The sequence below is a fragment of the Sminthopsis crassicaudata genome, chromosome 3 (genome assembly GCF_048593235.1).
Source record: "Sminthopsis crassicaudata isolate SCR6 chromosome 3, ASM4859323v1, whole genome shotgun sequence".
NCBI classification, from domain to species: Eukaryota; Metazoa; Chordata; class Mammalia; order Dasyuromorphia; family Dasyuridae; genus Sminthopsis; species Sminthopsis crassicaudata.
In genome coordinates this window covers 62444910-62514346 of record NC_133619.1, presented here as the reverse complement: position 1 = coordinate 62514346, position 69437 = coordinate 62444910, and the positions used below count along the sequence as shown (strand labels likewise).

Here is a 69437-nt window from a genome sequence, read left to right as displayed (position 1 = left end):
AATTAATAATGACTTGGAGTATCTTTTCATATGGCTAGAAATAGTTTCAATTTCTTCATCTGAGAATTGTCTGTTCATATCCTTTGACCGTTTATCAATTGGAGAATGGCTTGATTTCTTATAAATTGGAGTAAATTCACTATATATTTTGGAAATGAGGCCTTTATAGGAACTTTTGACTATAAAAATGTTTTCCCAGTTTATTGTTTTCCTTCTAATATTATCTGCATTAGTTTTGTTTGTATAAAACCTTTTCAATTTGATATAATCAAAGTTTTCTACTTTGTGATCAATAATGATCTCTAGCTCTTCTTTGGACATAAATTCATTCCTCTTCCACAGGTCTAAGAGGTAAACTATCCTATGTTCCTACAATTTATTTATAATCTCATTCTTCATGCCCAGGTCATGAATCCATTTTGACCTGATTTTGGTGTACAGTGTTAAGTGTGTGTCAATGCCTAATTTCCAGTTTCCACAGCAATTTTTGTCAAACATTGAGTTCTTATCCCAAAAGCTAGGGTCCTTGAATTTGTCAAACACTAGATTATTAAAATTATTGATTATTTTGTCCTTTGGACCTAACCTATTCCACCGATCAACTAGTCTGTTTCTTAGCCAATACCAAATGGTTTTGGTAACTGCTGCTTTATAATATAATTTTAGATCTGGTACAGCTAGGCCACCTTCAATTGACTTTTTTTTTTTTCATTAATTCCCTTGAAATTCTTGACCTTTTGTTTTTCCATATGAACTTTGTTATTTTTTCTAGGTCATTAAAATAGTTTTTTGGGATGACAATACTATCTAAACTAATCTATTTATTTAGCGCTGTATAGCACTAAATAAATAGATTAGTTTAGGTAGTATTGTCATCTTTATTATATTTGCTCGCCCTATCTAAGAGCATTTAATGTTTTTCCAATTGGTTAGATCAGTCTTAATTTGTGTGGAAAGTGTTTTGTAGTTTTGCTCATATAGTTTCTAATTTTCCCTTGGCAGATAGATTCCTAAATATTTTATACTATCAGTAGTTACTTTAAATGGAATTTCTCTTTATAACTCTAACTGTTGGATTTTGTTAGTAACATATAAGAATGCTGATGATTTATGTGGGGTTATTTTGTATCCTGCAACTTTGCGAAAGGTGTGGATTATTTCTAATAGCTCTTTAGTAGAATCTTTGGGGCTCTCTAAGTATACCATCATACCATCAGCAAAGAGTGATAATTTGGTTTCCTCATTACCTACTCTAATTCCTTTAATTCCTTTCTCAACTCTTATTGACAAAGCTAGCATTTCTAATACAATGTTGAATAGGAATGGTGATAGTGGGAAACCTTGTTTTACTCCTGATCTTATTGAAAATGGTTGCAGTTTATCCCCATTACATATGATGCTTACTGATGGTTTTAAATAGATGCTACTGATTATTTTAAGGAAAAGTCCATTTATTCCTATACTCTCAAGTGTTTTTAATAGGAATGGATGTTGGATTTTATCAAATGCTTTTTTTGCATCTATTGAGATGATCAAATGATTTTTGTTAATTTGGTTATTAATATGGCCAATTATACTGATAGTTTTCCTAATATTGAACCAGCCCTGCATTCTTGGTATAAATCCTACTTGATCATGAAGATCCTGGAGATGATTTTCTGTAGTCTTTTTGCTATTATCTTATTTAAGATTTTAGAATCAATATTCATTAGGGAGATTGGTCTATAGTTTTCTTTCTCCATTTTCAACCTACCTGGTTTGGGTATCAGTACCATGTTTGTGTCATAAAAGGAATTTGGTAGGACTCCTTCATTCCCTATTTTTTCAAATAGTTTATATAGCATTGGGGCTAATTATTCTTTGAATGTTTGGTAGAATTCACCTGTAAATCCATCTTGTCCTGGAGATTTTTTCTTAGGGAGTTGATTAATAGCTTGTTCTATTTCTTTTTCTGAAAAGGGACTATTTAAGCAATCTATTTCCTCCTCTGTTAATCTGGGAAGCCTTTATTTTTGGAGGTAGTCATCCATTTCACTTAGGTTATTAAATTTATTGGCATAAAGTTGGGCAAAGTAACTCCTTATTATTTCTCTAATTTCCTTTTCATTGGTAGAAAGTTCCCCCTTTTTATTTTTAAGACTAACAATTTGAATTTCCTCTCTCCTTTTTCTAACCAAATTTACCAAAGGTTTATCTATTTTATTTATTTTTTCATAAAACCAACTCTTAGTTTTATTTATTAGTTCAATAGATTTTTTACTTTCAATATTATTAATTTCTCTTTTTAATTTTAGAATTTCAAGTTTAGTATTTGATTTGGGGTTTTTAATTTGGTCTTTTTCTAGCTTTTTAAGTTGCAAGCCCAATTCATTGACTTTCTCTTTCTGTATTTTACTCAAGTAAGCCTTTAAAGATATAAAATTACCCCTTATTACCGCTTTAGCTTCATCCCACAAATTTTGGTATGATATCTCATCATTGTCATTATCTTGAGTGAAATTATTAATTGTGTCTATAATTTGTTGTTTCACCTAATCATTCTTTAAGATAAGATTATTTAGTTTCCAATTACTTTCTGGCCTATTTACCCTTAACTTTTTGTTGAATGTAGTTTTTATTGCATCATGATCTGAAAAGATAGCATTTACTATTTCTGCCTTCCTGCATTTAATTTTGAGATCTTTATGTCCTAATATATGGTCAATTTTTGCATAGGTTCCATGAACTGCTGAGAAGAAAGTATACTCTTTCTGTCACCATTCAGTTTTCTCCAAAGATTTATCATACCTAATTTTCCTAATATTCTATTTACCTCTTTAATTTCTTTCTTATTTGTTTTGTTGTTTGATTTTTCTAATTCTGAGAGTGCAAGGTTGAGATCTCCCATTATTATAGCTTTGTTATCTATTTCTTCTTGCAACTCTCTTAACTTCTTCTTTAGGAACTTAGATGCTACACCACTTGGTGCATATATATTTAGTATTGATATTGCTTCATTGTCTATGCTACCCTTTAGCAAGATATAGTTTCCTTCTTTATCTCTTTTGATTAGATCAATTTCTGCTTTTGCTTGATCTGAGATAAGGATGGCTACCCCTGCTTTTTTTTACTTCACTTGAAGCAAAATAGATTCTGCTCCAGCCTTTTACCTTTACTCTGTATGTATCTCCCTGCTTTAAATGTGTTTCCTGTAAACAACATATTGTAGGGCTCTAACTTTTGATCCAGTCTGCTATCCATTTCCACTTAATGGGAGAGTTCATCCCATTCATATTTATAGTTAAAATGACTAATTCTGTGTTTCCTGCCATCATAGTATCCCCAAATTATGCTTTTTTCCCCTTGGCCCCCCTGAACCCCTTCCCCAGTATTAAACTTATGGCCCTCACTTGCGTCACACAGCCCTCCCTCTTTAGTATCCCTCCTTCCTCCCTTTAAATCCCTTTTATTTCTTGTATCCTGCCCTTATACTCTTTTCCTTTTCCATTTTCCTCCCCCCCCCCTTTTTAATGAGGTGAGAGAGAATTCTCTGTAAAACAAATATGTCAATTATTTTCTCTTTGAGCCAATTCTGATGAGAGTAAGATTCACACAATGTTCCTCCCCCTCTCTAACTTCCCTCAGATATGATAGGTTTTCTTTGCCTCTTCATGGGATGTAGTTTCCCTCTTTTTATCTCCCCTTTTCCCTTTTTCTGACATTATTCCCTTTCCATTTCTACTTCCCTTTTTATGTTATATCAGTAAAATCAAATTATACATGTGGTCTTAATGTATATCCACAACAGAAATAGAGTTCTTTAAGAATTACTTTTACCTTTTTTCTCTTGAGTCCTATGGTTGGAGATCAAATTTTTTGTTTAGAACTGGTTTTTCCTTAAAAACAAATGGAATTCACCTGTTTCATTAAATGTCTATCTTCTTCCATAGGAGAAAATACTCAATTTAGCTGGGTAGTTTATTCTTGGCTGCATTCCAAGTTCTTCTGCCTTTTGGAATATCAGATTCTAGGCCCTTCAATCCTTTAATGTAGAGGCAGCCAGATCTTGAATGACCCTTATTGTGGCACCTCGGTATTTGAATTGTTTTTTCCCTGGCTGCTTGTAATATTTTTTCCCTTAGTCTGATGGCTCTGAAATTTAGTCACAATTTTCCATGGAGTTTTTTTTTTTAATTTTTTAAATTTTTAAATTTTTATTTAAAATTTTTTTTTAGGGTCTTTTTCAGAAGGTGTTCGATGAATTCTTTCAATGCCTATTTTACCTTCTGGTTCTATTACCTCTGGGCAGTTCTCTTTGATGATTTCCTGTAAAATAGTATCTAGGCTCTTTTTTTCATCATAATTTTTGGGAAGTCCAATAATCTTCAGATTATCTCTCCTAGATCTGTTTTCCAGGTCTGTCATTTTTCCAAGTAGATATTTGACATTTTTCTCCAGTTTTTCAATTTTTTGGTTTTGCTTGACTGATTCTTGGTTTCTCAACGAATCATTCATTTCTATTTGTTCAGTTCTGATTTTTAATGAGTTATTTTATTCATTAGCTTTTTTTACTTCTTTTTGTATATGTCCAATTGAGTTTTTAAATGAGTTGTTTTGCTATATGGAATTTTTTCCCATTTCACCAAATTTGTTTTTTAGTGAGTTTTTAGTTATTTTCTTTTTCCAATTTACAAATCCTAGTTTCTTGGGAAATCTTTATTTTTTCCAATTCACAGATCCTACTTTCCTGTGAATTCTGTACCTTTTCCAATTCATATTTAAGGAGGTCCTTACTCTCTTGCATAGCTTCTCTTTCCTTTCCCCATTTTTCTTCTAACTTTTGAGATTTTTAATAGTCTCTTCTAGGAGATCCGTTATTTGGGGTATTGTCTGGAGGCTGTTTGCTATTAGTCTCCTTGGGGGTTGGAAACCCACTCTCTTTCTGTATAGAAGCTATTAATGTTCTCTTCATTTTTTTTTACTCATTTTTAAAAAAAGCCTTCAGGGTCTGCCTTCAGGGCAAAGAGGTTACCAACTTCCTCTGCAGAGCAAGGATAGGTATATGGACAGTAGCTGTCCTCTCAATGGGCTGCAAGGAGCAGCAGAGCCCCGGGAGTGCTCTGGGACTAGGCCTGGGTATCAAGGGCCTGGCTGTGTAAGTGCCTAAAAAGAGGCCCCACTGTGAGGATTAGTGACTGCCTTGGGGCTAGAGATTAAGCTGCAAAAGAATCATTGCCCCCAAACCTGCTGTGAGTATTAGCAGTTGCCCTATCTCTCACAGGGCACTTGCAGTTGAGCTGGGGAAATTCCACCACCCTAGGCCTAGTCCCCCATTGTGCAGATGAGAAGCTGCCCTTCTCACCAAGAGCCCCAGCTGCAGAATGCGGCTGAAAAGCTGTGTTATGGTCTGTGCTGAATCACTTCCGGTCCTTGGTGGGCGTAGCCAGATCCTGTTAGGCTCTAACGTCCCTTAGAGTACCCTCTACCCTAGGCTCCAATTTCTCTGCTGGTCCACTACTCTGAGACCAAAGCAAAGCAGTCAGGCTATGGCAGAGGCTGCCCCCACTCCCAATTCTATCCCTATCTGTCCCAGTCTGTTCCTGCCACTCAGGACAAACCTTTTCTAGTAATATTCCAGATTATCTTCAGCTGGTGAGTTGTTGTATTTCCAATCTTTGTGAACCTTACCAGTCTAGCACTATTTTTGAGGCTGATTTTAAAAACTGGTAATGATGGTATGAGAGGAGCTCAGAATGTCCCGTGTGCCTTCTCTGCCATGTTGGCTTCCCAAGAGCGCTTCTGAAACTTCTTGAGCATAGCAGTAACACAATGAAATGTGCACTTTAGGAAACTTGATTTGGCATCTATGTAGGAGGATGGCTTGGTGAGGGAAAAGCTAGAATTTAGGAAAACCATTTAGGTGGCCATTCCAATAGTCCAAGTGAGAAATAATGAGAATGTGAACTAGGGTGGTTGTGATAAAAGAAGAGAACAAAATAGATGACTGGGATGTAGTCTTAGTAGAATCAATAAGACATAGCAGCTAATTGGACATGTTGAAGGAGAAAGAGTGAAGACTAAAGGATGACTCCAAAGTCACAAACCAAGGTGATTGGAAGCATAGTGATACACTAGAGAGAAATGGAGAAGTGAACTGTGGAGAGCGAATTTAAAGGGGAAGAAAAATTCATTTTTGGACAAGATTAGTTTTATATGTCTGTGGGACATTTCAAGCAGGTGGTTGAAAAATGTAGCACTTGAGAGAGTCAGATCGCTATAGAGTTAATAGTTGAAAACCATGGGAGCTGATGAGATCTCCACGAAAGAGAAAGAGAGAGAGAACTCCTGCCACAGACTTATTCATTTTTGCATCAGCACATTTCTTAATTCAGTACCTTGCATATGGTAGCTATTGAACAAATGTATGCTGGATGTCTAAAACCATATTATTTTATTGATTTGTTGCTGCTATTAACACTCAGTAGGGGGGTCCCAGAAAAAGAAAATGGGATACAAAGAAAAGCACATTTTGGTGACTGAGGAGAGAAAGGAAAGTTTTATACCATAAAAAAATTAGGGCATTTCAAGGGGTAGTACTCTAAAAAGTGTTAGAGGACTTTTCCCTTACCTTTTTTTGGTAGAATAGTAGAATAAAGAAATGAGTGCAAATCCTGCTTTTATCACTTACTACTTGACTAACTTTGGGTAAATTATTGGGTCCCAATTACCTCATTTGTAAAATTAGAAGGTTGAATCAGAGGACCTTTAAGGGACTTTAAGATTCAAGGGCTATGATCATTTGTGCCAAATCTGTTTTTATGGGACTTGTTGGGGTCTTCCTTCTTTATCTCAACCAGTATCTATTAAAATTAATAAGAGAAAACTTTACTTGGGCAATTGTTATTTATATACTTTGCTAAACACATTCTTAACATCCTAGAAAGAATTAAGATTTGTTTTATTGTATAAAGTTCCATATGGACTATGGACTTGAGAGTCAGACCTAATAAAATGATGAATAGCTCTTCACTGATTTAACAAATGATCATTAATTTTCATTCTTATGGCTGACATCTGTTTTTGATCTTTGTTCTCTACTATTAATTAACATCCTCATCAATATGTAATATATCTTCAAATGCTAGCAGGTACTTATTATTCCATCCTCCCAATTCTCTACCTGGTGGGTCTAGAAGTCCAGTTGTTGTAATACTGGGTTTGTGTACAATGGAGACTTGGGAAAAGATATGAATAGTCAGGGACACTAGGGGATCTGGAAAATGCATCTTTTGCTGTGCTTCAGAGCAGCTTTGTTCCCACGTTAGGTGAACTGTTTGCATTCCTTATAAGTGAAATGTGGGTGTGATTTCTGAGGGCCTTCAGAAAGGTACCCTTTGCTCACTAAAATCCCTCCAATCTCCTTACCAAAGTCTGAACTTCATTTATAGTAGATGAAATCTTTGATTTTACAGTTAGCTGTAATTCCTCTGCTTGGTTAAACATTGCCATAGAGATGTGAGACTTAAGAAATGGCCAAAGAGAGTATCCTAGAATTCCTAGTTTGGTGACATTTTCGACTTGATGTTGAGACTTTTGAGAAAGAAAAGGAGAAAGAGATATCATCATAAGAAACATACAGAAATATGGGACTTTCCCCACCATGTATGTCCCTGTGCATCTCTTTTTGGTGAAAAAGGGATACCTTCTCCCCTCTCTTTTAAGAGTCAATTTTTTTCCAGCTTTCTCTCCACTGTTGGCATTAATCATAGAAACAAGGATTAGCAGCTATTAAATTTCCTTCTTCCCTCCCTCCCTTCTTTCCTTAGTTCTTCCCTCCTTCTCTTCTTTTTCTTCCATCCCTTTCTCCTGTCATTCATTTCTGAAAGGGCAAAAGGGAGTAAAAGGAGAAGGCTGGCTATTTACCTTAGCAAGGGAAACCACTTTGGGTTTTTTAGTTTTCTTATCTATGAAGATGATTATTATACAATCACTCTTGAGCAATTTCCTTGGGCCTCAGTTTCTTTATCTGTAGAGTGAAAGAGTAGGAATAGATGGCCTTGGAGATCCCTCCAGCTGTAAGTTCTATGAGCTATGAGATTGGACTGTATTTCCTTTAAGGTCTCTTCCAAATCTAAATACCATGATCATAAAAACACTTCACAGTTTTGCCCTGGGCTGCCCTATAACTCTGGGCATTCCCCAAAGTCCATTCTCTATTGATTTCCTGCCCACTTCTTAGAGGTACAAAGATTACAGTGCTTCTCTGCCTCCATATGCTTGGGGAGTACAGTGTTGCAGCTGTTCAGGAGAAAATTGACCTTGGTGCAGTATATTTAAGAGGCCATTCTAACACCATGTTCCTTATTAAACCACTTGTATATATTCCAAGAAAAAATGATCCATCTTAGATGAAACAAGTTTCTCTTTCCCCCCTCCTTTCTCCCGACCATCACACTAGGGGAAAGAATAGGTGAGTAGAGTGTTTTTCACGTACTTGGGTTTAACCTGCTTGAGGATAATTGCATTATAATAAGGCCTGTGATCTCAAATTCCAGGGATTTGCTCCAAGGTTGCATTGCACTCTCACAAGCATGCAAAATCAGCAGAACTTAGGAGACTTATGATGATGCTTTTTCTCAGATCTCTCATGTTTGTGAAGCCAATTTCTGTTATTCATTTAAATCTAGCCATGGAACTGTATAAGAAAGGGAAAGTTATGAGTTTTATTTTAAGGTAGATCCTTTAAAGATAGTAAGAATCTAGTTGAAGTTTGTGGATTTATTCTCATCCTTTTATTCTCAGAAGGATAATAAATACATGTTAAATCCTCTATACCTAGTACAGGGCCTAGTGCATCAAAGGTGCTTAATAAATACTAGTTGATTGAATAAATGAACAAAAGAAAGGAGGGCATAGTGCAGTGAGAAGTGTATTGGATTTGAAGCTAGAGACCTTGGTTCAAATTTTATCTTTGTTACTAATCTTTGTAACCTTGTACCCAAGGTCATTAAACCTCTTCCAGTTTCCTCAACTGTACAATGACAGAATTGACCCACACTGACCTCTGAGGTTCATTGAAGTTTTAAACCTTTGGTCTTCTTATTAGCATCGAATCTTAGTATTTATTTATAAAAGAGTATTTGCTTTGTATCTTCCTACAAACAGAGAGAAAAATTCCCAAATACTTCTTCAATATATAGATAATATATCTTTGTATATTATAATTTGTAATTTGCCCTAAGCAAATTATTTACCCCCAACTGTGTCCCAAATACATCTCTATCTTATCTATCTGTCTGTGTGTCTATCAATCGGTCCATCCTTCCATCCATCTGTTGGTCCATTTGTTCATCTATCCATCCATCTATCCACCTATATCTATGTCTATCTATTTTAGATCTAAAGAGATGAAAGGGACCTTAGAGGTCTTTGACTCTTAATGAATAAAGATGAAGTAACTGAGATTGATTGAGAGTTGTAAGTTGTTGTTCACTGTTGCACATATTGTTGTCTACAAGGACACTTCCTTAACTGAAGGGGAAATTGCCCCAAGATCTTCAATAGCCCACCTTACTTAATGAACACACCTGTATAGGTGAGGAATAGCCACCATGAGATGATGATGGAGATCGTTTCGATTGGCAGAGAAGCTGGCCAGGATGACCAGTAGAGTTTCCCCATGAGATTTTTCTGCTTTGAGGGCATGAAGCTGCAATCTTTTTTGCCTGGAGTGTTAGTTGGTCCATTCCCTGGATGTTATTTCTTGGAAACATTTTTCTAAAGTATGGATTCAGTAGAAATAGGTATAGATCTTTTAGTCCTTTTTAAGTGAATCTGTAATGGAATCTTAATATAACTTTAATATCCTAGAATAGATGGGATGTATATTTCACAAAAAAGAAAAAGAGGAGATTCTACATAAATACCACTATATTTCTTACCTCTCACCACAATCTGTGCTTTGTATTTTTATTTGCATGTTTTTTATGTGTAATGGCAGAGGCTCATGTGAAATCAACAACGTGAAAATTACTTGGATTACTTCTAACATCTTTATTAAGGAAATTGGCTGCTTATAGAGAAAAGCAAATACCAGGAGAAAGAAAGGAATTTTGGAGTTAGATTCTTTTCTGATTAGAAAAAGAACTTCATGGAATTTTTCCAAAAAATTATATCAGAATTTAACATTTTTCCCCACTTTCCACTTACCCATTTTTCCCTGTTCCCCATTTCTTTTTTTCTCTTTTCCCCTTTCTCTCCCTTTCCCCTTGAGAATCATGAAACATTATTGAGGAGAAGTGTTCTGATGTATCTCAAATAAGCAGTTAAAAGCCTATTCTGATTAGGGAAGAATCAAAGGCTAATAGGAACATATCTGCAGGAGTGCTCAAGCTCCCAATGAGTGGAGACTGGTAAATAAAACTGTTGATAAAAGTGTTTTGTTTTTATTTTGTTTTTCTTAAATTGGGAAAAATGATCAAAGAAAAGTGAGGACTACTTCTTAAGGAAGTTGAGTTGATGACAGGGACAAAAGGCAATGCTTTTTTGTTATCTCCATCAAAAGGAAGGATCTTTACCTTGGGAAGGGCAGAAATAGGAAATTGACATCCAAGATAAGTAGGGAGATATTAAGAGAGCAACAAGCTATGTTTGAAGAATTCAGATCTCAAGCACAGAGGAATTCCATCCTGAAGTACTGAAAGAATGGGCAGATGAGATTGCTCATCCATAGTAATTTCTGAAATAAATCTGAAGAAAAGGAGAAGGTTCTAGAGGAAAAGAAGAGAAATGTTATCTTTTTTTTTTTTAAAGGGAAGACTATAGAGTCTGCAAACACTGAGTTAATGAATTAGACTTTAATGTGGCAACATTTTAAGATTTGTTCTTAAAAGGATAGTTGGGGAATGTCAAGAAGCAATGATCACAAAAAGCAAGCCTGATTTTATTAAGAATAGATCAAGACAGACTAATCATATTTTCTTTTCAGACTGGATTACCAGACTGTCTGCATAGTAGGGGAATACTGTAGGTATTATTTACCTCAATTTTAGTTAAGGATTTTACAAAGTCTTTTTTGCTTTTCTTAGGTAAAAGATGGAGCTATGGGCTATACGATTCTATACTTAAGATGATTTGATAATGGTTTAATGCCTGAGTCCAAAGAAAAGTATTCTATGGCTTCATCTCACTTTGGAAAATGATTTCTAGTGAGTGTCTCAGAGACCTTGGTTTGGCTTGTGCTACTTAACTTTTTCTCAGTTATTTGGATATATTTAAAGGTGCCCCATTCATTCAAATTGCAGGTGACATAAAGTTAGAAGGGAACAGCTAACATATTGGAGGATAGAGTCAGAATTTAAAATGATATTGAGAGGCTTGAACTCAGATTAAACTGTTGGATTAAATGTAATAAAATGAAATCAAATGAGGACAAATACAAAGTTCTACATCTGAGTTCCCAATTAATAAATATAGTTAACATTTATATATAACATGTAAAGGTTTGCAAAGTACTTTACAAATATCTTATTTGATCCACACAACAACCCAGAAGGTAGGTGCTAACATTATCTCTATTTTAGAGATAAGAAAACTGAAATTAAATGACATACTCCACACAGTCACTAGATATCTGAGGAAGGATTTAAATTCGGGTCTTCCTGAATCTAAATTTGGTACTCTATACATTGTATCACCAAGCTGTCTCTAAATATCAGATCAAGAGATATGATTAGACTTTCAGTTTCCCTGAAAAAGATCTGAAGTTCTTAGGGTATTGCAAGTTCAATATGAGTCAACAGGTCAATATGGCAGCCAAAGAAGCTAATGCAAATTTGGCTTATGATAAGAAAGGTATAATATCCAGCCAGGACTAGGGAAGAGTTAATAACCCTATACTCTATCTTGGTCAGATCCCTCATCAAAATACTGTGTACAGTTCTAGGGGACAAATTTTAAGAAGTACATTGATATGGTAAAGTGTGGCGAGTTTAGCAAAAGGCTTTGGTCTCATCCCATATGAGCACTGGGGAAAGGAAATGGGGGATATTTAGAAAACACTAAATGGGGAAAGAATGTTTGCACTTAAGTATTCGCAAGATTCTCAGGCAGAAGAGGGCTAAGACATATTTTTCTTGTCCTAGAAGACCAAGCAAGGTATAATGAGAAGGAGCAAAGAAAGAAATGCAATTCTGAGTAAAACTTGCTAATAATCAGAGTTGTCCTAAGGTGGAATTGGATTCTTAAGTTTCCCCTTATTGGAAAGTCTTCAAGTAAAGACCGGATGACCTTTGGGTATATTGTACAGAGGATTCTTGTTCAAGTATGCATTGGATTAGGTGGCTTCTGAGCAGCTTTCCAACTCTGCGATTCTGTGTTAATCCACATACTAAGGCATTTAGGTGCTAAACTACTCTGAATCAAAGGAATTTTTGAATCTAAGAAAAGATATAGAATGAGTCAGAGGGTTGTTTTCTATCTGGAACTGAAGAAAAGACCAGAGACAAGATGAAAAAATGACTGGGAATAGGTAAAGGCTACTGAGATTGGTATCTAGGGGGTTTGCCTTTCTTAAAACCTTGTTCCAAATTGTATGTCACTTTAGCATATGACAATCAGAAATCAGTAAATTGTTATGCTTTATTTTAATTTGAGTTCTAATTAAAAAAACTATAAGGAAATTATATATTACATTTTCTTTAACTCTATTATCTATATATCTATAGGAAAACATTCTATTTAGATCATAAGGTGCTATAATCTTTTTGTGAGAGCTTATTTTAAAAGTAAACTTGGAACCTAGGAAAAAGGCAAAATATCTTCTGAGATCTCACCTTGCAAACTAAACATAAAGTCATGGCAAATGTTGCAGGCTATTATTTTGCATATGTTTACATTTAAATTTATTTATTTATTCATCAATGCATCCATTCTACAATTCTTTTATTTATCATCTAGGTAAGCTGCAATTGGCTACAATTTTCAAAGACTGTTTTCTATGTTCAAGCTGCTGTAGTTTTTGAATGATTGGATAAAATGTTGGAAGTTACAGGTAGAACCAGCATTTTCTATTTCTAAAGGAATAAGAAAGGAATTATTATTGGACTTTTCAAAGGTTGATTGGATGTTCAAACTATTGTCATTAGTTGCAGGGCACGGCTGAGGATATATTCTAAATAGGATGTCCTATCTGCTAATTCATCTGTGCAAAGTGATGTACAGGCTGTTCTATCAATAGAAATCTATTTTGCATTGGTTGTCATTGTGGGCACTCTTTAGTTCATGATAACACTATGTGACAAGGTCGGGTCTAATCAGTAGATGGAGAAACTGTCTACCTAGTATTCATTTAAGGAGTCCTAGGAACATACTCCCAAGTATTCCTTCCCCAACCTTTTTGAAAGCTTACTACTAGAAATTATTTTCTTTTGCACACAAAGATTTTTGATTTTAAAGAGTTTCCCATGAAAATGAAAATACTCCTTTGGAACAAGTCAGTCAGTGAACAGCTATCTGAGGACAAGACTTAAAAGGGATAGGCCATATTTGTGGCACTTGGTGCTTAAGGGAAAGTAATCAGGTACAAAGAGGGCACAAAGGCAGTTGAATGTGAAGATAGCTGAGATAAAGGTAGCCTTCTTTAAGCTTCTTCCTCATTCTGCTCCTATGAATGCTTTATCATCTGCCTGTGTATGGCAAGGCTTTTGTCACATAGTATGGGACTGAATTGGGGGAAATTAGTTGAAGATCTTCCTTTTTGTTGTTTTGAGACTCTGGACTCAGACTTCAAAGGCAAGAGAGGAAATATCTTTTTGAGGGTTATAGAGAAATTCCAGAAGGATTAGGATGATTCTTCTCTAAAGCTATTAACTGTATTTTCTTCAATGTCAACTATCAGTCATTAGTACCCTAGTTTCATTGAACTAATTAATATCAATCAGCTTTTACTTCCAAAGGGATATAACTTATAAAGGATATAACAAAAAGCCAAATATTGTCTTTCAATATTTAGGGGCACATGTTCCTTAAAGCAGGACTTCTTAAACTTTTTTCCTAACTTGTGCCCCTTTTTTGCCCAAGAAATTTTTCATGACTCCTGGTATATAGGTATATAAAATGAGTATGAAAATCAAACATTTATTAATAATAAATCATAATTTATAACTTTAACATTCAGTTATATGACTCCATAAGAGGTTGTAGGAAGCTATATCAGGTTGGTCTCTGGGCAGAATAAACTCAAACTTAATAGCATCCAGTTCACCAAGATGCCCCTCAAATTCTTCTACTTAGCTTGAAGCCAGCAAAATGTGTTTCACATGCTCTTAGGAGGCATGTTGATTAACTAAGCTTCCTTTGTAGCTTTATTTATAATACATTTCTTAAGCAAAGTCTTATTGACTTCTATCTGGGAAACTGAAAATGTTAGATCTGATGGGAGAAATCACCCTGATTTTATATTCATTTTTTTTTCCACTATCATGTACTAAAGACTAGTGATGTGCAAGGCATATGTTGAATAATATCTATGCATATATTTTGAAAATCAAAAAATAGATAAAAAATCCAAATAGATCTCTAAATTGTTAATAAAAATCAACAGACACAACCCTGATCATGAAGGTTGGTCTGAATATTTGGCTCAACCCTGACTGAGCCAATTCAGTTTCCATGGATCTGTTAGAATGATAAAAATGTCTTATAATCTTATAGTGCTTCCTAGATACAAAGAACTTTTATATAAATTTGTTCTTCACTAAAACCCTCAGAGGTAGATAGACTATTATTGATAAAAGAAATCTCCATTTTACAGAAAGGAAATGAAATTAGGAGGTGGGATATCTTGTCCAATGGTACAAAGTGGCAGAGCCCCAGTTCCTTTGATGCCCAGTATGTATTTCTTATGATATTTCCATGTTTTGTATAAATTCAGCTATTTTAATTCTTTGGCTATTGTGATACATGTTCTGTAGAACTGCTTTGTAGGAATTAGAAGATGTGAATGAGAATCACATAGAGTGAGAAGCTTTAGGTGGGTTTTAATCTAGCCAATCAGATGAAGTACCCCCATTTTTGAGATCACATATCTTTTGAGATATGTCCATTCAGTCACATTGCTTTTCTTCCTGATTCTTAACAAATTCCATTTCCTTTCTATTCAAATAAATATTGATTGTATTTTGTTGTTATTAAATAATTTCTGTTATGGACGCTAGTCACTCCTGAGCTTTAACTTGCTACTGTACACTCTAACCTAGATAGAAATTGATTTTAGAAAGTCAAAGAATAGAACTATTGTTGAATGCTTTCAGTTTACAGTAATATTCTGGTAGTAAATGGAACACATTAGAATAAACATCATGAGCTATTGGCTCTTAGTGTCAATAAAGTGTTTCTCCTTAGCTATTAGTGTTATTGAGCTCTCCATTTTGTGATACTATTTGTGATTATGCTGTGGTTAGCATGTGAGAGAATGCTTTGGGGAAATGAATTATTTCTTGATTCATTTTATAATTCTAAACCACATTCAGGGCTGGAGCTATACAAACCGTTCAAGTGTTTACAGAGAACTTAGTTGGTCAAATTGACTAACTGTGTGTGTCATCTTTTACAAGCCATTTAGGAAAGCATTCAACTTTAGCTTTGATCATATGATCAGCCACACCACTCTGTTACTCCTGTCATGCTTTATTGACATCCTCCTATGAGTGGAATCACAGAATCTCATAATTCAAAGGGAGCTCAGAGGCTTTATCATCTAACCTATGTTTAAGCAGAAATACTTTCTATCACATACTCAACAAATAGACATGTAACCTTGACTTGAAGACCTCCCTTAATGGGAAAGGAATATACTATCTCTGAGATGGTCCCTTCCATTACTAGAAACCTTTTGGGATTTGATAGGAAATGTATATTCTGCTGCTTTTTAATTAAAAATGTGTTAGTGAAGCTGCACTGGTCCAACAGGAAGTATCATGTATGGTACACTAGAAATAATATAATTATTGAATTCTCTGCCTTCAGTCTGTATTCCCTTCCTTCCTCTCTCCAATCCATATTCTATTCAGATGCAGAGACAGAAAGAGAATGTGTGTGTGTGTCAGAGAAAGGGAGATAGCAGAGTAGAGGAGAGAGGCAGAAAAGGGGAGGAGAAAAAGTCAAGGATATGATTAAGGGCAGAGTCTTAGGAAAGACTTGAGAAAGACTGAGCCTTTTGCTCTTGCTGATCTGTCTTTTTTTTTTTTTTTTTTTTTTTTTAAAGGAACACGCATTCTCCTGAGAACTGACCTAGGTAAGGACTTTGGCTTTTGAACCCTAGGATTTACCCTTTCACTACTTTTTATTGTCTCTATTCTTAATTTCGGGAACTCTGTCTTCTTGGTTCCTGAGCTAATTGGCTTGGCTCCCTGCCTTCAGTGGTGTGCCATGTCAGTTCCTAATTATTTTTCCTATGTAGGTCCACTATTGGTGTAACAGGGTATCTACTCCTTTGCATTTATTATTTTTCTCTACCCTCTCTCTAGTTAGTCCAGATTACAAATGCATAATTTCTAGAACAAAAGAGATTATATGAATTTAGAAATAATATACTAGGGTGAGATAATTTTTTTAAAGTAGCACAGAAAATTAAAACTTACTCCATAACTTCAAAAATAGAATGCCTAATTTCTACCTCTTGACAGTGTATATCACATATCCCCTTTTCCCCTTATAGAGTCAGAAAAAGGATTAGGAGGCAGCTAAAGGTAAAAACACAATTTTTTAATATTTAGAAATAATTTAATTATTTTTAAAATAAAGTTTTATTGGTGCCTTTTATTTATACATAATAGTCATTTCTGGATTTTCTCCTTCACACTATCTCCCGGGGGTCTCTTTTGAAACAAAGGAAAAAAAACCACCCAGTTAAATAAAAGGCACCAAAATATCTATCCAGTCTGCTAGCATGTGCTGTGTCCCACCCACATTCTTCCACCTCTCCTAAGAACTGAAGGCTTTGCATTTCCTTATCTCTTCTTCAGGGACAAGATTAGTCATAATTTAGATAATGTTCAGCTTTGTTTTTACTGTTCTTTTCATTCCCATTGAGATCATTCTGCTCACTGTTTTTGTGATTTTATTTACTAAACTCTGTCTCAGTTCATACAATTCTTTTCACATTTCACTGAGTCCCTCATATTTGTTATTTCTTACAGTACAATAATGGCAATTAGGTAGCTTAAAACTTGGGCTTGCAATTAGGAAGACTCACTTTCTGGGTTCAAATCCTATCTTAGACACTTACTAGCTGTTTGATCCTGGCCAAGTCACTTAATTCTGTTTGCTTCCATATCCTCATTTGTCAAATGAACTGGAGAAGGAAATGGCAAACCACTGCAGTATGTGCCAAGAAAACCCCAAAGAGGCTCATGAAAAGTTGGACACAACTGAACAATAGCACAATAATATTTTGTCACATTCATATATCTCAAAAATATATCTCATATATTCTAGAACTAAAAGGTACTTCAGAGTACATTTGGCCCAGCCTTCTTTTTTTAATAGTTGAGGATTCTGAAGTCCACAGAGCTTACAAGATGTCAAAGATCACAGAAGTAGTAAGTTCAGAGATGGAATTAGAACCCAGGCTCTCTGAAACTACTCGGTACTCCTTCCACTGTGTCATAATGCCCCTTAGATTTAGAAATGTAATTCACAGATCATTTATTCAACCCCTATCATTCTACAGAGGTGGTAATTGAAATCTAGAGAATCTAAATGATTCATGGTCATCAAGGTAATAAGTAGCACAGTGGAATTCTCTGACTCCAAATCCAGTACTCTTGACATTACTTTTTGAAGAGAAAATGTCCAGTAGAAGATTATTGTCAATAGTATTAGATGCTGTAGAAAAATGAGAAGTAGAGGAAGATAAGGACTGAAAAAAAATCACTAAATTTCATATTTTGGTCATTGAGTGGCCTTTAAAAGAGAAATTTTAACAGAGTGACGGAGACAGACCTTAAGCACTTGTTTTGGGAAGAAGTGGAGGTATCAAGAAGTTTGGTGGAGAAGATGAGAGAGAGAAAAAAAGAGAGGGGGAGAGAGAGACACACACACATACACAGACACACAGAGACAGAGACAGAGAGAGAGACACTGGAGATACAAATACAAGCAGAAAGGCAGTTTCTCCACTTAAGGAACTTACATTCTAATGGGAAGACAACACCTAAAGGGAACTAAAAAGTGGCTTGGGCATAGGAGTGGGAGAAGGGAGAGAGTACCTAATGGCTTTGAAGTCCAGGAAACCAGAGATAAGGCTAGGGGAAGAATGAAAGTAGGTAAGCCTGACCTCTTCCACAAAATGGAGGAACTCTAATGGGAGAAGTAGAATTGTGGAGGAATATTTTAGGGATTGTGGCTACAGGGATCATAGGCTGCTAAAGAATAAGGAGGCCCTAGGGAAATTCTAAGGTGAGCTAACCCTAAAGGAAACATGGTTGTGAAGTCCAGAATAAGATTTTGGTGGAGGAAGCATTAAGGGCATCAGGTAGAAGGAGACAGTAGAAAGAGAAAGAAGATTTCATTGAAGGGCATGAGCAGAATGATCAGGGTTGGGATCCAGTATGACAGAAAATAGGAGAAGTATGTTTGTAATAGGAGTTTGTGGGAATAAGTGGCCCCAGGGTTCTCCTGTGGGGAATGTGGGATACTGGTCCTAGAGAGTGCCTGCCTGTGATCTTATCCCTTTCCTCTGTTGATGGACTGTCACAACAAGAGCAGCAGGTTGCAGCCTTGCATGAAATCTCACCCCCAAGGGTTCTTTGATTTACTTAATGATGTGGCTGATAAAAGAGGAAACACACTTATTGGGCAGTAAGTTACCTGATGGGTGACAGTTTGAAAGAGTAGCTTGAATTTAAAAATATTACAGAGTGTAACATTCTGTTATTTACACCAGAATTTTCTCATGCTTACAGTTAAGAAGGACAAGTCACTACTAGTGCTAAGCAATAAAGAGGATAATTTAGGCTGCAAGCAAGAATTGTCTACAAATATTGAGGACAAGGTCAATAAGTGTTACCTTCTGAAAAATAAAACCAAAAAATAATGATATAAAATGAATGAATGAAATTAGTCAAGTGAAGTGATTTGTCCTTAGAAATGGGGTCAGTGTGATTTAGCAGAGAGAGTGCTGGATTTGGGGGGAGATGACTTGGGGTTCAAATCCAGCTCAGGCCATTTTACTACCAGTGTGACCTTAAACACTTACTATGGGTCTCTCTCAGTTTCCTCATCTGTAAATAATGAGAAAGTTGGATTGGAGGACTATTTGCTTCTCAACATAATGATTGCACCATTCTTTAGACAAACCTATCCCTACTTAGATAACAATCCTTTATAAAGCTGCCACAGCTCAATGGGTTCATCCACTCAGCCTTGTTCCAATTCTCTGCTCCCTGAGCAATATTCTGATCTATACTTTTACCTCTTGAATGCACTTGCCCACTGAGAGAGCTCTAGGTACAAATGACCGTAGTTGTTCTCTTGCCCAATACATGTTAGTAAATTGCCACTCTGATGAATAAATCAGCCTCCTGCTGGGAGTCAATTCCCTAGAGCCCAATTATTCTGGGTGGGCTGATAAAAATGAATTCCCTGCTCTCCTGAGGATCAGTTCCTGGACCCCACAAAGATACTGCCAGTCAATGAAAGCCAGCCAGCATGGCTAACTTACTTTTTTTCAAAAAAGAAACTGGCAAACTGTTATTTACAATGGGTACCCTCCCACATGCATTGGGTTTTTTTTTCCATGAATAGAGAGGTGATATTTTGGAATTGTATTCATTTTCAGCTGTTCTGGGTTATTTGGGATTCATTATGTAATCTTTTTTTTTTCCACAATGACAATCAATTGTCAATTAATGATTTCAGGAGTCTTTGGGAAAGTCCTACCCAGGCCTCCAAACTCACCCTTGTAGATAATTTAAGTATTTTTGAAAGAAGACAGCCATTATATTATATATGAACCACATAAAATGTGCTGGAGTCATAAACAAACCTGGTCTCTTTTCCCAATCCTTTTGTGAGGGTTGGGGGGAGATTTAGGAGGATGCAGAGAGTTTGCTGTTATAGAATAAGGGAAAAATTCCATTTGGTTATGTTGGAGCTGAAGGCTTTTTTTTTTTTTTTTTTTTTTTTTTTTAAAGACCAGGTGAGCAGTACTGGAGAGAAGAACAATGAGGGAAGAGGAAGGGGAGGAGACTTCTGGAATATGAAGGTCATGAAAAAGAAAAGCATCAAACCTGCTGCAGTGGCCCCTGATTGTGCCTGAAAGGTAAGCAGCCAAAAGTACTTAAACTAGGATGGAATGTTCAAGAATGTTGAAAGGAAAATGGGAGCCAGAAAAAAAAAAGGCAGAAGCAATAGAATGATTCTAACCCCCAAAATGGTAACTATACTACAGGACATAAATGGTGCAATAAAGGTCTTTTGTTTATGTATTTTACTTTGGTTTTACTGCTGCTATTATTGTTGGTATACTTATTCATCTAGTTCTCATCTTTTTTCGATGAAGTTCAGCTAGAAATGGTTTGGGGCAAATCACTACCATTCTATGATTCTTTTATATATCATCATAATTATTTTTGTTATTACAATCAATTATTATATTATACCATATAATATAATATTTTACAGTATAAACATAATTTATATTACATATTAATTATAAATATAATATAATTTTAATATATTATATTATAATGATATAATTTTATGTTGAAGATACTTTCAACCTGTGATTTTTATCAGTATAAAAATTGCCTCTACCAATTCAGGTCAGCAACTCCTCTATTAGTTGAATTTTAAGGAATTGTCTAGGAGCATTTAGAGATTAAGTACTCAGAGAATCATTATATATATGTATGTATATATGATTTAGAGTGTGCTAAACACTTAATATACATTATTATATGCAATATCCTCTCATTGCCTCACAATTCAATAAAGAATAACACTAAAAATATTATTCCCATTTTTACAGATAAGAGAAAGATTCAGAAAAGAACCATAATTTGCACAAGCTCACACAGCTAATATGGATAAGAGGCAGGATTAGAACTCAGTTTCTCTTGACTCAAAGAATAGTCCTCTATCAACTATACCATTCTGCCTCCCTTTGATTTTCATTATATGAACATCTTGAGCACCATGGCTAGTTCCATCTGCTTCATTTAGTTCTCCCTGGCTTTTCCTCCAACACATGGAGAAGGTTATGACATTAATTACACTGGAGTCTTCTGAGGATTCAAAGTTTTACATTTCCTATCATTGGTATGATGAAAGGAGAATTTAGCTGGATTCAAATCAAGTCTTTTATCATCAGATTATTTGTTATAATCACAGCAAGACCTCTAAGATTATGCTATTCCATGTTATAATACCTCTACATTTGGCAACATGCACCTCTGTTTCCAGATCTAAAATTCTCCAGGGTATCTCTTATCTTACCACAACACCCATCTTGTTAGGACCAATTGTGAAGTTAGAAATGGATTTTAATTCTCTTAAGTTGATACAGTTTTCTAGGGCACTCTGATATTCCCCTTTCCTAGACACTGTTCTAGACTTTAGTAGAGCCTTGGGTGCCAACAATATTTTAGATGGGTGTTCTATGGCTTGTACTTTTTTTCAGGAGAAAAGAAGGCTGGTTGGGCAGGTGCCAGCTGCTCAGCTTGCATTAGAACAGATTTACCTAATTAATGGAGCTTCAGGGTGAGTTAGAGAAATCATTGTTTCACATGGTTTTTAGTTAAGTTCCAATTTCTGGAAAGTCTCAAAAAAACATGGCATTCCAGTAACCTAAAGAGACACATGATAATCAAAAAAGGGTGGATCAGGGGAAGTAGGAAGGAAACATCTCACTGCTCAAAAATGTCCAGACAGAAAGCAGTTCATTGATACTAGTTGCTTTGATAAACTGAGGCTCTCCCTGAAGAAATTAATTTGATAAATTCGAGAATATTAGAGCCACCTGGTGGGCCCCAGATGCTGAAGTTCATGTTGGTTTGATAGGAAATGGTTTATAATTTCTTTGTTCTTTGTCTATTCGGCAAACATTTATGAGCACCTGCTGAGTGCAATGTATTGTGCTAGGTTATATATATGACTAAGGCAAATCTTAGCTTCCTAATCTGAAAAATAATAACCCTGAGGTCCCTTTCAAGCTTAAGTCAGTCATCTTCTGCTTGTTTAAAACCTTTCTGAAAGGATGTGAGAATAATTACTTAAATCATCTACTTTAAGTATTCTTGACCATGTTTAAGGACAAAAACACCACCTTCCAGCCAGCTGTTCTATATTGCTGGTTTGTTTGCTAATAAGACCAAATTTGAACTAACTTCTCCAACAGCAAACTTGATTTTCAAATATTAGCTGGATGTGAGGACACACATACCTTTGCTTTGGCTCTCAGTAGCTGGCAAATGATTGTAATTTTATTAAATATTGAATTTCCTTTATAATTCTGTCCAAACTGTTACCCTACTGCTTACCTTCCAGTTTCATTTAGCACAATGACTGGTATAATCATTGGTTGGCTGATGAACTGGATCCCATTATTTTCAATTCTGACCTCAGTCTGAAATCAGTTCACAAGGTAAGAGAATAGTAGGCAATTCAGAAATGTTAGAGAAGAAAGCCATAGAATTGGATTAAAAAGGTTGAAAAATGAGAACCAGTATGAAATAAGTTGAAGAACTCAAGATTCCCTAGCTTTTTGCTGGGGAGTGTGGTTTAATAACAGCCGCCAAATAAATGAACTTTTAAAGATATACGGATTATCTGGGCAAAGGGAAATGAGCTGAACCTCTAGCTTAGATATTTAGGATTAACCTAAGTGAATCTTTCTTTAGTGACAGTGGAGCTTGTTGAATGCGGAATGGCCTCACCAGAATCATTATAAACTCATAGAAGACAGCAATTTTTATTTGTTTATCTTGTTTTTTTTCATAATGGAGTTGGACTAGGATTCAAGAGTTATTAACCTTGGATCTATGAACTTTCAAAAAATGTTATAGTGGTATTTCAATATAGTTGTTCTTTATAATGCTATATCTTTTATTTTATATATTTAAAAAACATTCTTCTGAGAAGGGATGCATAGGCTTTACTGGACTGCAAAGGGGTCCATTAACATAAAGAAAGTCAAAAACCCTTGGACTACATTATAAGGTCCCTTCCAGCATGGATTCCATGATATCCACATGGTACCATAAAAGAGACTGAACATTTTTTGAATAGGCTGACATTTCATGTGATCTTCTCAATACATATACTCCTTCCAACTCTTCTCATCCTGTGGGATCCTCATCCATGTCCCTTTGTAAAACTTATGAGAGGTTGGAGGGGGGAAGGGGAAAAGATCTTGTTTTGAGGGCTTTCTTCTACATCTCCTAATATTGCATAGAAAGTAGTGGAGATTATCCTTTGCTTTTATCAAAAAACTGACCCACTTTCTTTTCCGGCCATATATCTCTTTGATGACAATGCTTTTCTGATATTAATGATAATTAGTTTTGACCTCTCCTCTTATCATACATTTTCCTACAGCTACTGACAAAGGGTGAATATTTCTGCTCCCAAGTTTCTGTGGCATTAACAGTATGTGGGAGAAAGAAAAGAGCCAGGTGGCTTATAGGAATGATCAACCCCTTCCCGCTAAGATTATCAAGAGATTTTAAACATCTAAGCTAAGGGCTTCTACCACCCTCAAGGCAATCTTGTCTGCTTTCAGGGAAACCTGAAATAAGGAAGAAGCTGTGATTTATATTTTCTGCAGAAAACTAAGGGGTAAATGCTGAAGAAATTAAAAGTCATTTTGGCTTTTCAATTCATTACTATGGAAAAAAAACCCCACATTCTAGCCTAGCTTCATTACTAGTCCTATTTTAGTGCTGATTATAATTGCAAAGGCAGTATTTTAAATTAGAATGTATAAGACTACATGTAATTAACCTGTACAGAAGGGCTGAGACTTCATATTAGACTATTAAATCAATCCCAGCAGAATCACTAATATGGAGCAATTGATTTGAAAATACTGTACCAGCCTAATAATTGAGCTGGATGCTAATTGCCATCAAGTAGAATTTAACACACTTGGAGGATATGTTTTGGAGTACCCAGATCTTTCCTCTGGCCTTTAACCTGCTCAAAGCTGAGAATGCAAATTCGTTTGGGTTTCATGACAAAAATATCATGGAGATTAAGGTAAGATTAAGACTCTTTTCTGCCATGACATGATTCTGTTGTTTGCACCGAAGAGGGACATTGTCACAATGTCTAGGTTTACTGATCTTAGTACATGTGAATATTTACTATGAGGCATGGACAAGTAGAAAGTCAACAAGCATTCCTTAAGTCTCTATGCTAAGTATGGTGCTTAGACTGGGAATACAATGTCAAAAGCCAGTCCCTGCTTTTAAGGAACTCAAAGATCTAATGGGAGAACCAATATGTGACAGATTCAGTAGACACCATCAGCATTTTCCTCCAATCTTCCAAAGCACATATATACTTTTAGAATTTATAGTATGTATTTACATATATTTGCTATTTTTCATAGGTAGTACCTGTGCTAGAAAGAGGCAGAGAGGGAGGAGAACAAACTGTGAATTTGTATTAGATACTTGGATTCAAATCCTGGCTTTCCTACTTATATCACAGGTTTTATTTACTACCTATGACTTTGGGCAAATTCTTCTTTTTTTTTGTAAAATGAGAAGAGATGGGCTAGAGGATCTTTTAGCCCTCTGTCTATGATTCTAAGATCCCATGTGTCCACAAACTCTCCCTTCTCTGCATTTTTATACACTTCTTTTTATTGTTTCTACCTTTTCTCTGACATTTCTACTTTCTTCCCTTTTTCATCCTTTTTAACCAGTCAAAACACCAACACATAGAGCAAGGTTTCTTTTTTAAAATAGTATTTTATTTCTTCAAATATATGTAAAGATAGTTTCAACACTCATTTTTTTATTATAGCTTTTTTATTGACAGAACATATGCATGAGTAATTTTTCAACATTGTCCCTTGAACTCCCTTCTGTTCCAATTTTTCCCTTCCCTTCCTCCACCTCCTCCCCTAGATGGCAGGCAGTCTCATACATGTTAAACATGTTAAAGTATATCTTAAATACAATATATGTGTACATATCTGTACAGTTCTCTTCTTGCGCAAGAAAAACCAGATTCAGAAGATAAAAATAACCTGGGAAGAAAAACAAAACTGCAAGTAGTCCACATTCATTTCCCAGTTCAACACTCATTTTTTTTTAAACTTAGTGTTCCAATTTTTTTCCCTCTCTCTCTTTCCTCACTTTTTACCAAGACAGCAAGTAATCTAATATAGGTTAAACATGTGCGATCCTTTTATATATATTTCCATATTTGTCATGTTGTACAAGAAAAATCAGACCAATTGATTTGATTTTTCTTGTGCAGCACAATAATTGTATAAATATGTATGTCTACATTAGATTTAACACATATTTCTACCATGTTTAACATATATTGGAGTACTTGACATCTAGGGGAGGTCATGGGGAAAGGGAGGAAAAATTGGAACACAAGGCTGTGCAATGGCTAATGCGGAAGAATTGTCCACACATATGTTTTGAAAAAGAAAAAGCTTTAATGAAAAAAAATCAGATCAAAAGGGAAAAACAGATAAAAAAGGTGAAAATACCATGTTTCAATTCACACTCAGCCTTCCATAGTTCTCTCTCTGGATATGGATGGCATTTTCCATCCAAGTTTATTGGAATTGTCTTGGATCACTACATTGCTGAGAAGAATCAAGTTCATCAGAGTTGATCATCACATAATCTTACTGTTATTATGTACAATGTCCTCTTGGCCCTGCTCATTTCACTCAGTATCAGTTCATGTAAGTCTTTCCAAGCTTTTCTAAAATCAGCTTGCTCATCATTTCTTATAGAACCATTGCATTCATATATCAGAACTTATTTAGCGATTCCCCAACTGAGGGCATCCACTCAGTTTCCAATTCCTTGCCACTATAAAAGGAGCTGCTACACATTTATTTTTGCACATGTGGATCCTTTCCCCTCTTCTATAATCTGTGGGATACAGACCCAGTAGTGACACTGTTGGATCAAAGGGTATATACAGTTTGATAGCCTTTGGGCACAATTCCAAATTAGAGCAGGGCTTCTTAAAATTTTCCCCTTTCACTCAAGAAATTTTGAAGCAACCCTGAGTATGTAGGTATATAAAACAGGCATACAAATCAAACATTTATAATAAATCAAAAATTTGTGATCCCCACATTCAGTTATGAAACCCCATATGAGGTCACAAAGCACAATTTAAGAAGCTTGGTGTGGAGGAGAGAAAATTATTGTTGAAGTCAAGAAAATCTAAGTTCAAGGTTATAGTGTCCAAGTGATCCTGGGCAAGTTTGTTAATATCTCATACTCTAAGCAATACTCTAAGACTCTAAGTTGCAGAGAAAATGTCAGCCTGCCTTGGTAGAGGGAGTTCCCTCATCCCTATTTTAGTAAAATCCCAGCTTGCTCTCCCTATGTGCCCCATGCTATAGGAGATACACTGAGGTGCTTATTAGTGTGAATAATGAATCCCCTAAAGTTATCTCATCCTTTGGATTCGCACTATATGAAATTATATGTGAAATATGGTAATTGGTTCCAGCCCAATGGAAACATGGAAACATGCAGTACAAATTTGAATAATGTGACCACTTCAGGGGATACATAATTCTCATTAATTAGGACATAGCTTACAGAAAACTTTAAGACCAAGGCCTTTGTCCTTAAAGAGTTGAGCTAGGGAACTATATATAGCCAGGGTGAAACAATCAAAGAAAAATATGAAACAGAATAGAGTTAATTGCTAAAATGTGTCATGCAAACAATAAGTGCAAATTGTTTCTCATACTCTTCCAACAACAATCCCTTAAAGGCCTGGGGTTGGGTCCAAGAGTTAAGATGACAGGGATGGTCTTGCTTCTTCTCTGCAGGGCAGACCTTTGTTCCTAGACCTCAGCTCCTATGTTTTGTAGTTAGGGGATGGTGGAGGCAGGAGTACTATGGCAAGGTCTTTCGGTTGGCTTCACTTACTTGGAAAAGTCGAGTGAAACACTAGGAAAATCTGGGGCCCAATGGTCTTTATTCAGGAGTGACAAGGGAAAAGAAAAGAAAGAATTTTTGCTTCAACTAGGAGAGGTTTCAATAGGTTTCTTAAGAAAAGGCAGCTTTCAGATATTTTTTTTTTTTTTGTATACTCTTGTAGATCTTTTATGTACCTAGTTATTTACATGCTATCTTCCCTATTAGAAAATAAACTCTTTAAGGGCAGGGATTGTGTGACTTATGAGTCCCTAACTCTTAGCATGTAAGCCTACTATAAGCCCTAAATAAATTCTTATTGGCTGACTTCACAATTCAGTTTTTTTTCATATATAGCTGAGGGAAGTTGGGAGTGATTGGCAGGGAATGGATGGAAGAGGGATCCATGGCAGATTCTTAGTACCTTAAAATACCTTCCCACACCCCTAGGCTTCCTTACCTCCATAGTTCTTTAGCTGTTTTATAATACTGCCAACCTCTCTCCTCCCAGTCTCACTCACCTTTCTGTGCCTTAGGGAGGAACCTCTCTTCTTCCTGTCCTCTCTGCTCTTCCTATTAAAGGGCTAATCTTTAAGGTCAACTTCAAATGGCACATCCTTCCAAAACCCTCCCTGGATTAGAAAAGTACTTTATATCCCTTTCATATATTTAACCAATATAATATTACAGAAATATTTATTAATAATTTTAAATAAATATTTATTATTTATTATTAATATCATACATAAATATTTATTAAGCTCCTATTATGTGTCTATGTTTGTTGTTGTTTGTCCTTCATTCTCAAAGAAGACCATGTCATCAAAGAAGTGATGCTATGACATGCAAGTGAATCAGATTTAAATGAGGGATGGCTGTGCAGGGTCACTTGCCTCACTTTCCCCTCCAGAGCCATCTGGATTTAGAGGCAAGATATAGATCAGGGTGGCTGGAGATAGAAGACATCCTAATAGACTTTGGGCAAAAAATGCCATCTGCATCCAGAAAAAAAAAAAACCACCCTTGGAGCTTGAATGTAAATCAACACATGCTATGTTCTCTTTTTTCTGTTTTTTTTTTTTTTTTCCTCTCCCATGGTTTTTCCCTTTTGTTCTGATTTTTCTCTTTCCAACATGATTCATAAAGCAATGTGTATCAAAAATAAATAAATAAATAGGGGGAAAAAAGAAATCATGGTGGAATCCTCACTCCAATAAAAGGACAGAGGAAAAAAAGAAGACTAGAGATGGCCTTGGATAAAATGGGAGACTTTGTTCTTTTAAAGCTAAGGTCTTCCACAGATCTCAGTTTAAGGTCTTGCACCCATTCAGTCAGCAATAGGCACTGTGCTGAGTACTATGCTTACCACATACTGCTTTGTAGTATATTAATTTCAGGACATCCTTTATCTCCACTGGGCTGTGAATTCCCTGAAGGCAGCAAATGGTTTATGAATCTTATCCATAGTATCTAATGAACAGTTCTTTGTACATGATAGATATTTAATAATAGCTGTTGAATAAAAGTGTGAGTGAAAAAAGTATTCTTTTATCCAAGGTTGCAGAACATTTTTTTTTCTTTTTTTTTTTTTTTTGCTGAGGCAATTGGGGTTAAGTGACTTGCCCAGGGCCACACATATAGGAAGTGTTAAGTGTCTGAGGCCAGATTTGAACTCGGGTCCTCCTGACTTCAGGGTTGATGCACTATCCACTGCGCCACCAAGCTGCCCCTGCTGAACATTCTTGAACCATTTCTTATCATGTGTTATTAGGAAACAATGGGGTATGATAGAAATACACCTGGCTCTGGGATCAAAGGATTAGGATTCATTCAAATCCTGTCTTTGATGTTTACTACTTGTGAGACTGGGAATATCATTGGATCTAGCTTACATTCAATTTCTTAATCTACAAAATGAAAAGTTTGGATTAAATGTCCTCTGATCCCTTTTAGATCTACTGGCCAAGTTATGAAAGTAGAAGTGTTGTTGTTTAGTCATTTCAGTTATGAGATTGACTTGCATGTCATGGCATTACTTCCCTGATGTCATGGTCTTCTTTGAGAACAAAGGGCAAATAACCTCTGAGTCTTTGTGACTCTATTTGGGGTTTTCTTGGCAACGATATTAGAATGGTTTGCCATTTCCTTCTTCTGCTTATTTGATAGATATGGAAACTGAGGCAAACAGGGATAAGTGACTTGGCTAGGGTCATATAGCTAGTAAATATCTGAGTCTGGATTTGAACTCGGGGAGATGAGTCTTCTTAACTCCAGCTGGCACTCAATCCACTATGTCATCAAGGTGGATGAGGCTTTTGAAAATTGACAATGAGTTCACTAAGAGCAGGTAACCAATTATGAACAATTAAGAGGGGAAATAACATTACATATAAAATCATAATAATTATCATTGAAAGTGACCTCCCTTAAAGGTGATGATTCCTTCCTCTTTTCTCTCCCTCTCACATTCCACTATGTTCACCAGGTTAGTTTTTCACCCATGGTAGGACTCTAGAAATGCTGATTTGGTCACTGCTTATCAGAATGTTCAAGAAGATCAGAAAAATTAAAAGATGAACAGGGACTTGAACATGGCTCAAGAAATCACTGTGCTACTCTTTGTGGGATAGAGTAGACAGCTTTTTGGAAGTACTGGGAAGAGGATCTTAAATTTTTCTCTTAAGTCTCGGGATAAAGTTATACACTAATTACCCAGGTCTGCAGGGTCAAGGTCTCAACAAATTATTTCTTGGGTTTCAGGGCAATTTCAATTCCAAAGTTTCTAATCTTGTTATACAAGAGGAGAGGAAAATGTGGATATATCACTATGTTCCTGATATGTACTGATTGTGTGTTCCTGAACAAACCACCTCATCTCTTAAGCAATTGTAATAAAAAGTCTCAACCTCTTCTGTGTAATGGACCACTTTGGTTGTATGGTCTTGTTCATGGATCCCTTTGTCAAATAATTGACCAAAGTGTTAAATTTCACTTAGAGGTTAGTGAAAGTAAAGCTGTAATTTTTATCCCTTCCAAATTCATGGACACCCTGAAATCTCTCTATAAACCCATTCAATGATTTAAGACTATAAATTGAAGAGTAGATACCTATCTGCATTGGAAGATGGAGTTTCCTTATGTGATGAAATCACAAACAACAATCTACAGAGCAAAGGATCCAGGTTCAGAGTCACACTTCACTGAGAGCTAATGAAGCCTCCTAGGCATGGTAAAAGACTAATTGAGAGGATCGCTAGAATAATACTGAACTGCGCGTCAGACTTCTATGTAGGAAGAAACCAGCAGGAGAAGAATCTTTTAAAACAAATGTATAGAGTAGCATAGCTTGGAGAGATATCTCTATGCACGGTGCAGACAGTACCATTTGAGATGAGTTTGGGGTTAAGTTGGACCAAAGGTAAACTCTTCCTAGGGATTAATTAATTGGTCTACAAGGCAATGGAAGTGGGGGGGGGGGAGGACCTGTGTTTCTTCTCTTTCTATTCTGCTTCTCTTTGATTTAGGTTTAATAGATTCCACTTTGCTTGTCCGCTGTCATTATCTCTGAGAGGTAGGGTGGTGCACAGGAAAGAGAACATTTTTTAAAAATCCCTGAATGGAAAAATCAGACTCCAGTGATAACTGAGAGAAGGCTAACTCTAGAGGGTGCCCCTGTCATTTACTTGTTATCTGCAATGATAGAAGCAACAGCCTGCTTGATAAGATTGCCAGCCCTTCCTAATTGTTTGCAATTGGTTAAAACGAAGTGAAGTATATGGACTATTTCAAGGTCAACTTAACCCTCTTCTCCCTGCTTCCTTTTCCTTATCCCTCTTTCTATCCCCAAAACACAAAATCCTTACTTGACTCTGAAGTTATTGTTCAATTACTTGGCCTTAGCCAATAACCCACCAAGTTTTTCTACGTCAACTTCATACCAGACTTAAAGTTTATCATCCAGAAACATTCCATGGAGCTGTAGCCTGGTAAGAAGATAAAATGAGAAATCCCTCTGGAGTTTTCAGTTGTTAGTTCTAAGGAGCCAAAATGTTTGCACTTCTAACACTTGAGAAATTCCACTTTTCCTCTCCATTTGCCCTGGGTCCCAACTCAAGGGTGGAGTATGAGGAACCTTAATTTATGTTTTGGTTTTCACAGAGAAATACTTCAGGAAAAGCAGATAGCTTGTTAAACTATAGTTTTCTGGGGAGCCATACATGATATTTTTTAAGATCTGCTTTGAGCAGTCTACCCATTTGAGGAATGATAAATACAAACTACGATCTCATTGGATTTTGCCTGTCTTCTTGGTATAGATATAAGTGATCTGTTGGGGATTGTCTCACCTTAGGTTTTAGTGAAATCAGTCTTCCAATTCAAAGACTAAGTGATGGTTTTATAAAAATATTTAGAGGCTAGGTCTCTGAATTCTTAAAAAAACACCAGTGGATATGAGGATATGAAAACTCAGGTGGAAAAAAGGAGCAGACTTGACTTCAACTTAACCTGCAGATTTCTTATTTCTAACTGCTCTGCTAACCCATTTACTTAACCCATTACTCCAAAATTTGGGGTGTGGGGGAGTCCTGTCTATCTGCCTATCTATCTGTCATGTCTTTCCATATGCTGCTCCACTCATAACATTTTGATGTGGTGGGTTTTTTCTCCCCTCCTTAATCTCTTTCTATTGTCCCCTTAATCCCTAACTCCTCCAGAAGCAGAGATATTATTTACATCCCATCTGAGTTCCTTTAGATTAGATCAGGTTTTTCAAATTGCCATTTGTGGGGAAATCTTTTATTGGTGTTATTTTATTTTATTTTTACATAGCTTTCATTTCTCACCCTGCCTCCTCCATTTGCCCCCAAATTACTTTATAAGAACAGTTAAGAAAAACAAATCAACAAATTGGCTAGGTATGAAAATGTCTGCCATTTTTCCATGCTTTAAGGTTCATTGCTTCTCTTATTGAAGCAGGCTTCTGACATTAGATTTCCAAAGGGCTTTACTTACAAATAAGAAAGAGATAGGAAGAGTCAAACAAACGTGCAAAACATATTTTTAGATAGTTCAGTGACCTAAATTTAAAGAATCTTGAATTCATTCAATCATTTATTATATATAATTCCTTCTAAGATTGTCACATTTGTCACATGTATCGCTCTTGTATATTTTTGTATTTATCTAATATGTTCTTGTATCTGTCTTACATATTCTCTTCTCCACTGGATTGTAATCTCCTTAAAGACAAGAACCATGTTTTTGCCTTGCTTTGTAGTCCCAGCACTTGACACATAATAAATATTTAATAATAATAAATAAATGACTGGCAGTTCAACATTAGCTTAAGGGCTATTTAGTTTTCTTCTCCTATCTGGATGGTGACTGATCTAATTAACTGTATAGCTCTATCTTTTGGCCTCAGAAGAAAACCTAATACAGGAGTCTCCTAACTATACCTCCAATTTAACTCTTGACTTATTATCTCCTTCAAAGCTGGTTTATCTCCTTGTTGTCCATTTGTTTGGTCATGTCCGACTCTTTGTGAACCCTGTTTGCATTTTTTTTCAAAGATACTGAAATGGTTTGCCATTTTCTTTTCCAGCTCATTTTACAGATGAGTAAACTGAGGTAAACAGGGTTAAATGACTCACCCAGGGTCATACAACTGGTGTCTGGGACCAGATTTAAATTCTTGACTCCAGGGCTTATCCACTAGCCACCTGCTTCTCCTTGACTTTGCCATTAGTTTCTAGAGCCTGTTTTTCTGACCGCCATGATTTCCCCCCATATTTATAGGGTTCCACTCTCATGGATTACATTATATTGATTTTTCCCTCAATAGGGAAATTTTTTACCTTTTTATATAGTCTCAACGGATAATCAGACAGAGTGATCCAAAAGTCTTAATGTGATTTTAAACATCAGTAATAAGTTTTAATAGCTTAAAATTGCTTTAAGACTTTTGGAAAATCCTATATAATTTGATGCTTTAAGGATCCGTAATTTGATTAGTGAGGTAAGCTTTCCTCACCTTATATGTCACAAACCAACCTTATTCCCCTTAATACATGAACTACATTATGCTGAGGCCCCCAAAAAATCAGCCTGTGACTAACCTTCTGGTATTGAACTAATCCTTGAATGATAGGAACACATTCTGGAGCAAGTTGAAGTCTTTCCAGCTTGGTGTAGGAATATAGTTGAGGTACACAGTCTCAATCACCACATGTAATTCCTATTGGTGTAAGGGAAAGACATTTTCTCTGTGGTAGGCTACTGTCAACTCTGTTGTTAATGCTCTTTGAGTTCCCGTTCTAATACTTTCCTGTGCCACTCTGAAAACACTGCCCCAAAACTTGGAAGTTATGTAACGTGCAGACCATTAGCTTGAGAGAGGGGGCCAGAATAGAGTCCTCTCTTTCCTGTCTTGACACTTGGGTTTATAAGTTATCCAAGTATGTTTGTGTATGAAAAACTGAGTATATATTTCATATTTTGCACAGACAAGTCTCGTTCAAGCCAGTGTATCTGCCCATCCCCCAGATCCCTCAAGTGGGCAAGGGTATAGTTTAATATAACATTCAAGAAATATGAAGTATTTAAGCTTCTATGCTCTTTGGGATCATTAATTCAGTGTGTGTTCTAGAGATGTGTATGTTCCGTTTATCTTTAAATGAATAACCCCCAAACTTCAAGCTTATTAAAAAAAATTCCTCAAACATGCTATTCACCTGGTTTGAAGGGCAGTATTTTTCAAAAGTACTCATATAGCAAGGTGGTTTACCAGAGGGAAATTAGTCCCATCCTCTTTTTACTCTCTCCATCTCTCATGTTTATGCTTTCTCTCTCTCTGTGTGTCTCTGTCTCTGTCTTCCTTTCTTTCTGTCTCTCTCTTCTTCTCCCTCCCCTTCCCTGTTTCCTCTTTCTGTCTCTTTCTATTGCTTTGTCTCTATCTTTCTCTGTTTTTCTATCTCTGTCTCTCTATAAAAACGTTTCTCTCTAACTTTGTCTTTCTATCTTATTCTCTCTGTTTGTATTTCTCCTCCTCCTCCTTTCCCATAATCTTTTAAAACAACTTTCCCTCAGGCTTTCTTCCAGTTCCCAATGTCCTTGATCGGGGTAGCTCATGACACACATCTAGCCTAGATCTGTCTTGCTTCAATTAAAGTATATTTCTGCTTTGTCCATCCACTAGGGACATACGGCATCTTACAACATACAATGTCAAGTGAGATTCTGAGAAAGTTTTGCCAACTGTAAATCAGCATCTTAAAGCTTGGGGAATATGTTTTATAGTCTTTGATCTTGGAAAAATACAGTCTTGTCCCCCCGAGTATACTTTACCAGATGGTAAAGAAGAGTTTATTAAAAGTAAGTCACAGTATAACACAAGCTTTCTCTAATGGTTAAGGTAGCAAAAGAAAAAAATCTCCCTAACCACAGTCTGAAATTACACAGTACTTCCTCCTTGACTCAAGTAGAGAGAGGGTTATCTTTTATAAATTTGTGGGTAGGAATAAGTTCAGGTAAAAGAGAAGCTCAGTTTCACTAAGATGCTCTGTTAGTGGTGCTTTGCTATTTCTTATCCAGTGGTGGTAGGATAATAGGCTGAGGGGAAGGGAGTGGCAAAAATTTTCCTTTTTGACCATGATCCAAAGAGCATAGTTTTTGTTTCCTTGGATTTAGGGGAGAGCAGATTGCCAGGGGTTTTAATCATACAGAGGGGGAGATTTGGGCAGGTCTTCATGTTGCTTTACTGACAGCAGTGTTTTGCCTTACTCATCTTCCAGGAACGGTTGGATGGATTAAGTATTTATTAAACAATCTGGGACAGACATGGTATGCCTCTAATCCCAATTATCATGGAGACTAAGTCTGGAAGACTGCTTGAATTCCTAAATTCAGAGCTGCAGGCCCTTGAGTGTCTACATTAAATCTAGCCCACTAGCCCACATGCCCACACGGATATCAGGAATGTGTCAGATTGGTCAGAACAAAGTCTGATCCATCTTCTATAGGACAGCCCTTCAATTATTTGAAGATAGACTATTTTTGTGTTATTTCAACAAACATTTATTAAGCAACTATTATGGATAATGGACTGTACTAAATACTAAGGACACAACAATAAATAATTTGGTTTCTATAATGAAACAACTTATAATCTAAATGTGGGGGATAGATAAGACAATTATATGAAAAATTATTATAAAGTTATTAAATGATAAATGCATAGAATAGGTCCAATAAAATGGTAGAAGGAAGAGAAAGATCTCTTGTGAGAGGAGTGAAAGCTGATGAAGGAAGATTCATGGAGAGGAGGGGGCACATGAGCTGACCCTTGAAGAAAGGGAGGATTTTGACATGTGGCAATGGAGAGACCATTCCAGACTTTGGGGATAGTTTGTACAAGACAGGCAAATGTAGAACAATACCAAGGAAGTGTATACCAGGTGGCTATAATACTGAATACCTGGATATCAGTTATAAGGCTAAAGTAAATGATAGGTTGGATCAAAAACATGAATTCCCTTGAATGATAGACTGTGGAGCTTGTATTTTATTTGGAAGCCACCAGAGGGTTTTTGTTTTTTTTTATTAGTGGACATATGTTTTCAGCTCTGAGCATAGAAATGTCCTTTTAAGACTTATCACACCCATTATTAACCTTTTTTCCCCCTCTAAATTAAGCTAAACATACCCAGCTTCTTCAATGAATCCTCATGTAGCATGGTTTCTAATACCCAGATCATCTTGATAGACCTCCTCTGGACTCATTTCAGGTTGTCAACAAACCTTCTCAACTGGGACACAAGAGCTAATCTCAACCCATCAGATTCCTGCAGTTCTCTTATCTTGGATACTTCAATGCCACAATTATCCATATTGTTTTGGCTGTTATATCACATGATTCAATTGTATCAGTCTTGCAGATTGTGAACCTCTATGATATTTTTCATACAAGCTGTTTGGTCATACTTTGTTCATTTTGTTCACGTGAAGTTGATCATTAGAATTCAAGTGCATGACTTTGCATTTATCCTTATTAAATTTTATCCTGTTTGTTCTGGTTTCTGTAGCTCTTTGATATTAATGCCATTATAATCATCATCATTATCATTGTCATATGACATTTATATAATGCATTAGAGTTTACAAAGCACCTTATACATATATTATCTTGTTCTTGCAATAGCTGTTTTATTACCCATAAAATCTCTGTTAATGGTTCCCAAACATTTTTTTTTTCTTGGAGTCTTAACAACATGTTACATAATTGTCAATATCCATTGAAACAATTTTCTTATATCAAATGGAAGTTGGATCAGGTGAATTCTAAAGTTCTTTCCCATGCTAAAAACCTATGAACGTATGATTAGGAAGCCAAGGAAACAAAGAGGGTCAGTAGTTTGTCTGAGATCCTATTTAGGGACAAAACCAAATCTGTGTAACTTGTCAATGCTCATCCTTAAGGGAAGCCCAAACCCCTCACATGGGAGAGAGAGAGAGAGCAATCCTAGAGGGAAAACTATCTTATGAAGAGGAAGGCCAGATTCTTTGACAAGTCTGCAAGCCTCCCTTGAGACTGTGGCTTCTTTTGTAGAATCTCAATTCTGTCCTGATATGTGGTCCTATCACCATCGCCATTACTATCACCGCATCATCATATCATTATCATCTTCACCATAGCTATATTTATATAGCATCTATTGTGTGCCAGGTATTGTGCTTAGGATTTTACAAATTATTACCTCATGTGACCCTTATAATAACCCTGGGAAGTAGGTGCTCTTGTCTCATCCATTATAGATGCTTAAAAGCTTCTAGTTGGGATGTGAGGGAGAAAGGCTAGGAATAAGTTCTCCTATAGCCCCAGATGTTCTAATTTTTAGATAATTAATTTTTTTAGCAACTAGGGATTTGTCTAGAAGGTGGAATCAATTGAGTAGCTTTGGATTTTTTAAAAAAATGAGTTTTTTTTTAAATCAACACCTCTCTTACCAAATATTATAGTGCTTTAGTCTGTCTTCTCTGATCTAATGGCTCATATTCCTCTGCTTGTGTGCTTTGTCTACTGTTCTCTGACTACCTTGAAATTTATCCATCCTGACTGTGTCAGCCACTGATTTTAAACCTTTGCCCCACAGATTTAACTCCTATTTGTGATGCTAGCCTACTTTGATCCTTTTCCACCTGACTTCATCTAATGCCTCATCATCCTGCCTGATCTTCATCCCTGGCTACCATAGTTCAGCTTGGTTTAGATGATATGAAGGGGGTCTTTAGCCAAGGATGAAGCACTCAAGTCCTCAGCCTTCTTTCTATTCTATCCTGTTGTATGAGCAGGTGACAGCTGTGGTAAGTGCAGAGAGCTGCTGATTTGGAGTCACAGGGAATCATAGGATGTTTAAATTGGAAGATATTGCTGCAGGCTTGTTAGATTGGTCTCTTTCCCCTTCAAATGCAGGATGGGGAGGAGTATATAGTTAGAGTTACTGTAGAAGAACCTGATGAATATTTATGAGTACAGTCCCTGACACCAAAGTTTCCCTGTGCTTTTCCCTTTCTTACCCACAAGGGATTGGTGCTTTCAAAGGTACCTAAAGGTCTGCTTACTCTAGCATAGTGCATTTGTTAAAGAACATAGACCCCTTTGTCTGGCTCAAGATAAAACTGCACAACTCCTAAAAAGGTGTGCTACTTAGGTCTGTTCTATTGTCTGGTTAGAATCAAATGTTCACATATATATGCACTCTTCTCTCTGTCTCTGTATTTCTATCTTTTCTTTTTGCATTTTTCTCCCTATTTTCTTCCCTCCCTCCCTCTCTCCCCCTCTCTCTCATTCTCTCTCTCTCTCTCTCTGTCTCTCTCTCTCTCTCTCATTCTCTCTCTCTCTCTGTCTCTTTCTCTCTCTGTCTCTCTCTCTCTCTGTCTCTGTCTGTCTGTCTGTCTCTGTCTGTCTGTCTGTCTGTCTGTCTGTCTCTCTCTCTCTCTCAATCTCTCTCTGTCTCTCTGTCTCTCTGTCTCTCTCTGTCTCTGTCTCTCTCTCTCTCTCTCTCTCACACACACACACACACACACACACATATATACACACATACACACACACACAGCAATGAATGTAGACTGCCTTTCATTTTAATTCCTGAGAACTGTACAAAGATTGGGACATAGGATACTAGTGAGTAGCGAGGTAGGTTAATCAGTCAATAAGCATTTATTAAGTGCCTACTATGTGCCAGATCCCCGTGTAAAGCATTGATGATACGAGATTGCATTGTCAAGTTTTCTTTCTTTCTCCCACCCTCTTCTCCTTCTTTCCAGGGCTAAAGCTGACTTTTTTTTTTTTTTAAACATCCAACTTCCCTTCTCATACCCCTTCTATACAATACACACACACACACACACACACACACACACACACACACACACACACACACACACACACACCACAGTGTGTTCTGAGGTCTAACTCTTCCAACTCAGCTTCTGAGGAGACTTATGAAAATTCACACATAAGGAACTCTCAAATGATTATAGTTAGTAAAAATTCCTCATCAATTTTTTGCAACTCTCCTGCCCACCCAATTTGCAACTGTATTCTCAATAATCTCTCCTGGCATATTTGTATCTTAGAGAGATAACAAATCAAAAAAAAGTAACTATTTTGCCACCCTTCATATTTTGGTCAGCAATTGGATGCTAGAGAGAAAGGAGGAGACCTTTCTGATGCTAGTGAAGAGAAGCAGTCTTTCTGTCCTTTTGATTACTCTCTCTGGTTGATGTTTCATGAGGTGGGCATAAATGTACAGCTCCTAAGGTCTCTATTTTACTTTCATGGGAGTTCTGGCTAAGAACAACCCAGACTCATAAAACCTACAGAAAAGGATTCTTAATTTATAGTCCATGTATCCCCAAGTGATCCATAGATAGATTTCAGGGGATCTATGAACTTAGATGGAGAATTCTGGCTAAGACCAGTCCAGAGTCATAAAACCTACAGAGAAAGGATTCTTAATTTATAATCCATGTACCCCCAAGTAGTCCATGGATAGATAGATTTCAGGAGATCTGTGAACTTGGATAGAGAAATTAGCATTTGTTTCATTTATTTAAAAATATAATTCTGAGAAGGGACCCATATACTTCATCGAATTGTCAAAGGGATCTATGACACCAAACTTGTTAAATCATGTGGTGATGGGTAGACAATTAATACTTTCTCCAAATTAAGAGAAAAAGTGAAACATTAATTTATAATCCATTTACAACAGAAATCACTTATAGCATTAGCCCCTGTTTACTCTTCTTTCCCCCCCCCCCCCAATTAGGAAAGCCAAGCAAGCTGGTATTTGTTCTAATTGCAAGAATGAGAAGCTGTTTTGGAGGTTCTATGGGAGCAGGAGGATCACCTGAGTTGGCATTTAACCAGGTATCAACTTCACTGATTATTTTCCATTGGCTGTCAATTTCCTTGAAGAAAGCTTCAGCCTTGTCATTTGCATAGGTCAGAGTGAGTATTAGTACTAGGATGAGATTACTTTAATTAAGAGGAAAAGCAAAATATGTTTCTAGTCATTAATTATTTCTTGATTAGGGGGTGACCCAGTTTGAGGTTAACCGAAGAGGATAAAGGTGGTAATTTGGCACACTAGGGGGTTTGCGGAGTTTTTTGTGTGCCTGAGAAACAACAGCTGGATTCCCAAAGCTGCCATCTGGATTAGCCTTCATAACAACCTGAAAAAACTAGGTAAGAGTTCTTCAAGAAGGAAAATTCAAGGTGCCAACTGCTTTCCTATTTTTAGAATGAATGAAAGAAAGAGACTCTATAATCAGTTCTTCCAGACAAAATAAAACAACAACTAACTTTCAATATATTTTCTATCTTCTATCTAAAATGTTTCTATTTCTTTGATTGCTGCTTCTTGCCTCTGATATTGAAATTCTAAGAATTGGGATATGGGGGGTGGCTAGGTGGCGCAGTGGATAGAGCACCAGCCTTGAATTCAGGAGGACCCGAGTTCAAATCTGATCTCAGACACTTAACACTTCCTAGCTGTGTGACCCTGGGCAAGTCACTTAACCTCAGACTCAAAAAAAAAAAAAAAGAAAAAAAAGAAAAAAAATTGGGATATGGCATATGAACAGTGAGAACATAGCACTTAATGCTTAGGTGAGGATAAGATGAATACGAGCTTGTTTATATAGTAGTTTACATACATGCATGAAGTTGTTTGAGCCCAGCAGCAATCCTGGAAGATAAAGTACAAGTAAACTAAGATTTAAAAGTAGATCTTAGCTCAGGGTAACAGATCTAGACTTGGAAGGGACTTCAGGGACTACCTAGTCCAATTCCTTCCAGATGGAGAAACTGAAGTCCAGAGAGGACAACTTGCAGGATTTAAAGACAAATGCACTGACGTAAGATTTAGTTCTCTTTCCATCCCTACCAATCTCCAACTCCCAATTTAGAAGGCTTTTCATCTCTACCACTCAAGATATCTAAAAGTGATTATTTCAGGTGGTACATTTGGAAACTAAATGAATAGGGTGAAGCTCTGGTAGAGCAGGTAAAAGACATTTTAAATCTTTATGCCTACTAGTACAATTCCTTGTGTGTCATAGGGACTTAGTAAATGTTTGTTAAATCTAATTGGACCAAGGCCTGATATGTCTTGACTCAGTGAAATATCTCCTTGTTTTCTCCTCTTATATAGCATTTCTGGCTCCCTATTGTTGGTGAACCTCACAATAAGCTTTGGTGAGTTAGATCCAATGATTATTTACATCTCTGTTTTGTTGTGGTTTGATAGATGGGGCCAAAGAAAAACTGGGATGTTGGCCCAAATGGAATATCTAAATGGTACTGCTACAATCTGGGGATCTGGGCTGCCTTTAAGTATGGGAGCCCTTCCTCCTGTTATCTCCCCTATTTTTTCCAATAATGCCAGAAATACCTTAACAGGGAGTAAAACTTTTCATTTTATTGCTAGAGATAGAGCTTAAAATGGAAACATCACTGGCTAAAGTAAAATTTTGAATTTTAGTTATTCATATTGCTTAATCACTGGTATCAATTATTTTTTCCTGAACAAATTTTTATAGATGGAAGGAGAGGAAATGTTATCTGGATACAGATGATAGGTGGGGGAAGGACTATGGAGGAAGGAAGTGAGGACTGGAAAAAGGGAACTTTCTCATAATTTTTACTGAGTGCTCCACTTCTTGGGAGTACTCCCCTAATCCTGGGAGTCATTTCCTTTGATTCTCCCCCCTGCCAAGATAATCTGGACCTGAGAAGAGAATGTCTACTATGTGTTCTCAGACTTTGTAAAGTTGTTATTTCCTCATATTCTGAGGTATAGCTTTCCCCATTCCTGGACTGTGAAGGATTTGGTCTCCAAGTTTGCCTGGCAGGTAGCTGCAACTCTTTTTGTATCCTCCTTTGCTCACCTTCAGAGGAGTATTTTCATTGTGATCCTTAGTCTTACTATCTGGGAACTTCTGAGTATTTTTTTTTAGATAACGCTTCAGGAGCTGAAGGATTAGATATGTCTCTTATTCTCTAAATACAAAATTGGGATTCCCAAAGTCCTAGGGACCAGAGTATCCTGTTATTTTAATCCTTGGTGATGTTAGCCCAAGGAAATTAATATACCATTGAGATGTACAACTTTCACATAGGTCCATGCCAGAGTTAAAAATCCAGGCTGTAAAATATGTGTGCATGTGAAATTTATGATGTCATTATTGGGAATTAATGTTGATTAATTTGACAAGGCCAGATTTGCAAAAGCGGCCTCATTTAATACACTATCCATGTCTTTAAATGTTGTATCAAAAGGTGGATTGGGGAGGCAGTAAGTAGTTTATCCTTAATTCCATAGATGTCCACCTTTGGGCACTGATTTTATTTTGCATTATTGCAAGAAAGTTAAATGCCATTAATTCTGTTTGTAGTTCTAATACAAATTTCAACCGAGTCCTAAAAATGTGTTTCTGTTCTTCATCATGATTAATAATTTAATTCAGATTTTATTAATGCATTGCATTTTTTGTGTCATCATTAAGGCAGCTTTTATATTCTGGATTTATTTTTTGCATAGCATTCCTGCAAAGCATTTCTATACATTGCATAACATTGCAAACATTAAGTAAATGCCTAGCATTGTATTTAACAATGAATATATAGATAACATATTGAGGCCATCTTTGTTTTCAAAGAGCTTATATTCTAATGGGGGAACCATATATCTACGGACATGGTGAGTTGATTCATATAATGGTAAATTGATTATCCTCTTCCATGCACAATGCTGTAGGATAATATTAATTTGGTTACTGAGTTGAAGGCTGACATCATTAATTAAGAGAACTCATTGTTGTTGTTGTTGAGTTGTGTCTGACTTTTCATGACTTCTCTTAGTGTCTTTTTGACAGAGAGAGTGGAGTAGTTTGCTATTTCCTTCTCCAGCTCATTTTATGAGGCAAGCTGAAGCAAATTCTCCAAGGTCACACAGTTAGTAAGTGTCTGAAGCCAGATTTGAACACACAAAATGAATCTTCTTGACTTCAGGTCCAATGCTCTATTCACTATACAACCCAGTCACTGGGAATTCCAAAGCTAATTTAATTAACATCCCTAGGCCTGGAGCCATTCTTATGACTAGACTACTTAGAGGTACATTTTCAGGAGGTGGAAGACAAATGGCAAAATGATGGAAGTACATCAGTTGGGGAATGGTTGAGTAAGTTATAGCATATGAATGTAATGGAATATTATTATTCTATAAGAAATGAAGAGCAGACTGATTTCAGAAAAGCCTGGAAATTCTTACATGAACTGATGCTAAGTGAAATGAGCAAAACCAAGAGGACATTGCCTACAGTAACAACAAGATTATATGATGATCAACTGTGATTTGGCTCTTCTTTGCAATCTAGATCCAAGACAATTACAATAGATTTGTGATAGAAAGTGCCATCTGCATCCAGAGAGAGAACTATGGAGACAATGTGGATCAATACATAGTATTTTTACCTTTTTATTATTTCTTTGCTTGTTCTTTAAAATCTTATTTTCCCTTTTGATCTGATTATTCTTGTGCAGCATGATAAATATGGAAATATGTTTAGGAGAATTGCACATGTTTAACCTATATCAGATTGTTTGTCTTGGGAAATGGGAAAGGAGAGAGGGAGAAAATCTGAAACAAGGTTTTGCAAAGGTGAATGTTGAAAACTATCTTTGCATGTTTTTGAGAAAATAAAATACTATAAAAACGATGGCAGTAGATAACTGGCTGGGTTGAGAAGATAATGGTCTGTGTATAGACTTTTGAGAACTGAGTCCAATTGCCCTTTCTATCAGGTACTGGTCTATTATTGACGAATCTGGTATTGTTTCATCATTCACAAAGTTACCGAGTTCTTTAGTTCTGGCTGGGCTGCTCTGTGCTTGCTGCATACTCTTGTCACACTCTCATATGGACATCTCTATAAATACACAATGGAGCTTCACTGTAATTCTGTTCCCAGAGTTTATAAGTCCTTCTCCAAAGGCTCTTTTGTCTGTCCCAGCTCTGCATTGATCTCTCTTTTCTTAGAACTTACAACTCCTCTTGTCTGGCTTATTGTCTGGCTCCTTCATCCTTATTCAACAACTGCTTATTGAAAGCCTACAGAGTGATGAAGTGGAAGGAAAAGTGGATCTGGTGTCATGTGAACTAGGTTTACGTCCTAGCTCTGCCACTTAAGTCTCGTGTGACCTGGGCCAAATCAATTCAACTCTCTGTCATTAGTTTGCTCATATGTCAAAGGGGAATCTGCTTTGTCTAACTCAAAAGCTTATTGTGAGGATCAGCTGAAAAAATGAGTATGAAAGTCCTTGTAAATTGCAAGTCAAAATTATTGCTCATTCATGATATCTCAGTTTCATAAAGTATTCCATAAATTGTAGACCTGTTTTATTTGTGTTTGTCTGGATCCCTCAACTGGTTTGGAAGCTCCTTGAGGGCAGGCACGGCAGCGCTTGGTACATTGCTAGCACTTGTGAGACATTGGTGATAGTATTGGAAACTGTGGAAAATTCCCTGTTTAGATCAAAAATTTGTGGAGCAATGAGGTAGTATCCAGGTGCCATCATCCTCCATAAAGTCTTTTATTTGGATTAAAGGTACAGCTCTCTTCTTGGCCCATGGTCTATACCTCCATTCCCTAATATTCCCAGTTTATATATAGATAATGCACAATGTATGTGACATTTATATAAACATTTATAAATGTATGTGCAATTTATACACTTATTTATGCAAAATGATATGTGATTCAGGCAATTAAATTTGAAAATACCAAAATGTCAAAAGGGATGAACATATTAAAACATGTATGAAAAAGATACCATATACACAGGCCTTGTCTTTCCTAAAGAATTTCTAATCTGGCCATGGGAATTTTTAAATGACAAGTTCCATGTACCATCTTAACAGCTAATGGCTTGCAAATTTCAATTTTCTGCTTGTCACTGAGAGCCGGCATCTCAGAAGAGACTATATAAATTGATTCACCTAACCAAACTTTTCCAAAGTGAGGAAGCTATATAGGTCAGCCAATGGAAACCCCAAAGCACAATGCCATTTCCAAATAAAATAGCAAGAAAGCCACATAATGAAGGATGAGATGTGATACAAGGTTTCAGAAAGGGATACTGGAAATCAGGTAATCTTTATTAAAAAGTGAGCATATGGATTTGGAAGGGATTCTAATGCTTGGGGCGGCACTTTATCCACACAGAGGGAGACTTTGAAAGGAATCCAGACTGTTACATTACAGATCCACTTAAATAAAATTGGAAAATGGTGATTCTGATGAGAAATAGAGCCCATGCTGTGAAATTCTTTGTAGGAAATATGGACCTCCCTGAATGAAATATATTATGGTGAGACCTCAATTTATTGTGACCTAACTAATCAGAGCCCTCAATTAACCAAGTGTTTTTCTCCTGCTCTTATTAGGGATTTGTTAGTTCTTCTCTCTCCTTTGTTCCCCTCCCCACCCCCTGCCATCTCCCTCCATCCTAACTACAGAAAAATGTCCAGGGAGTATCCTAAGTCCATTATCCTTTTATCTCTATTCATTTAAAAAATCATACAGTCATAGTTTTAGAGTTTGAAAAGGCTTTGTTAGTCTAATCCAAGATTCTTATTATCTAGACAAAGAAATTGGAGCCAGAGAGGGCAAGGGGCATAACCAAAGTCACATGGTTAGTGGCAGAGTCAGGACTAAAATCAGGTCCCTTTTGCCTGGGTCTGTATTGTCTCAGTTTCTAAACACACTCCTGAGAGGATGGCATGGAGTTTTATTTCAATCACTTTTACAGATATAAACGTGATTTTCGGATTTCAATATCGTTATGAACTTTTCTCCCAGTGAACAAACTGCTTTTTTTGGCTACTGTACTGAGTATGATCATGAAACAGAAAGATGCCCAGAGGGTGAAAGAACTTAGATATATCACAGCAATTTCCCTGGCTTGTCTTCTTAGAGCATTGGGCCAGTGGGGCACAAAGGCTATTCAAAAAAAATCCCCATGGTTATCCATAGATCTGCAGCTATATCCTTGTCCATGCATCGAAGACTTACTTAGATCAGTTTCCCTTTTGATTTTCTCCAATTGAGTAAAACCCTAAAAAAAAAACCTATTCCACAACAACACCGTTCACCAAGACTTTATTGTAGTATGCAATGCATCATTTATGCAGCATCTTTGAAGAATTCTATATAAGTGAAATTTTCACGTAATTAATGATGACCTTTTTAGCAAAATACAAAACCAAAAACCAAACTCCTTTGAATGGAAACCTTTCCAAAAATGTCCCACACATTTTTATACTTCTTTATTCAAAATGTGCTCAAAATAATTTTGTATTTTCTTGATGATTCAGTAGCATTATTGTGAATTTGTTGTGCTGTGATAATAGTGATATATTTCCAGGGATAACTGAAGGAGTAAAATTATCTGTCTCTGGTAAGCTGCAATATCTGTGTTTTTTCCCCACAGTTTTTGAATTCATTAAAAAAAAATCTTACCAGAATCTGTCTGAGATAGCTTCCTGTCACTGTCAAATGCCTCTTTATATATAGTAAGTTCATGTTATTTCTCCCAATATGATGCTTTTAATATTTGGTGGACTAGAAAAACAGCTCAACAAGCTTGTTAGAAAAGTGTTTAAAATGAGAGTAAGTAGTGCATAGGAATTATGAAATATATTTTTTAACACCCAGGAATTGCTTTTGCTTACTTCTAGGGTTGTGCTTATATTTCAGTTTGGTAAAGTTACCTGTTAAGCCACTTCCAGATAAATGAGATATCACTATATTATTGTTTTCAAAAACAAATAATGTATTTATAAAGAAAATAATTTCTTCTAATAATAGCATTGACTTAATCAAATGTTGTTGGGATCTTTGCAGTCAGTCTCCATTACAGTCCCACTGTCCTGATGGCACAGAGGCTACCCTCCATGCTGTTCCTTGGCGTCCTTGAAGCTGAATAAAAATTCTGACCATGTTCAACCAAGCTGAAAAGACCTGGTGAGCTCAAGGTCAGGGAGGCTTGTTACTAAAATGTTGGCCACTTTTTAGCTGGGAGATTCATGAAGGTGGTTCACTAAGTCATGATTTGTGTTGGGTAAAGGGAACTTATCTAGATGAAACTGAGTATTTGAGGAATTTGAGATATTTATTGGCTGTAACAGGTAATTGAAAGAGGCATTATTTGCCAAGGTAGTTGCCCAGGCTCAGCCACTCAGCTGATCACATGTGGCCAAGACACTGCCAGCTCCGGATCAGTTTTTAAATCAGACATCACCTTCTCCTCCATATGGAATTGCCCAAAGGAGACATCAACAAGCAGGTTCACCTTAAACATACAAAGTGATTAGTAGGGGATTTTCTCATTATGTTTCTCTAAGAACAAAATCCCTTGTGTCCTCATTTCCAGTAATCCAAACATATGCTAAGATACTTTCTTGGAAGATATAAATAAGAACCATCCACAAATGTTATCATTCCTCATGCCCAGGGAACTTTTTCAGCTTTCAGGAAGCTCCTAAGGAAGACACAAAGAGAGCTGCCTTTCCCTCATCTCCTCTTCTCTCAACTTCTCTTCTTTCCTTATTTTGTTGTGGAGGAAACAGGCACGGAAAGGTGAAGAGCTTAGCCTCCAGCAGCTAGCATCTGAAATAGTATTTGAACCCATTTTAACCCTCATATATGCCCTTTTGGTATGAGTTTACACCAGTCTTCCCATGCTTCTCTAAATTAATTGCATTTGTTGTTTCTTAAGGCACACACTTTTTTTTAGCCATCTCTAATCAATGGGCATTTACTTTGTTTTCATACAAACCCCATGGGAGTCATGCTAGGAGATCTTTTTAGTTCAGAAACCTTAAGGACTGTCTGATCTAACTCTCTTATTTCTTTTCTTAAGAAACTGTCCCTGCAAGTGACCCAATGACTTGTTCAAGAACAAAAGGTACTAACTGGCAAAAACAGAATTTCAATTAGGTCTTCTGATTCTTAGCCTTGTGCTTGCTCATCTTTATAGTTCTAGGGCCTTCCTGTGGCAGAGTGGAATTGGATTTTGTAGTTCCCCCCACACCCCCACTTTTTTTGGCCTACTCAGCTACACAGCAGGCACCAAGAAGTATATTCTAATGACCAAAATTACAGTTTCTATGTTTTTCTTCCCTGCCTTGGCATTTGCAGCAACACCTTGTCAAGTTTCTCAAAATCTATAAATACTTTTCCATGAAGGTCCTCCCTTTACTCCATCCCTGAGTGAAAGAACTTGGCCATCTGCTTTCAAGTTTGCAGAATTTTCACTTATCTCCCCACTTTGTTTTATGGGAAAGGATTATGCCTGGATTTCCGCAGATGCAATTGGTTTCATTCCACTGCCTGTCAGTTTTTCCATATCTGGCCACATGTGTGGGTTGATAACCAAAGCTCAGACACCCATACAGACTGATGAATAGTCTTGTCTGGTAGATGAACTTTAACTCCATGGTGTTGCTTATTATCAAATGCATCTTTCACTTTCCCAGGAAAGGTTGAAGAAGTGATTTCGAAGGATATATAGCCAAGTGTTGAGATCTGAAGCCCCAGAGTGGTTCCAAGTTTCACTTGAATGAAATTCAATTCGATGAGCATTTATATAGTATCCATGAGAAAAGCACTGAGCTAAGCCCTAAGAGGGTCATAGTAACACAAATCAGACAATCCTGCCTTCAAGGAGTTTACTGTCAAAATGGGAGAGAGATGACATGGAGATAAACTTTACCAAGTAGAATGTGAAGAGGCCAGAAGACAAAAATGATTCAAAGGGGTTTGTGAGCTTAGATTGATAAAAATAATCTATCTTCTGCTTATCCATCTATTTATCTGTCCATCTATCCATACATCTATCCATCCATCCATCCATCCATCCATCCATCCATCCATCTAATCTAATCTTTATCTTTACAAACCTCTAAATAAAACTTATCATTTTTACTCTATTTCAATTATTTATTTTAAAGCATGGATCTCCCATTTATCCAGGGACAAAGTATAGAAGCATTTCTAGGCTTGATCCCAATATTACTGGGCATGAGAATTTTTGTCCGCTCTGTTTTTTAGATACGGGCCAATTCACCACTTCTTAGGCAGTTTAGTGGATCTCCGTTCCTGAGAGTTTACCACGTTATTTCCACACTAATGCAGTTCAGCATTTAGCCCTTTTCCAAATCAGAACTCCAAGCAATCTACCAGACTTGGTCTTCCTAGAAGCAGGGACCATGGGCATTTGCCAAGGGTTGCCACTATGCCATCATTTGTGTTTTTGAATTAACCCTCTCCCCCCAACACAACACATTATTCTGAGGAGGAGTCCATAGGTTTCATCCAATTGGTAAAGGGCCAACAAGACAAAAATGCTCAAGAATTCTCTTCTAACTCTACCATAACTATAGTAAAAGAAGAACCAGATAAGAATTGAGCTGTCCAGATTAAATGCTATAAATTTGAATAAGGACAGAAACCAGTTTTTACCTGGGGTTGGGACAAGTATGCCAAAAAGGAAAGCTTTGTTCAAGCACTGAGAATTGAGTTGGGCTTTGTAGGAATGGAAGAACTACACAGAGATGGGAAGGAAGAAAGGAGCTCCATTCTAGGCATCAGGGGAGCTATAAATAAAAGAATGGAATGATGAAGAGAGCAGAATGGGAGTTGAGATGGAAGTAATTCATAGCTAGTATAAGTACTGATATCCTAATTTATAGATGAAGTGACTCCCAAGATCATACCACTAGTATGTGACAAAGATGGATTCAGGGGAACCTTTTATAGAGCCCTTCTCTGTATGATAGCATTTCTTGAACTCTCTTTGGGTATGGTGTACTGAATAGCTTTCATGGGAACAGTTAGAGGAAAAAAAACAGTCTTTGTCCTTGCTTTGGAGAAATTCAGAAAAGGTTTTTTTTGTTGGCTTCTCACTCTGATGCAGGCTGGTTAGCAAAGTCCCTTTTTTCCAAAGAAGGGAAACAATAGAAACAGCAGAAGATTAATGAGTATCTATGAATTCAGCTCCTAACTCCAAATAAATTCCAGTAGGTCTCAATCTTTTTAATCTTAGGACTTCTTTATACTCTTGAAAATTACTTAGGACTTCCAAAGAGCTTTTGTTTGTGTGGATTTTATCTATTAATATATCAAAACACACTGGAAGCAAGAAATATATAATTTAGAAATTTATTAAGCATTAAAATGCATTAGTATCTTTATTTAAAAAGTTTCAACCTTGTGGACCCCTCGTAGGATCAGGGACCTCCAGTGGTCTCTAGACCACAGTTAGAAAGCCACTGGTATGTTCAAAAGTACCTGAAATCCACTTGCCCTTAGATTTCTAAATAGAACTAATTTACTCACAGGAATTATGTGTATGTTTTAATTTCCCCCAATTAACCAAAGATAGGGGCCCAGCTGTGATATGAGGTAGAAAGCATATGTTATCTTGGATCTAATTTTTACTGGTATAAATAAATATAAGCATATAAATTATCTATGTATATTATTCAATATACTCCATACATAGTTAGATCAATTGCCTATGAGGCTTTGCCTCTATTCCTTGAAATCTTTTGGCCTCAAAAGTGCACTACCACAATTGGATTTGGGCACTTCAGAGCATCCAGGTAATCCTGCCCTTTGCTTGACTAAAAGCCAATCGTGTTGAGCTCTGGAGCTTCTTGTTCCTGAGCTTGGACAATATTTATTTTACAGTATAAGGGCTGGGGGAGTTAAATAGAATGGTTTTTAATTTTTTTTTTCAACTGAGTGGACACTCTGCACCTTATTGTTGCTATACAGTTCTATTTCTGGAAATTGCATTGTGATAGAAAAAGAGAAGGGAGGGGAAAGAAAAAGAGAATGAAAAACATGCAAAGGGAAAACAGATGTCTCAAAGTCACACGCAACGGCCAATAATTTCCAGTGTTCTGATAAACACGGGGGGGAGAAACAGATTTTGTACGTGAACAGTAAACATAAACAATGAGTAACAAATGCCTCCAAGTCCTTGCTGAATTGTTTCCACACCTGCTTGGGTCTTACTGCCAAATCTTGGGTTCTTTGCATAACCTTGCCAGCTAGAAGCTGGCCCCTCTGCCAAGAGAGAGGGGGCAAAGTCTCCCTCCACCACACACCTAGGTCTTAAGGAAAACTAAGTAAATTAAGGCCAGGATCCCTGGAAAAATTGTCAACTTTACACCCTACTGCCTCCTTTCATAACTTCTCTCTCCAGGTAATCTGGCTCCTCCTAGTAACCAGAGTCTCATACTTGAGGCTCAATACTCATTCTTTCCTTCTTTCTGACTGGGACTCTGTGCTGGAAAGTATCCTGGATTCAAGCTTCATTGGGATTATCTTTAGAAACTTGTCTTTCCTTAGAATTCCAGCACATAGAACAGCAAAGACTCTTCCAGAATGTTTAATTGAACTCTTTCCATCCATTGTTAAGCAAATTGAAGCCCAGAAAAGGTAACTCACTTCCCCATTGTTACTGGAGTAGTGTCAGAATCAGAACTCAAAACATCTTCTATCTCATCTCTCCCTCCTTCTCTCTCCCTCTTCCTCTCCTTCTCCTTCTCCCTTTACCTCTCCCTCTCCCTCTTCCTCTATGTCTGTTTCTCTCTATCTGTTGTCTCTGTTTCTCTGTCTCTTTTTCATCCCTAGCAGTTAACAGTCCCTCTCTCTCTGTCTCAGTCTCTGTATCTCTCTCTGTTTGTCTGAATCTGTGTGTGTGTGTGTGTGTGTGTGTGTGTGTTTTCCTCTCCCTCTGTGTCCCTCTCTCTTATCTCTCTGTTTCACTGCCTCTGTCTCTGCCTCTCAGTTTTTCTGTCTCTGTGTCTCTATCTGCTATCTCTCTCTCTTTTTCATCCCTAGCACTTACACAGTTCCTGTCACAAAGTAAATACTTAATAAATGTCTTTTGACCAATTCACTGACTGGCAAGTCCATTGTTCTTTTCATTTCACTAGGGCTGCTGCTGATACATCCCTAGATGGAGTCATCACTTCAGAGACCCAGGTGGAAAAACTGGTTACAGTAAATGGAGAGAGTTGGAGTGCTGTGGCTAAGTTCACTTACCTTGGCAGTCCGCTTCCCAGGAATGTTCACACAGATGATGGGGTTGAAGCAGGCATTTCCAGAGCTGGCTCAGGGTTTGTGAGATTCCAAAGGAAAGCATGGGAGGGAAGTAATTAGACTATCTACCAAAGTGAAGGTCTACAGAGCCATTTTGCTGAACATGTTGTGCGCCTGTGTAACTTGGTCAGTGTACCAGTGCCATGCCAGGAAATTGAATTACTTCCATTTGAATTGTTTTGGGCAGATCCTGAAGATCACCTGGAAGTTTGTCCTTGAGGTTCTTTTTCAAGCTGAACTGTCAAGCATTCAAACTCCACTGCAGAAAGCTTAACTTCAATGGGCTGGTCCCATTGTTTGAATGCCAAATGTTCATTTGCCAGAAAGACTAGTTTACTGATGGGGCAGCTAGGTGGTGCAATAGATTGAGCACCAGTCCTGAAGTCAGGAAGACCTGAGTTCAAATCTGGTCTTAGACACTCAACACTTCTCAGTTGTGTGACCCTAGGCAAATTACTTAACCCTAATTGCCTCAGCAAAAAAAAAAAAAAAAAAAAAAAAGACTATTTTACTGAGAAATCAAGCTAGCACTTTTAAGAAGTCAGAAGAAGCAATACAAGGAGACTCTCGAGGTCTTTCTGAAGAACCTTGGAATTGATTGTGAGATATAGGAGCTACTGGTTCAGAACTATCCAGCATGGTTTGCCTGTATCATGTGAGACACTGTGCCATATGAGCAAAGCAGAATTTCAGTACTTCAAAAGAAACGTGAGATGCATAAATTTAGAGGCATCTACTTCAAATGTTCATATGAGCTAGTTGTGCCCAACTTATGGTAGCTTCTTCTGAGCTCATATTGATCTGATCAGCCACAGTCAGATATACTGTATCTTGAGTCCAACATAATAATGTCATTATTGTGCTCTTTGAGCTTGAAGGACAGCACTAATCATTGAGTCATAGGAGCTAATCTAATAGATGGTACAATTCCATACATATATATTATCTTATATTTAAGTATACTATGACAATTTGGAGGTGATCAACAGAAAACCTCTAACATTAAGGGGACTGGTAAATGTTTCTTCTGGAAACTGGAATTTTACCTGAGACTTGAAGGAGTACAGGGAAACTAGATGGACTGGATGAAACTCTGAGGAGAAGAGGTTACTAAGTAATGGTGATAGAAGAAGAGCCTGGATGTGGCAATGGTGACCAAGGAGGATTCTTCCCCCCACAAGTCCCAAGTACATTGGGTATATGAGTCAATATGCTATCAGTACTGGACAGGTGGTCATCAGAAGAAACCTAGCTCTTGGTGAGTGCCATGATATGAAAGATGGGAAGGAAAAGATTTAAGATGAAAACAAGTATGTTGCTTATGGAGCAGGGATTCCCAAAAGCACAGAGGAAGGGGTTAGTAGTTCTAGAGCAAGATGTTGGGTGTGTATATAATGAATTGAGGGGGATGAGAATAAAAGAGTGAATAGTAGGGAATGGAGAATGGGGTTTGAATAATGACTCAGAGCTTCAAAATTCTTTGAGCCATATCATCTTTTTGGAGCCCCTCCCCCTTCCCTCTTCATCCTGTACACCCCTTTAGACACAGGAGTAGTCAAGGGGACAGAGGGCATCCTTGCATGTTATTGCTTTTTCCTCTCCTGGGAACTGTGCCCAGGAGAATCAGGCTGCAAAAGTTTCTTTGATGAAAATTCTGTAAAATGTCAGCTACAGTGCTGATTTCCACATGTTTTAACTATGCAGTTTTCCAGTTGCAGAATAAAAGACATAAATTTATTAAAACAAAACAAAACAATACACACAGTCCTAGCTCTTCCTCTTCCTGTCTGATATTCCACTTTATAGCATTACGAGAATTTTTCTCTCTCTCACTCTTACTCAGGTGGTCTATCTCTTTATTCTTTACTTCCTTTGGCAACCTGTAGTAGATAGCAGAAAAATGGGACTTAAGATGGTTCTAGGAAAAGAGAGAGAGAGAGGGATGGGAATGCAGGGGCAGCAGGGTAGTACTCAAGACCTGCGTGAAGGAGGGATGAGGACATGTACTGGTAGTGTAGCTTCTTATTGGACTTGTCCTCCTACTCCACTAACCCTGCTATTTTGATAGCTTGGTTCTAACTAGTTCAAAGGTACCCCCTAGTGACCAGAAACCTGAGTAGGAACCATCAAATCATCTTGTCTTTCAATTCACAGAGAATCTTATATTTCAGCTCTTGTAATAATCAAAGACCCTGATTCCAGAGTCTGCACCTGGTGACTTAGGGGAAGTAGTGGTAACCCTCCTTTGGAACCTGTGTTAATACCCTTTTGCCTGTTTAAGGGGGGACTCAAACTACAGACTGCCTAGAACTAGTGGGATCAAATCTATACTGTCTGGAGACTTCTGGTGTCTAGGAGAGAAGCCCTTATAGGCACTTGGTAGATAATTATTATCTTTTAGTCATATATTATATCTTGTTGTTAATACTGTTTATTTGCTTTTTGTTTCTAGACTAAGTAGAAATACAGCATGCCATATTCTGCTTTTTTTGGCACCTGATTTCCATTATGTCAAGGTCATATGCTCATTGAGATACAGCATATGGAAAAGGAAACAAGATTAGTGAGGGAATGGGGGCTCAGAGTTAATAAGGAGTGGTTTTGCTAAGTTCAGTAAAGGGACAGAAGGTCTTGGACTTTCGGATAACCACAAAGAACATTAATTAATTAATTAATTCAGCCTTTCTTTAATAAAGTATATATAAATTATTTGCAATGAATGTGTAACTCTCCAGTGAGCAGCATCATTGCCACCTGGTGGTTAAAATGGATTTTTCTAATCTAGTTAGTATGCTGACCAGTCTATAGTTTAAATTGCCCCTAAAAAAGAGCATAACATAATTCCCACTGAAGGGTTGACCCTACTTCCCCTACATTTTCAACTGATACTCAGAAGACATTTATTAAGCACCTACTATATGCCAGGTGCTATGTGCTATCCCTTAGCATACAAAAAGAGAAAAAAGATAGTCCCTGACTTCAAGGAACTTACAATCTAATGTAATCATCTAGTCTTCAGATGCAGACACAGACACTTTGGAGCTATCTCTGAGCATTTATAACATCAGAAATGGAATACAGGACTGGTTATGATCTGAAATACAAGAAAGTTGGTGATCTCATCTTGGCTCTTTGGCCAATAGCTATCTAATACCCAGTAGATAGAGTACTGGACATGGAGTCAGTTCAAAATCATCCTTAGACACTTACTAATATGACACTGGGCATATCACTGAACCCCTCAATTTTACCAATTATAAAATGGAGATAATAATAGCATTTATATTCCAGAATTGTTGTGAGACTCAAATGAAAGTGCTTGCAAAATACTTCATATAGTGCCTAGTTAATGAATATTTTCTCTCTCCCTCCCTTTGTCCCTCCCTTCCTTCCTTCCTTCCTTCCTTCCTTCCTTCCTTCCTTCCTTCCTTCCTTCCTTCCTTCCTTCCTTCCTTCCTCCCTCCCTCCCTCCCTCCCTCCCTCCCTCCCTCCCTCCCCTCCCTCCCTCCCTCCCTCCCTCCCTCCCTCCCTCCCTCCCTCCCTCCCTCCCTCCCTCCCTTCCTTCCTTCCTTCCTTCCTTCCTTCCTTCCTTCCTTCCTTCCTTCCTTCCTTCCTTCCTTCCTTCCTTCCTTCCTTCCCTTCACTACTGATCAACTTCACATGTTAAACAAGGTCCTGCAGAAATTCTCTTTTTGACTTCCTTACTCAGAAAAATGTAATTCTGAGAATTGCTTTCTTGATTGGCTATTGTGGGTAGGTAAAACCTGGTTGGTGCTCAAGTAGACCTTGAAGATTGTTGCTTTAGGAATTCCAGTGGCAATCTGTGTGCTTTGAATACCTAGGACTTATTCATGAGAAATATTTTATACAAATAATTCTTTCATCACAAATGAAAATATTTAGATGATAGTATTCATGAAATTAAAAAAATCAATCCACAAATACTTCACTCCCCTCTGTGTGATGCATTTCAGAATACTTTCTACCCCCCTGTATTAATGAAAAAGAAATCAAACCTTTCCAAGCTTCAGTTAGTTCCTGACTTTCAATCAGATAAATTTGTGACCTGAATTATTTCCTTCTTCTACTTTGGTATTCATGAAAGATAGGTGATGGTAGAGCTGGGTGAATTTAAGAATTTGTTGAATTCATCAAAAGCAAATTTGAAGTTTGGAACTTATAACAAGTTTGTTACTTATAACATATATTTTCTTTTCTTTTTTTCTTTTTTAAATGAGGAAAGCATAATTTGTTTGCTGCTTGGAGGTTGTTGTTATTACAAAGTCTCGATGTTTGGGTTTAAAATATTGATCTACTTTCCCCTGTGGAAGTCTCTGTGAGGTTTTGCAACTCAGTGTGGTTGATTCAAAGTAGTCTGCACTGGATTTGTTTAATGGGATGTTACACTGACTTGTGTGTTAATATCCTTCCACTTAGCCAAGCACATGTTGAATCCAGTCATTTCATTAGAAAACACCAACTTACTCATTGTTCCTTATTTGTAGAAAACTATGGATATGCTAGAAATGGGACTTTCACGAAGAACTTAGGCTCCTTTCTGGAAACCTTGTATTTCTGGGGCCAGTCTGTAAAAAAAGAAACAAACTGTAAAGTAGGCTTCAGTACTTCTCACTTATTTCTCAGTCTTACTTTTTAAACCTTTCCCTTATGCTGCTTTCAACTCCTCACCAAAATTCCCTTTTTTGGGAAGTAGCTTCAAAGGGTGAGTGGTGTTTGGTTAAGAAGGAAGGAGAGGGGAGGGTATTTCAGTAGAAGGACATTAGAGGAATGATGGATCCAAGAAAGTTCAAGGCTTGCTTAGTGTACCCATACACATCAGCCTGGTTAGAGTGGAAGAGTAATGCAAGGAAACAGGTGGAAAAATACACTCTCGATTATTCCCTCAATAATGGTGTGAGAGAATAAACACATATACACACATGTCAAAACTTCTCTCCTGTATCCTAAACTAGTCACCAGCAGTTGAGAAAAGAGAATGTCTTGATGTTCAAAAAGTGGAAGAAGCCATGATTTCAATTACTGACAACATTCCAGAATGCATTATTGAAGATACAGTTTGTGAATGATTTGAAAGAGAAACAATAATCAAGCATTGATTTGTCATGTACAAATTATGTTGGATTAATCTCATTTTCTGTTTTTACTAGGTTACTGAACTACTAGGTCAGCATAGTGTCATAGATAATATAATAAGGTTTCAGGATATCTTTCACAAGATGATTGTGGATGCCATAGAGAGATGTGAATTGGTAAAATTTGGTGTATTCAGAACTCATTGAAGAGTGAAGATTAACTTGGTTAAGTTGAAGAGAAGCATTTGCTGGAGAAATCCAAGCATCTGCCTTGGTCTTATTCTACATTTTTATAGTGAGTGGAATGAAAGCTTCGATAACATGCTTACAAAATTTTCAGGTGACACAAAGCATAGAGGAGTGAGTAATATGGCAGAGAACAGAGTTCATATCCCAAAAGATCTTGACAATCTAGAATGATGGGCTAAATCAACCTATGATCTTATAATCTTATGACTGTAACACTTAATAGGAATAAAGGTCAAATCTTCCGCTGGGGTTCAAAGAATCAACTACATAAATATGGAATAAAGGGCAAATGTCCAGCTAGCAACTTTTTGGGGAAAACCACACAGTTTTAGTTATAACATCAACATGAGTTGAGTGTGATTTGTTGTGTTGTTGCTCAGTTGTGTTCATTTCTTCAGTGAGCACATTGGAATTTTCTTGATAAACAATAATGAATAATTTGCCATTTCCTTTTATAGATCATTTTACTCAAACAGAATCCAGGTTAAGTAACTTGCCCAGGGTCACACAACTAGTAAGTGTCTGAGATTCAATTTGAATTTAGGAAGATGAGTCTTTCCGACTCCAAGCCCTGGCCCTCTATTCACTTTGCGACCCAGCTGCCAAAGAATGTGATACGCAACCAAAAAAAAAAAAAAAAAAAAAACCAAAAAAAAAAACCTACTGATTTACAGTTCACTGCTGGGTGAATGACTAGACACAAAGAGTAGTCATTAAGGATTAATATTAGTTTGGACAGTTGTTACTAATGGTCTTCCAAGGGATCAAATGCTTGCCCCTAATATGTTTAAATTTTATTAAAACTTGGATAAAGAAAAGGTAACAAAGGAAAGAAGCTGTAAAGAAAGAAATTTAGGCTTTATATTTAAAAAAACCTATCATTTATAAAATCTTAACGGAGAATGATGAAAGATGATAGCAACATTTTCTCATAAAACAGATAAGCAGTGCAGGGAGAAAAACCAGTTTAAAGAAACCCTCATGAGATAGAAATCCATTACATAAGAAAATCATCCCAAAGGCATTTAAGGATGAAAATGAAAGGAGGACAATAACAGAATAAAAGCGGTAAAGATCTAAAGAGATTTTATGACAAACTTCTTTTTAACCATCAAAGACAGTAGAGCCAGAACAGATATGCTTACAAAGGAGGTAAAAATAGAATTAAAGAGAACAAAGATAGGAATAGTAGCTGCCTTAGACCAAGTGTTCATAGAAGATACCTGTGCTGGAGGTTATATTATTTTGAAGCGATTTAGGGATTGATTGACAGTGAAGAAGGATACATAGATGTGGAAAAAAATTTGGACCGAATTATTATCAAAAAAGTGACCAAAGTAATGGCGGCAACTGCTAACCTATATGCCTTGCTTTCCCATTTATATAAAATTCATAGGCATTATTTATATATACATCAAGGGCATCTTTCATGAGATTATTCATGGGGAACAGGCAAGATTTTTCAAGTGACATTCCAAAGTAGGCAACATATTTATCATGACACAATTGACTAAAGACATTAGTTAACAAAATGTCCCAATATACTTATTTTTTAATGTTTATTTAAATTGTTTAAATTTAGCTAAGCAAAATGGCACCTAAAAGACTCTTGTTCAATTCATTCATCAAAATTACATGATTCCATGAATGGTATAACAGTTAACCTTGTTCTATAACCTTCTGGTCATTTTTATCAAGCAAAGTATAAATTACGAGAAGCTATGTGCTTACCAAAGATATTCACTATCGTCATAAAAGAGATCACTACAAAGTCCTTGCCAAGAAAAGAATGCAAAGGATGAGGTTCTATAACTGCACTTGTTGGCAAATGACGTTGTGACAATTCTACCAAGTCTTTGAATATTAAAAAGGCTCCTAGACAAAGTACAGAGCTACTCAAAACAATTTGGTCTACCTACAGGGAAAACTACTTGGATGAAGAATGATTGTTGTCTAGAGTGTAAATAGCACAATCCTATTTTCTACAGTAAGCTTTCTCTAACCCTTCAGAATTTTAGTACCTTCATTCTATTGATTCTTTCTTATTTGTGTATATTTGTTAGCATGTTGTCTCCCTATTAGAATTTAAGTTTCTTGAAGACAGGATCTGTATTTTGGCTTTTTTTTTTCTTTTGTATCTCTAGCACTTAGAATAACTAGCACATGCTAAATACTTAAAAAGTGTTTATTGATTGATTGATACTGCACTATGACCTCATTAGATAATAGCTAGCAATAAGAAGCAGTATTAATAATATTAATAATAATAGCAATAACAACAATAATAAATTACTTTAAGGTTTGTAAAGCACTTGAAAAATCATATCTCATTTTGTAATGTCAATAAGTCTGAGAAGTAATTGATATTATTACCTTCATCTTACACATGAGGAAACTAAGAGTTTGAGAGGTTAAAATTATTTATCCAGAGACACGTATTAGGCATCTGATCTTGAGTATTCCTGACTTCAAATTGTGGAACCATAACGCTTCCTAAAGTTTATTTATCAGTATACATGTCAGTCAGTTCATATTTCTCAAATACTTACTATATGCTAAGAACTGTGCTAACCACCTATATGCAAGGGAAAAAAATGAGAGTCTCTGCAAGCAAAAAGTTCACAGACAATGAAGTTAGACAATGGGTTATTCAAAGTTAAATGGCAGAAGAATGGTATGGATTGTTTTTGGGAAATGACACAGTTCTTCTAATGATTCTGAAAGAAAAATGAAAATATTTAATACAAACATTCTGTTGGTGAAGCTGTAGGACTAGAAGTTATAGAATACTAGAAATCTCTGAAGAATTAAAAATGAGCATCACTTAGAGGGCAGTGGAAAAGTGAGTGGTGAATTGGAGCATTATATGACATATAACAATAAGGACCTTGGAAGAAACTACAATAATGGAAGTCATCAAGAAAACATGATTGAAAAAGATGATGAGATGGACATTTGGGAACAACAAGGGATAACTAGTAGATGTCTCAGATCACTGAGATCTATCATGATGTTAAGAGAAAGTATAGAAGACCCTTTTATAGCAAGTGGGACTCCATGGTGAACTTCTGAGGGGACAGGAGTCAAACATCAATCTATTTGAGGATGTTAGAGAAAATGATACAAGATGATACCTGGCAAAATGCTGAGTAATGTGGTACAGAGTACATGTATAATGGCAGTTTTAAATGGGAGAGATAAAATTGAATAATGGTAGGCAGGAAATGGCAAAAGGTGGTTCTTAAACCAAACCTTTTTTGGTAGGGCTTAGTGGACAGGAGGAATAGGAGGAGAAGAAGCAATTTGAGAAAAGGTGTGACGACTCATTTCTCCAGTTTCCAAGTAAGTTGTTTGCTCATTTTTGTCACTGAGGTTAAGCCTTTTATGACTTACTGTATGGGCTTTTAAAGAGTGGGAGCATTTGTCTGTTCACTTTGGTTGCAATGGAGGGGATTATCAGACTCTGAAGAGCCAGAAGGACAGACTCAGGATGAATATAGAAATTCTAATTTCCATGTCATCAAATGAATACATCATCTAAGTTTGGACATGAGCTGGAATAGGCTTGATATAAAGCTAATGGAAATAGACAGGCAAAGTCTCTGTTCCTACCTTTAAACAGACAGTGTCAATATGTGTCAAGGAACTGTCTTCCTTTCCTGTCATTAATCCCTAATCATGAGGAGAGGGAAAGTCTCAGAAAGCTCTCTCTCAGGCTCATGCATGCTAAGCCAGTAGAGCCTGGGGCCAAATATCATCAAACACTGATTTTCATTGCCATGTGAGCAGCCTGGTCATTTCCCCAATTGACCCAAGCTATTTTGCAGACAGACAAACACTAGTAGAATCTCTTCCCAGTCATCCCCATTCTCACAGAAATAAACAATCAGGTTCAACTTTCTTGGGTCTAATTTTAGATGAAGATACCTTGGAAGAAACTTAGAAATTGAAAGTGAAAGAAATGGAGAGCTGAAGCTCAGTGTTACCCAAATCTTCTGCACAATGAAGCTTAAGACAACAATATTATGGAACTTATTTGTCTCTCCCAGAATAGATCAATTGATCTTTACAAATCGAAGGCATTAATAATGCTCTGATACTTGTATAATACCCTTTCTACTTTCACTCACTTCCTAGGTAACAGGATTTGGGAGCCACTAGTCTTGAGCTGAACCTGCTAATCTGCTCTCAAGGTTTTCTAGCAGTTTGAATGAGGTATATATGAATGAATCTGGATAGGTGATTGGATGAAGGCTATCTTGGCTACGCCTCCTTTCCTGGAATTCTGCTTATTCAGGTTACTAGCTACATTTAATTTCTTATCTATTGTATTTAGGTAAAAGGTGCTCTCTCATGCATCTTGTTTTATCTGAGCTTTGGAGAAATGTATATTCAAATGCAAAATACCAAAGCAAGATGGACAAGGAAAGTGTGTGAGAATGGGATTGAATTTTTGGTCTATGAATTAAAATTTAGGAATGCTGAGTTCTTAATAAGGGATGGAGTATTCCTAAAGAGAGCTAGGGAAAATCTATTTTCTGAAAATTTTGTGAAGTTAATCAAGAAATTTAAAATGAAAAGAGAAGGAAAGAAAAACAAACCTGTCTACACAGATCTCTTAAACCTGGCATTATATAAAGGAAAAGATATAATAGGGAAAAAATGGCAAATGAAGACCAGAAAAACCCAGCACAGATATGCTTAATGCTTGCTAGTCAATTGATTATGGAGGTTATGTTCAAGATAAGTAGCAATAGCAACAAGAAGTAGCAATAAGTTCTATGGTCTTAGACAAGTATGTACAAATTCCCAAAGTATGGATTAGAAATGGAGGAGCACTTGAGTTCAAATCTGGCCTCAGACACTTAACACATCCTAGCTGTGTGACCCTGGGCAAGTCACTTGACCCCAATTGCCTCAGCAAAAAATAAATAAATAAAAAGTGAAATTAGGATCCTAATCTAAGGAAGCAAATTATCACTGAGACTTGATGGGCAACAGCTCAAGAATGGGATTTGGCTCTAATAAAATATAACTACTACTACTAAGAATAGACTTTATAGCTTTAAGATTTGCAGAATATTTTACATATGTTATATCAGTTGATCCTCACAACAATCTTTCAAACTAGGTGCTGTTATCATCCCTAGTTTTTCAGATGACGTACTATTATTATTCCCATTTTATTAGTGAGAAAACAGGCTGAGACTTTCCCAGAGTCTGAGGTTGGATTTGAATTGAAGTCCTTCTGTCTCCAAGTCTAGCCCTACCTGCCTAAATAAATTCAAAAGGAGTAAAATAGTTAAAATGATGGTTGTGGAGGAATATTAATTGTATATTAATATTGTATATTAATTAAGCATATATTAATAAGATAGATGAGGAAAGCCATAAGTCTGTGGGGATAAAAGTAAGATGAAACACATTTAGATAAAGATCATAAAAAGAGAAGCAATGTTGTTCTCAGTGTATTTCTAATTTGTTGGGCAGAAAAGGGCTGCGATGAAAAGTTTGGGAAACATCCATATTTTGGTATAGAATGATGTTATTGTAATGTTCAGGGTCTATCTACTTAGACATCTTCTAGTGTATTTTTCTGTCAAGAAGAGTGCAGCTGGCAAATTTTTGACTTACATTAATGATAATTTTGTCCTCCAAAAGTGAGGAGAGAGCAATAAGGATAATTGATATTAACTAATAAGGAAGTAGAAGTCATAGGACCCGTTGTGAAAATAAAGGCATGCTATATGAATACAAACCAGTGATTAGGTTCTATGAGAATTATATTCATAAAGAAAGATAACAAATAGGATTTTTAAAAACCATAGTAAAAACTTGAAAAAATCAAAGAAAAAGTAAGTCCATTGTTTGGACTGGATGGATTTAAGATTGTGAGATGGCTAGAATATTCCTGTGGTTTACCCAGCATTACCTTATAAAAAAAGGAAATTAACTTAACTTGTCATGATTTGCTCTTTATAAAAGAATGTAGTCCTTCAGGGTCATTGTGGCCACTTTATTTGATCCAATATATAATAGCACAAAATCTTGGTTCAAAATTTTTTTAAAAATTGGGATAATTTCTTGGAATGTCCTTGTTAACAATCAAGTCAGTCAATAAAAAAATTTATGAAGTACTTACTTGCCAGTAAGTGTCAGACCCTGTGCTAAAAGCTGAATAGGATTATTATTGCATAATAGTTAATAATAAGTTAGCTCTTTGCACAAGTTACCTTATTTGATATTTTATAGCAGTATAGTATTTTGTAGTAGCACGGCTCATGCTGTGTGGGGTGTCTAGAATTTTATATCTTATTGCCTTGGAAATTATGGCTATCTAAGACCATATCTCATTGCCACTTAGGTATAAAATGCTTCTTGGAGATTATGAGATTTCAAATATTTCTGAAGCTGGAAATATATGTAATATAACATGATATGCCATGATATATGATATGGCAGCCAGGTGGCACAGGCTTGGAGTCAAAAAGATCTAGTTCAAATATTGCCTCAGACATATGAACTTTGGCAAATCACGCAATCCTGTTTGCCTCAGTTTCCTCATCTTGTAAAATGAGCTGGAGAAGGAAATGCCAAACTATTCCAGTATATTTGTCAAGAAAATCCCAAATGAGATCACAGAGTTGGACATGACTGAACAGCAACATACATTATATAATATATAAATATATAAATATATAAATATATATATATATATATATATATATATATATATATATATATATATATACTGTAATATATAAATAGAAAAGGGGAAGAAGTGTTTTTTATTTAATTTAAGGTAATATTTTTTTAAATTGCTTTTGTTTATCCTATTCTAATTACAGCCTCCTTCCTTTATGTCCCTATCACTCCTTCTTCTCCTTCTCCCTTCTTCTTTCCATTCTCTCTTCTCATTCTCATTCCTCTTTGCTTTCCTTCTCTTTCCTCTACCATAAAACATAAAAATAAGGACCTGGAATATTTTTTAAACTTTTCTTTTATTGACCTTTTTTTGCTCTTCATTTTAAAAGAAGGTGAATTGAACATTTTCTATTTCTCTCTTTCCCACCCCCACCCAGAACATCCCACCCCAAATCTAGCTGGAAGTTGTATTTTATTTGTATTATAGTCCTCTATTGATTTTTTTTTCTCCCTCTGGGTCAGTAGGTCTTGGTAGTAAAAATTTCCCTTTCCTTGGCCTTAGGATGAGAGAGGATGTTAACAGCATCACAGAAAGCAATACTGGCTCAGGGCCATGAATCAAGAGGCCCCAGGGGTATGAGAATCTCTCCTTCTAACTTCAGAGATTTTTAGAGTTGGAAAGAATAAATGCAGTGGACACAAATGTTTTGAAATAAGATTGTAAACTTAGGTGAAATAATTCTAGAATACTACCACCCACATAGAACTGCCCCTTCTTTTCCAAAACATGTGTTTGCTCTTCTGTAGATTCAAACTGACTCTCTAGTCTCCAAAATTAACAGCTTTCAGATTGATTCTTGTAAAGGGCTGTCTGGGTACTCTGTAGGCTGCTTGAGCAGCCAATCCAGCGAGGATACTTGAAAAGATTGATGGGAGAAGTAACTTGCCATTTGCTCTGGACCCAAATTAGCCACCAAGTGGTTCTTGCCAGACAAAGGTCACAACCTGAGGTTCCTTCAGATAGCTAAGATGGTACAATGGATTGAATATTGGATTTTTGAGTCAGGAAGAACTGAGTTTGGTTCCTGCTTTAAACACTTATTAGTTGTATAATCTTTGGTGCGTTCAATACTGTAGCTCTCATTTTCCTTGATCTACAAAATAGGGCTACAATGGCACCCACCTCAGAGAATTACTGTGAGGATCCAAGGAGAACACATATATAAAATGTATTGAGAACCTTAAAGCCCAGTGAGCTAGCTTATTATTATTATTATCAATTATTATTATTATTGTCACTATTTTATTGTTATTATGGCTAGAGTGATAGAATTAGGGGCTAAAGGTACGGACATGAGCAGAGAGTACAATAACCAAAGATTGTAGCAGATATTAGTAAGTATGCATACTCTTCCCATCATGCTTGGCCCTAGTGAAATGGAAAGTTTAGATAAGAAACGTGACCTCTACCAGAAGGATGGGTATTCTGTTTTCCAGAATAACAGAAAGTGAAACCAGATGATTTGAAATTAAAGTCCAGTTCAACAGTTGGTAGCTTTCTGTGGAATTCTTTCTCCTTAGAACTGAACCAAGAGAGAACTTGCAAAAGTAATCTGCCCTAGAGTGAGAGATAGAATTTGGAATCCATATTTTGGGATGTGCTAGGCATGGATAAAGTTCTGGGACTGGAATCAGGAAGACCTGAGTTCAAAACCAATCTCAGATATTTTCTGCTGTGAGACGCTGGGCAAGTCACTTAATCCTGTTTGCCTCATTTATCTATTAAAAAATGAGTTGGAGAGGGAAATAGCTAGTTTCCCAAATGGAGTCACAAACAATTGATTATAACTAGAAACCAACAACATTTTGGCCTGTGCCTTTATGAAATATCTTTTCCAGGAAAACTATTTTAAAAAATGTTGCTTTTAGGTTTTGGGATAGGGAAATCAAGGGAAAGCTTAAGGGCTTTGTGTTAAGCTAAAGAGGGTAATGAGATATTAGTCAGAAATATTGTGGAGAGAGGAGAGTTGTGGCAAAGATAGATTTGGGTATATTTAATAAAGACATATTGATTAAGAATATGAGAGGAAATGAGATCATTGATTTTGTGACCAGCCAGTGCTCTTCTAATCCCATGGAGGGCATTTGATCCTAGAACTGGCTTCATAATTAGGATCATTGTATAGATTTAAAACTAGAAGGCATGCACAAAGAATATTTAGTTCAATTCCCTCAGCTTTACCATGGTCACATAGGTACTAAGTGGCAATATTGGCATTTGAATATTTGGTTTTGATTTCAAATCTATCATTCCTTTTGCTGTTCCTATGGGACCCTCGGGAAATCACTTAATTACTCTGTACCTCAATTTTATCAGCTCTATGCTGACTCCAGGGTCTTGGGGCTTGAGTTCAAAATCTGTTTCTCTATAGGTCATAGTTTTCTCATCTTTAAAATGAGGGGTCTGATCCTGAATATCTCTTTAGAGTTATGCTCTTATGATCTTAAGTAGAGATGCTAATCCTTGCCCCATGTTTGCTTTTGGTTTTTTTGGTTGCTTTCCACATACTTGCCCTGACTCCTGAGCCTGGAGTCAAAAAGACCTGAATTCAAATCTGTTCTCTTATGCTGCAAAGTCACTTCACCCTTTTTGCCTTAGTTTCCTCCACTGTAAAACGAACTGGAAAAGGAAATGGCAAACTACTCCAGGATCTTTGCCAAGACAGCCCTAAATGGGGTCATAAAGAGTTGGACACTACCAAAATGACCAAATAAACCTGTAAACCATAGGGATCATTGGATATGGATTGGTGGCCTCTATTTCCAACTGAGTCAGACACTTATTGACCTGTGACATACCTGGTAGTCTGCTAGAAACCATGGGGCTTACAAAAAAAAAAAGTTAAGAGGTAGACTCTGAATGAGCGAATAGATGGGAACATTATCTCAAAAGGCCATTGATAGAAAAGGTACTAATTACTAAATGGTTTTAGGGCAAGAACAACCACTAGTGTCCATATGGGTAATGAGTTCTTAATTGTGATAAAAACAGACTCCCCTTAACCAAATATTTGCAAAATGTTCAAACCAGTGAGATCTGCCACAGGGAAGAGATGCTTTCCTCCAGAACTCTGAGCCTAATTGATCCATGGAATATATTTACAACAGTTTGTATATCCATGTTTTGTCCAATGCCTCTCTCTGGCAAAGTGCTGAGAGCTGGCCTTGTCTGACCGACATCTGCCGGACAAGAAGGGGCTTCATTTCATTTCTCTCCTGCTATTGTGCAAAAGCATCTTTCTGCTGTGAGTGTCATGGTCGATGGCTCAGATTAATGCAAGGGCACATATTTTCGCCTTTTTTTCTTTTGAAATGTTCCATTTTACAGAGCATCACATGTCTTGCACCAGATTACTTAGGGCCAACTGCTTCTGAGTCTCTTCTTGGCTTAACTTCTTGTCCCATCTCAATAGATTCTTACATGGATAGGTATTGCATTTCCCAAGTTATCTGGTCACCCAATGGGTCTTGAGTTTGTTCTTCTCCAGGAAACATGTAAATGGATGGATGAGGCCATTCTGGAAACTGGAATCTTCATTGCTATTTATTCTCCAATCAGAAGCAAAATCCTGCACCTAGCCATTTGATTTGCATTTGTAGCTTGGTAGACCTTAATCTTCACCCATCCCTCCATTCCTTTAATTCCTCTTCTGCCTAATGGCTTTTAAAAGAACAGAAAAAAAATTCCCTTTTGATCTAGTTGCTTTCCCTATAAAATGGCTCATTTCTGTGGGTATTTTTACCTTTTGTGGGAAAAGAGTAAAGGGAGGTTGGACTAATTAGTTTCCTCCTTGGATTCTGATTAAAGGAATAGAATGTGTGAGAGCTAGGGAAACTCAAATTTGTGAAAAAAGAAAGGAAAAGTTAGGTTATATGATGTGATACTGTAAGGCTACAAAGTTGTAAGGATGGCAGTCATAGAGAGATGATGAGTGAAGGGGTCATGTGAATTTTTTCTCCCATTGGCCAAATCTTAATAATAATCTGAGACCTGTAAAAATGTCCTTTCTTTCCTCTTTAGGTCACTGTTCTTTGAAGTGGGATACATCACTGTTCCCCTTCTCTTTTAGAATGGAGAGAGGGAGTTAAATAGGACAATATAACATTTATCATTGGGTCTGATTTTCAAAAGGGCAGAAAATCCCTGAGGATAAATTAGAAAGTTGTTCAATCATTTTAGTTGTGTCCAATTCTTTGTGACCCTATTTGAGATTTTCTTGGTAGAGATACTGGAGTGCTTTTCCATTTCCTTCTCCAGCTCACTTTATAGATGAGGAAATTGAGGCAAATAGGGTCACACAGCAAGGAAAATGTCTGAGACTGGATTTGAACTTAGATGAATCTTCCTAACTCTAGGTTTGGCACTTCATCCACTGCAATACCACCTGGTGGCCTGAATTAGGAAGATCTGAGTTTGAATATTGGTTGAATGATAACTAGTTGGGCAAGGGTGACCCAAATCTTTATTTGCCTTAGTTTCTTCATCTATAAAATGTGGATAATAATGGCATTTACCTCCAAGACTTGTTGTGAGGGTCTCAAGAACTGACTATAGTTGCCCTTTCCAGGTATTGAAGGGGAGAAGTTTCCTCTTTCAGCATTTCTTCTTCAGTTTTGAACATCACGCATATATGATTTCCAAATCACTTTCTTCAAGTCTGTTTGTGTCTGTTTGTCTATCTGTCTGTCTTTCTCTAATTGCAGCCCAGTTAAAACCTGAAGTCTTTGGCTGACTTCTTACCCTATTCTCTTTACCCATTCTCTGCTGGTCAGTGACTCCATCAACTTCCCTAAGATTGTACTCTTGCCATCCTCTTTATTTCTGTTCATTTCTTTGCCCCCTTTCACATGCCTTTTCCACTTCTGCCAATTTTCCCACAGCATCTTGGGGTCTAAGCCTGACCCCACCATTTCTGAAGTCACCGACAGAGTCCAGGTTCCTGATTGCCTTCCATCCTGACTGTGAGCATCCACCTCCTGGCAGAGCCGCCTCCACCTCTAGCCCCTTTCCTCTCTCTATGTCCTCTACCCAGCAGCTAGACTCATTTTCTTAAAGTGCTTTTCAGATGATGTCACGCTCCTCTGCTGAGAAACCGGCAGGAGTTTTCAGTTGTCTCCCACCTTTAATCTAAACTCCTCAGCATGGGTTTCAAGGCCAATCCAATCTCCTCATTTAACTACCCTCATCTTCTGCTTCCTGGCTGAGAGTCTTTGTTCTAGCCAGGCTAGCCGGTGGCATGGCTGCGTATGTCTTGCTAGCTCATGTTTCCAGACTCTAAGCAGAAGAGCCATTTTCCTTCCTCTTCTACCCTAAGTCTCTTTTTCCCCTTCCCACTACAACCTTGTGGCTAACATCTTTATTTCCTTAAAAACTTATTATCACTTGTTTTTAGATCACCTTCCTTTCCAAATATGTCTCCCTTCCCTCACTTAAAAAAATTTGCCCTTTTCACAAATTCTGATGTGTTTAAGCTGCTTGAATCAATCAGACAACAAAGATTTACTGAGTATCTACTTTATAGAAGGC

At 36.8% G+C, this 69437-nt stretch overlaps 1 long non-coding RNA gene across 1 annotated transcript; it reads left to right on the top strand.

Annotated features, from left to right (window-relative positions):
• Nucleotides 1–16243: 16243 nt before the first annotated feature.
• On the top strand, nucleotides 16244–39601 carry LOC141564837 (uncharacterized). The gene is made up of 3 exons (XR_012488754.1): nucleotides 16244–16273; nucleotides 20175–20302; nucleotides 39452–39601. It is a non-coding gene; the product is annotated as an uncharacterized LOC141564837 (long non-coding RNA).
• Nucleotides 39602–69437: the final 29836 nt, after the last annotated feature.